Below are 72,089 nucleotides of genomic sequence, written 5' to 3'. Positions count from 1 at the left end.
TCCCACCACCTTGAAATTCTTCCTCCACCACATTCATATGCCTGAGATAAAATACAGCTGAGCTGGGCTTGAAGATGTGTGTGTGTTCTATTGTGAAAAACGTTCTTGTTAGAATTTTCATTGCCTCATTTCATTTCTTTTCTTTTTCTTTTTCCTTTTTTTTTTTTTTCAGATACAGCTCTGGGGGATAGATAGGAATATCTTTAGAAGGCAGAAAATACCAAAATTATGTAGACAGATTTATATTCTTATTGTTTTAAAAGGTCAGAAATTGTTCTAGTTTCTTGGTATTCCTAATAATAGTGACTCTTTCGGGATAATTGGATGTGATCTTTCTAAGGCTCTTTTTTTTTTAAAGCTGTATGGATTGACCATTTATTTCTGTGGTTTTCTACTCCATTTTTTTTTTTGTGGCTATTGTAAATGGGATTATTTTCTTGGTTTCTTTTTCAGATTGTTGACTGTTGGCATATATAAATGCTACTGATTTTTGTATGTTTGTTTTGTACCCTTACTGAATTTGTTTATCAGTTCTAATAGTTAAAATTCAATACAAAATAATTCTATTTATCTCAATGTTTCGATCCATAAAATGCTAAAGCATGTCTTACAAAATGTAATTTCACAAAAGTACTGTTCATGGGTCAGAAGAATTAATATTGTTAAAATGACCATACTACCTAAAGCATTCTACAGATTCAATGCAATACTTAACAAAATACCAATGTCATTCTTCACAGAAATAGAAAAAAAAATTCGTAAAACTTACATGGAACCACAAAAAACCTAGAATAGTCAAAGCCATTCTGAGAAAAAAGAACAAAGCTGGGGGTATCATATTACCTTATTTCAAATTATACTACAAAGCTATAGTAACCAAAACAGCATGGTGTTGGCATGAAAACAGACACATAGACCAATGGAAAAGAATAGAGGATCCAGAAACATCATTGCATTTACAGTCAACTCATATTTGGCAAAGCTGCCAAGAACACAGATTGAGTAAGAGGCAGCCTATTCAATAAATTTTGCTGAGGAAATTGGATAACCATATAGAGAAAAAGGAAACTCGTCCTCTGTCTCTCACCATGTACAAAAATAAAATCAAATGGGCTAAAGATCTAAATATAAGCTTTGAAACTATCAGACTACTAGATGAAAACACTAGGGAAACTCCAGGACATTGGTCTGGGCAAAGATTTCTTGAGTAGTATCTCAAAAGCACAGGCAACCAAAGCAAAAATAGACAAAACACAGCAAAGGAAACAACAAAGTCAAGAGACAACCCACAGAATGGGAGAAAATATTTGCAAAGGTTAATAACCAGAATATATATAAGGAGCTCAAACAACTCAATGGAAAAAAACAAATAATCTGATTTAAAAATGGGCAAAAGATCTAAATAGATATTTCTCAAAAGAAGACATACAAATGGTCAACAGGTGTATGAAAAAATCTCAACGTCATGAATCATCAGAGGAAGAAATGCAATCAAAACTAAAATGAGATATCATGTCACCCCAGTTAAAATGGCTTTTATCCAAAAGACAGACAATAACAAATGCTGGTGAGGATGTGGAGTAAAGGGGACCATTTGACACTGTTGGCGGGAATTTAAATTAGTACAGCCACTATGGAAATTAGTATGGAGATTCCTCAAAAACTACAAATAGAACTACCATATGATCCAGTAATTCCACTGCTAGGTATTTATCCAAAATAAAGGAAATAGTACACGGAAGAGATATCTGGACTCTCATGTTCATTGCAGCACTATTCACAACAGCCAAGATATGGAATCAACCTAAGTGTCCATCAACAGATAAATGGACAAAGAAAATGTGGTATGTATACACAATGGCATATTATTCAGCTGTAAAAAAGAATGAAATCCTGTCATTTGCAACAACATGGATGGAACCAGAGGACATTATGCTAAATGAAAGAAGTTGGGCACAGAAGGATAAATATCACATGTTTTCACTCCTATGTGGGAGCTAAAATTAAAAAATTGAACTTATGGAGACAAGGAGTAGAATAATGGTTACCAGAGGCTGGGAACGGGAGCAGGGAGGAAGGGAAAAAGTAGGAATGGTTAATGGATATGAAAATATAGTAGATAGAACAAATAAGATCTAGTATATCACCCTGATAGCACATCAGGGTGACTGCAGTCTATAATCAGTTATTGCATATTTAAAAATAGCTGAAAGAATGGAATTGAAATGTTCCTAACACAAAGTGATAAATTCTTGAGGTGATGGATACCCAATTACCCTGATGCAATTATTACACGTTGTATTCCTGTATCAAAACATTGCTTGTATGTGGGACCTGAAAAACAAACTCATGGAAATTGAGAGTAGAATGATAGTTAACAGAGGTTGGGGAGGGTAGCGGGGGGTAAAGAGGGGGATGATTAATGAAAAAATACAAAGGGATAGATGGACTAAGATCTAGTGTTCAATAGCACAAAAGGGTAACTATAGTTAACAATGATTTATTGTATATTTCAAAATAACTAAAAGAGTGGAATTGGAGTGTTCTTAACATAAATAAATGATAAATGCTTGAGGTGACACATACCCTAATTATTCTGATTTAATCATTATACATGGCAGCTTATATCAAAATATGACATGTACCCCATAAATATGTGTATTATGTATCCATAATAAACAGAATAATTTTTTTTTAAATTTGCAAAATAATGAAGAAATTAAATGACATGTTTCTATTTTCCTTTTAACTAATTTAAAGGTCCAGTGTGACCATGCATATACTCCTTACAGATAATCATGGACAGACAACCCACTTCTGTAAGCCTCACTGAAGTTTTAAATGTAATTTCCAGTTATTTTAGTATCAGCCTTTGTTTCTTAGTAGAGTCAATAGTGGGAAGAAATCAATCTCCCACAATCTTGGACATTGTTACCAATATCAGGACAGCCTGTCTTACTGCACTAGCATTTAGGAGGGTGGAATATGGAGTACAGGGGTCTTTGTGGCGTGAAGACATCCCTAATTCAACTCTAAAATAAGTGCTGTGTGAAGTGAGTAAAAGTGTGAATGGTAGGTCCTCTTTTGATCACATCTTTTTTTTTTTTTTTTTTTTTTTGAGACAGAGTTTCACTTTTGTTGCCTAGGCTGGAGTGCAATGGCATGATTTTGGTTCACTGCCACCTTCGCCTCCCGGGTTCAAGTGATTCTCCTGCCTCAGCCTCCGGAGAAGCTGGGATTACAGGCGTGAGTCACCACGCCTGGCTAATATTTTGTAGTTTTAGTAGAGATGGGGTTTCACCACGTTAGTCAGGCTGGTCTCAAACTCCTGACCTCAGGTGATCCACCTGCCTCGGCCTTCCAAAGTGCTGGGATTACAGGTATGAGCCACCACACCCGGCCCCCAACCCCCCTTTTTTTTTAACTTTTATTTAAGAGCAGGGGTATAAGTGCAGATTTGTTCCATAGGTAAACTTGTGTCATGGGGGTTTGTTGTACAGATTATTTCACTACCCAGTTACTAAGCCTAGTACCCATTAGTTATTTTTACTGATCCTCCCCTTCTCCTACCACCCATCCTCCGAAAGGCTCTAGTATGTGTTGTTCTCTATGGATCACATCTTTCTTATGAGCTCTACTATTCCATAAGAAAATACTGTTTACATTTTCCATTTACTGGGATAATTTTCCTAATCATAGAGTCCTAGTCTCTCACTATCATTCTCTTGAGGTGATGTGGTCATATCACTGCCATCATGTGTTATTTAATTAATTAATTACAAACTAATTGAGTAAATATGTATTGCATGTCTGAAAGATGTTATTTTCTGAGGTGGATAACCCTAAAAAAGAAGCAAGTACAGAGGTGTGAAATAATTTTTAAAAATTTCGTTTTAATCATATCAGGCATGAGATGTTCCATTAGATAGCAAAATGGAGGTGTTGAATAGGCATTTGGACATAAGTGTCTAGGGCTGAGGTAAAATATGGGCTGACATATACATTTGGGAGTCATTAGCATACAGATGATATTTAAAGCATAGGAAGGATAAAGTCATCTAGATATTTAGTGTGGATATGGAGGAAAAGTGGCTTAAGGACTGATATCTGAGGGCACATTGGCATTCAGAGATCAGAAAAAGGAAGAAGAGGCAGAGAGAAGTGGCCAAGGTCTTGGAAGGAAAATTAAGAGTATAGTATATTCTGGAAGCCAGCTGGAGACAATGTTTCAGGAAGTATGAAAAAATCATGTCAAGTGCTCAGGTGTCAAATAAAATGAAGACTAAGAATTGCCCTTTGGATTTGGCAATGTTGGGGTCATTGGGAACCTTGAGGAAAACAGTTTCTATTAAGACGGTGCCCTCTATCTTATTTTTAGCAATGGATGATATGATATAAACTACTTTTCAATGGAAGTAACCATACTGGTTTTAGACAAAGGGTGGCCCCTTATTTTATTTAATTTCCTTCGGATAAAAAGCTACTTGTTTAGTCCATGTAAACATTTCTAGTTTGGTGACTGCATTTAGCTGGACTACAGATAAATTAAACTTGTTTTTATGGCTAGGTTTTTTTTTTTTTTGGAGGGAATCTTTTGATTCAAACTTGGTTCATATACACAGACGACAGGCTGGATATATGATGAAAAGCTGTAAAGCACACATCGGAAACGAAACCCCAATACTGAGTTCTTTCAAACTGTTTTCTTGTTTTAATGAGGGTTTTTCTTTGGTGCTCAAACCCCATTTTTTCATAGAATACTTTCTAGTTAGCAGTGTGATAATAAAGTAAACTTGATTTTTACACACCACTATATGATTGAGATGGCTTTAATTTACATTATTCCCATCTTTTCTGTGGGAGTTGATGAAAAAAAAATCACAAGACGGTAGGGTCATACGCTGCCAGCACGTCCATCACTTACTTTCTAGGCGAGCCACAATTAAGGAATTAGAGTGAGCTAATTATACATCCTAATATTAAATATCTCCAGGAAAGGAGATTAGAAATGTACTAGAAAATTGTAATAGCTTTTCCTGAAACGCAAGCTTTTTCTAATAAATATTGTAATTCCAATTTCAACTGAACTGAGGTCAGACTGAGCAGTCAAAAATAGCTTCTTAATACCATTTGTATATTCTATATCTTTTCCTGGCTCGTATTTTAGCCTGTGTGTCAAAACGGAGAAAATGAGTTATGTTGTCTCCCTTTTCCTGTCTCTCACTTTTGCTAAAATAGGACAGCCTGACAATGAGCTAAGCTTTTCAAGGTCAGCACCTAACTGTGCCTCTGTTTCTTCCCTCGCAAAACAGTCTGAGAGCCTCCCCTTTGTCATGCCATCTGAATGTTGGGAAGTCTGATTAAATGATCAGATTCTTTAAGCAACAGATATCAGTTGCCTCCTTGTACTAGGGGAAAACGATTAGCTCTATTTGTTACTTGAAATCTGTGAAGGAAAAGCTGTTGGGTTATTTGAATTCTATGAGGAAGTTTAGGTAACACATATTCAGCTAACTTCCAGAGAATTTGGTGTTAGTTATAACCAACTAAAAACCTAACCACCTCATTCTGATAGCTTTTCTTTCAGCTCCTTAACATTTATCATCGTGAAAAGCCTTTGAGTAAACCCCTAATGCAATTTTCAAAGACAAAGAAGCTGTGGCATTTGGCAGTCAGCTTAATGCATTCTTTTCTTTTTATTTTTTTTAGTTAGCTGTGAGATGAGATAATTTGTGAAATATGGTGTCTGGCAGGATAATCAAATAGGACTGAATTTGGACACATATTTCAATCTCAGCGATTTCTAGTTTTGACTGCAAACATGTTTAAGGGAGTGGTGAAATTTTGTCATTTCATATCCTGTAGATGGCAATGTTGCCCTTGAAAAATAAACACATACATGCTTGTGGTCTGGGCTTCCCAGATGCTGTATTGCTTAATAATGGATAAACAGAAACTTTCATACCAATTCAAGGTATACCGTTTGGAAAATATATTTCGGATGGAGAGAGTACGTATGGAACAGATAAATATCTGTAAGTGTCAGCATTTACATTTAAAATTGTGCACGGTTTTAGAAAATGTTCTGTTTAATTGTGTTCTTTCCTTTCAAGTGATCTCATTTTTCCTTTAATAATGCTTTACTTCAGATATCATTACTTAGAGTTGTTTTCACATTACTGCAAGATGAAGAATGGCCATGGTTAAAACCTACAGACTTTTTTTGGGTAAATGTACACCATTCAGTGAGCCACAATAGAATCAGAATGACAAAGAGCTCAGGAATAAACCACTGTGGACTTCTCCATGATTTCCAAGAGCATTTTCTCTTTCTCTGGGCCTGAGTCCTGAGGTTAGTCAGGCATTGAGGTAGGAGGGAAGTGACTGAGAATTTTGTTATTCTCAATCAGCGGATGCAATTTCAAAAGCAGCCAAGAAAGAACCAGATGACAAAGTTTTAATTAAAATATAAACCCTCAATAAGGCAGATATGCTAAATCACTTGCTTCTAAACTGAGATGAAAAATTCAAATGTATGCAAAGGCATACTACAAACTTCCAGAAAGAAAATGTAAACTGAAAAGAATTTCAGCTTTAGAAACCTAGTATTTTGTCTTTTGGACCAAAATATACCTTTTTTTCTGTGGCCAGAGACTGAGGGCACATGAAGAAACAGAATCATGATCTTATTCTGGTCCATTTTCCTCTTTAACCATGAAATCTCAGAATCAAAATTTCTTGGCAAATTTAATCCATACAAAGAAGCAAGTATATGCTCTTTGATAAGAATGGGAGATTCAGAATAAGAATGGGCTGGGAATTGGAAAAGAATTTTAAAGTATGATTTGAAAATTTTGGTATAGTATCAGATTGAATGAGAATGAGCTTACTTAGGAATAGAATACATTCTAGGCTTTTTATTTTAACTTAAAACATGTCTTAGGTTTCTGAATATTAAGTTTTGCTCTTAGAAAGTCCTAGCCATGTTTCATTTTCTTGTGTATTTATGTTCTGGCCCTCCTTTAAAAAAAAAAATTGACATCATGAGAGGAGGAGTTGTTCAGAACACAGACATTGAGATTGGACAGCTCTGAGTGGATCACCTCAGCCTTGTGACTTGGTGAACATCAGTTATGAACATCAGTTTTAATCTGTAGAGTAGTAAAAATAAGCCTACCTACCTTTTAGGTATTTGGCTTAGAAGAAGTAGTCAATAAATAATGGTGTTTATAATTTTTTTGGTCTGTTAAATGGGCCTTCCTTTTCTTTTTCCTCTTTTGGGGTAAGAAAAATTAGATAGTAACTATTTAATAAATATTTGTAGAAATAAATAGTTGAAACAGTGAATCATTTAATTACTGAAGAAAATTTTTTCAGTGACATTGATATCAGAACATTTGCTCCAACTTCCCTCTCTAAGATCAAGTACAAGACAAAGAGTAACCATGTCTCAGGGGTCTATGATTAAGTCATGCAAAACAGAGAAAGCAAAGCAAAAAAAGGTCAGGATATTTAAAAAGATATTATGGCATGTCAAGTAGAATCATAGACATTTTCTTATGGAAGAGAATTTCTAGTGAAGGTCATACTGGACTCTGAATTCTTCAGTTTATGAACGGGAACCCATTTTAGCTTTGCATTATGGCCAGGAAAGTGAGACCTCAAATTCAGTCTCAAAAGAAAAGTTAGTAATTTACTTTTGTTATTGTTGTTGTAAGTATGTATATGTTTTCACTTTAAAGCAAAGTGACTACTGAAGTTCTGTTTTATGTAGTAAGTTTATAGAGCTTTACAAAACATTAAAAATCATTGCTAAAGTATCCCGAAGCTGAACGTTTGGGTCTAATAAAATTTCAGATGATGCAAATCTTTGTAAATTAGTTTTTTTTTTTACTATGAAGTGAATGCTTGAGCTAATGATCACAAATAAATCTAATTTTATAAAACCTGTGCCCAGCTGAAAAATCTGTGATTAAAATTAGCTTCTAGATATAAACTCCTCTTCTTTTCCTGGGTTCAATGTATTTTGTGAAACAATCTTCCAATAAAATATAATGCATTTTGATGACTCACCTTTAAGACAAAACAGAAGGCTGGCTTTTCAACTTTTGAAACAAAATGCTGTCTCATGTATATGCCTGATATATAGAATGCATTCATTTTTATCAGTAAAAAACATTAGGTGTCTGTAACATTGAGATAATACCTACCAGATATTTGGTATTGTGTTAAACAACTCACGTGGTTGATTTTTCCGTGGTTACTTTATGCAGTAAGATAAATATTGTTATTATCATCATCAACCTTATTTTGAAGAGTCACAGGACTGCTGGAGATGTTAAATAACTGTCCACTATTTCCAGCCTGAAAGTGATATGCTTGGGCCTTGAACTCAGGCAGTCTAGTAAATAACATGGTAATAGTCCAGAGACTAGATAGTAAATACTGGGCAATCCTACTTCTCTAGCAGATACCTTTCTGTGGAACTTTTGTCAAAACTCTTGCTGACAGAGAGGCTTTTCCACAAGAGTAGATAAGTCTACGTTTCTTATTCTGGTGCATGTTTGTTTCTCTGCTTATGTTTCTGGTTCTACATTTCTTAGTCTAAGACTTGCTATATTTCTTCAGAGGTTTCATTACAACATAGGAGGAACATGACATGCCTCCTGAATGGTCCATTTTACTTTAATATTGTGGGGCAAAATGTTATTACTATTACATGCTTGTGGCATAAAATTATTTCCAGCAGAAATAATTAAAAAACACTTGTAGTTTAAAAACTTATCATCTTATTCTCTATTTTAATGTGAGCTTGAAGACCAAAAAGTTACATAGCTTGGTTATATTCCTCTGGCTCGCTTTATAATTTTTATTAGTGAACTCTTTAAATATTGTATTATCAGTTTTCATAGATGGTCTGATATAATAGGAAACTTTTCTGTTGCATTAAAAAACCCTGCTGTCAAGGTCTTCATTCATTACTTTGTTAAAAGCCCTTGTAAAAATCCCTATGAAAAATTTCTCCAAGAGCTCAGAACTCTACCAATGAGTTCATGGTCTACTTGATGATAAGAGATATGAAATTCATTGTATTGTCCTTTGACCTAGATTGCTAGAAACTTAGAGCTAAGGTTTGAAATCACTTGCTATATTTTTCTGCAGTCAAGACTTTATATAATTTTTCTTTTTAGCTCTCCTGCTACAGTCGTTTTAAATTTTTTTATCATGAGTTAATAGTTTTGGGTTTATTTATATGCTTTTATTTCATAGAATCCCAAATCTTTTACAAAAATTAAAAGGGTACGAAAGGGGTGAGCAAGAATACATATAGAAATAAATATTGTTATGTGCATTTATTTTTCTAGTACAAGTGAGAATAATTTTCTTCAATGGGATAAAACTTCAATGTATGCTTGACAACTTATTTTTGTAAATTTTCATTTTTGATGCATGGATATCATAGTTGTGTAATGACCTTCCACAAACCAAACTTTATAGTAAAAATAAAAATTTTTAGGGCATATTAAGATTTTGGTTGTTGTTTCTTTATCATGTAGCTAAATGTTGGACAGAATAAGCATTAAGTAGATATTTCAGTCCAAAAAATATTTTAAAATTATGATAAAAGAAAGGGAGATTATTTTATATTCTCTATTGATTGTGAATACCGTGTCTCATTTTATTAGATGTTCTGTCTCTTAAGAAGTTTCCGCAACTCAAGGAGGTAACCTACCTTTCTATATGTTTTCCTTAATTAAAATTTGTATTTCATCTCCCAAGTTGTGGAAAATATGATATTGTTACAATATTTTACAGAATCTTTCCCCCCATAACTATGTGTGAGATAAAGGGCAATTCTTTACATTCTGAATTTCTCATGGTTCAGTGTCATATTTCCCATTTATGAAATTTAGAAGTATATTTATTTAATTTGTGATTAAATCCTACCAATTTTCCAAAACTCTTAAAGAAGGTGATTTTTTTACCTGTTGATCAACTTATGTAAGTCTACATTGTGAAGGAAAAAGTTATAAACATGCAAAGTAAGATAATTCCAAAATGTGCAACAGAAATCAGTTCTGAAAGCATCATGACATTGGGGGATGTTTGAAATAAGTTGGCATTTATCTATGTCATCAATGCTTCATGAAATTCTGACTCATTTCATTAGTAACAATATCTATCCAGAATGTCAATAAAGAGTGCTGAGAGCATTTGTGAAATGCCATTGACTTTTACAATTGCAAGAAATCCATCTCCCTAAACATGAATTGTGCTATGTCTGTGTGTCTTCCAATAAACATCTCCCCATCAAATAATTTCAATGTCAGTAAATAGAATGAAACACAAAAATCTCTTGTGTCTATTCTCTCTTTCAGAAGAAAAAGTCTGACCTTGCCACATCTATAGAAAGTTAATATGCATGGAAAAATTCAATACAACTCTTTTGGTTAGAACTGTAGCTTTAGTTTACCTTTTGGAAACTACTGCAAAAGTAATTTGACATCTTTATTTAAAAAAATACATTATATTAATAATTACAGGAAAGCAGATGAATGGAGCAATTTTTTTCAATTAAATTATTGTGCTTTTGTGTAATGCGTATTTTGTCTTTAATGACTTGGAACCATATTCCTCTTCCTGGAGAGGTCATTATGCTTTTATTAGATTGTGATTTTCCCCCTCAGTTATTTCTTCCTTTCCTAAGTGCCAGAAATGTTCTGAAAAGAGAAAACAGAGCACATTGATGCCATTTTTCTCAGAATATATTGTCTAGAATGTCTTTGTCATATGGATTTTTATTATTATCTTTACTTAGGACAATATTCTTTTATCTTTATTATGCATTTATTCCTTTTAGTACATTTGGAAATTAGGATGTTTTCTTTTATGGAGAAAGGATGTGAAGTCACAAAAAAGTAGCTAGACTTGTCTCCTATTGCATCAAAGTGTAGAAGCAGGACAGGTGGATGAAAGCTTCAGGGGATCACTGATTCATTGCAAGAAATAATTTTGGACTTGACTATCTTGGCATTTCCAGCCCTGGAGGTAATGTAGTAAAGTGAGTTCAGTATCAGATTGGTGGTATTGAACATTCTATTCCCATGCCTAGAAGCCCCTCTCACAAATCCCTGTTTGAGCTAATTCTAATATTCCTTCACAAATCAGCTTGAATTTTATCCCCAGTGTGCCATTTTCTTGGCATGACTCCGCTCCCACCCACAGTAATATCTCTGTGCTCCAACAATACCCTGTGTACTTCTCTATCACGTGTTTCATTCTTTACTATTATTGTTACTTGTTGTACTTGCCACTAGTTTTAAGTGGTTAAGAGTGGGGGTCATAACTTATTTGATTGTGTATCTCTAACATCCAGCAGAGTTTTTGGCAAGAGCAAAATTACATAAATGAATGAAGAAATGAGAATTTTTATACTGCTTCAAGTATGTGATTTGGAAAGAAATTTGGAGAAAATCTGTAGTGTTTTAGTTTCTTTGGTTTTATATTTATACTCTTCATGAACTCATACAATGTATCATGTTATATGGAGGAATATATGTGTACAGTTGCTCTAAAAGACAGAATTTGATAACACTTTATGAATTATGAATGCATCTTTTAGTATCACAGGAAAGATACTTTGCAAGTTTGCTGTTGTTATTGTTGAAAAGTCATTGACTTTCAATTTCTACTTCCATTTTATTTTTTGTGATGCTAAATATTTGTGTGGTAGTGATATTTATTTATTTTTTTTCACTTCACTGTTTCTACCAAGATTTTAGCAAGAACTTAAAAGTCAATCAAGCTAAAATGGAAAAGACAGAAAATGCCAAGTGTTGTTGAGGATATGGGAACAACTGGGACACTCACCCACTGTTGATAGGAATGTAAATAGCTATAAATATTTTGGAAACCTGTTTGTCAGTATCTCTAAAGCTGATTATATGCATACCTTATGACCTAGTTATGGCACTCTTAGGTATATGACACATAGAAATGAATATATTCATCAATATATATACACACAAATGTTTGTAGCAGACCTGTTTGTAATTATTCCAAATTGGAAATAACACCAAACGTCGTCAACAGTAGAATGCATGATTACTGTATATAAATACAGTGAAATGCTTATATAGCAATGAAAATGAATGAAATGCAACTACGTGCCACACCAGGAATGAATCTGACATACACAACAATAATAATGTTGAATGAAATAATAAAGACCTGAAACAGCACACATTGTATGATTCTATTTATATTAATTTCAAACACTGACCAAACTAATATGTGGTGTTAGAAATCAGAAGAGTGGTTACCCTTAAGGATTGAGAGAGAATAGTGATAGGAAGAGGGGCATGAGCAGGGCTTTTAGAGATTGCCAATGTTCTGTTTCTCTGAGTGGTGGTTTTTCAGGTGTATTCAATTTGGTGAAATGGTTTCAAATTATAAAGCTTTGATTTGTGCCATTTTCTGTATGTTTCTTATACCTCATTAAAAACTTAAAAATGAAAGGAAGTCAGAATAAAAAGTCCAAAATCATGATTTAACAATTAGTAAACACCTTAGAGGGATATTTTGTGCCATGGATGAAAATTTCAGGATTCCACCTTAATTTTATTAAATGTGTAGAATTTGGCTATATTAATATAGTAAAGTTTTTCTGCACCTTTAGGCTTTTGGTATTGCCATCCTATTGACTGACAAATATGGATATGAAAAACCCCTTGGATAATTAATAGTGATAACATTTTCTTTCTCCCTCAACGAATATTAAATATTATTGTACTATGAAATAATTTCTGATCTTTTAGACACACGAATTCTTCAGAAGGTCTTCAAGGTGCTGCACAAATGATCTACTATTCAGGTCATGTTAGTAAAATGGCCCAAATAGTGATGGTGCTTTAATAATAAAAACCATTGAGCATTGTGTACATTATAAATTGTTGTGTATTTTTTGAGAAGGTGCACATTATTTGTAGTGTTTTCTCTGGAAAAAATAATTATTCCTAGTTAAATAGAGCAAATACATGTTATTTCCTACTTTGAACTCAAATTCCTGTGTTCATATTTTATGAAAAGGTAGCAACTAAGAAAACAAAGCTCTAAACAACTTGCTACCTGTTGAGAAATTTATAGCATTTGTACTTATTAGTTACCAAAAAGAAAAAGGTAATAAATCTGCTATTTCCTTGTTTGTCAGGGGCCAAGGGAAAAGAGCTTCATTAGCATATTTGTCAAGCAGATGTGAAATGAGGCAGAAAACTACTAGAACAATTGGAGAAATCTAGAATATGAAGTTCCAGCACAAACTTAGATGGCTTTTAACTATGTGAGGGTTTGAACAGCAGCTTCTGACATAGAAAATAACCACAGCAAAAAGAAATGAGGGAAAATAATGAACATGATAATGTGAAAAACAATGATACAATCTTTGCAATTTAGATTGGCCTTTGAGATGTGCCATATTGCATAGTTTAATTTTGGAAGGTCATTTAAGCAGAGTTAATTGCCTCTGTTAAATTGGATAGTCAACAAGGCTTGTTCAAATGCTTGGTGCACTTCAGGTTTCAGAATTACAACACAAAATTTATTTCTTCTTAGAACTGACCTGATAGATGGGAGCCACAAATGTTTCCATAAATGTTTTCTGTGTGGTGTTATATAGATAACACCAGACAGAATAAAAATCTAATAGATGACCAGATAAATAATGTCAAGGTATATGAGTTAGAAATACCTAACTTTATAGCAGTTTGTAAAGAAAGAAAGAGAAACAAAAATTGCAGCTGTGGATTCAGACTTTTACTGAATTATGTTAGTATTATGTTAGATATACATAGTATATGATATATACTATGTTAGATATACATAGTATATGATATATACTATGTTAGATATACATAGTATATGATATATACTATGTTAGATATACATAGTATATGATATATACTATGTTAGATATACATAGTATATGATATATACTATGTTAGATATACATAGTATATGATATATACTATGTTAGATATACATAGTATATGATATATACTATGTTAGATATACATAGTATTATGATAGTATTTCTAAACATTCTATCTTTAATTTTAGTTAAATTGTTGGAAGCATTATGTTGATTACTATGGTTACAGCACCATGACCCTTGACTGGAGGGCACATGCTCAGTTGTGTCATTGGTTAGCAATGAAGCAATTTATATATTGGCCTCTATTAGGGGCAATTGCAATGCTTCATGTACATTATACATGTATGCTTGTATGCATAAAAATCCTGAGTGATGGCAACATGGGAATTTCCAAAATTAGTTCCTAGGAAAATGTGGGCTGAATAGAGTCCATTTTTCATTATCTGTGAGAATGAAGATTGGGTAGATTATAAAAATGAAATTAATGTTTATTGCATGGTTTCATCCTCTTTACTAATAAATTTTTACTGTAGGCACTAACAAGTGACAGATGTGGTTGACTCATCTCCTTCTTCCTTCGACTCTCTAATGAGCAATTAAATAGCCCGAAGCAGAACAATCAAGAGGTCTGGCAAATCCACACACTAGGTAATCGGTTTTTGAAAAATCGAGAGTTAATGGTACTTAGCTCTGTTGTTAGTCAAGAATTCCCCAAGCATCTTTCTCCGAAAGACTCTGAAAAAGGGGACACCCAATAAACAGTATAGTTCTTGGTAGTGGTATCATCAACCCAGTCCATAATTTGCCAATGGTTTTTCAAATACTGTTTCAAATGAAGGTATGAAGAAGGCACGTGGTCATATGTGCTATGTTGTTTGAGGAGATCCTGTGAAATTCTGATAATCCAAGCTAGCTTTCCTTCTCAGTTTCTGGGCCCACCACTATTAATAGATTCTTTGGGTGGTAATACTCCTTAGAATTTTCTTCCTTTCTTTCTTTCTCTTTCCTTTCCTTCTTTTCATTTTTCCTTCGTTCCCTCCCTTTCACTATAAACATTCATTGAGTGCTGAATGTGTGTCATTGATTGTGTTGGGGTATGGAAACAGGAAGATAAATAAAGACAAATTATTGATCCATACTGACTACTGTCTCTGAAGACAGTATAAATATATAGTTACAAGGCAGTATGGCTTGTTCAAAAATAGAGAGATGCCATGGGTAATTGGAAGCATACAATAAGTGCAGTTTAGGAGTAGAGCTAGAAGATCATCTGGACAAAAAAGATAGCAAGAGCAAGAGAAGATGCCTTTTAAGTAGCAGTGTCTCTGAGGGAAATAACAGTCCAATATTTCTGTAGTGTAAAGTGCAAGGCAAGATTGTGGTGAAGGATGAGGTAGGAAAGCACAATAAGAGCCTTACAATTCATGTTAATGAAATAAGGATTTTTCTTACACATTTTAGAAACTCACTGAAGGTTTTTGAGCAAGGTAGAAATATGATCACCTTTGCCTTTCAGGGCAGCATTCTGGCAGTACTGTGGAGACCAAGACCAAAACAAGAATGGAGGCTGGATTGTGGTTAAGAAGCAGAAGCACTAGTGCAGATTCTGACATATTCTGACACAGTGCCATAGTACTAGAGAAAGAGGATGCGATGGCATCAATGCATATTTAGGAGGATGAATTAAAAATATTTAGTGCTAGAGCAGGGCAGTCCAAAGATAATTCAAACTGAGGTGTTTCTGTGCTAAGTTCAAGCTGCATTTAGGATAAACCGAGGTAATAGTCTAGCAGGCAAGCAGTTTGATGAGTCTGTATTTCATGGGAGATACATGTGCAGAAAATATACATTTGGGAATAGGGAACATTTATGTTTCACTTGAAACTATGCTAGTGGGTGAAATTTCCCAGGGACTGGAAAATTGTGATGATGAGATAGAGTCTAGGAATTCCCCTAACATCAATATTTAAAGGGCAGACAGAGATAAGAGTTACACAAAGGAAACAGAGGGTAGGCACAAAGAGGTCATAAAAAGGACATGGACACTATTTATTTATTTATTTATTTATTTATTTATTTATTTATTTATTTATCTATTTAGAGACAGAGTCTCTCTCTGTTGCCCAGGCTGGAGTGCAGTGGTGTGATCTCTGCTCACTGCAACCTCTGACTCCCCAACTCAGGTGATCCTCTTGCCTCAGCCTCCCAAGTAGCTGAGATCATGGGCATGCACCACCATGCCCAGCTAATTTTTTAAATATATATTTTTAGTAGAGATGGGGTTTCATCACGTTGACCAGGCTGGTTGTGAACTTCTGACCTCAAGTGATCCGCCCACCTGGGCCTCCCAGAGTGATGGGATTATAGGTGTGAGCCCCTGAGTCCAGGGTCTTTTTTTAAAAACAAGAGAATTGGGCATCAAGGGAGTGGAGAGTTTCAAAGATAGTGCTTAGTGCAGTCAAGTACTTCACAAAGTTCTTAGTCATTTTGCAAGGCTTAATTGGTTGGGTCCAAGGATCCTGAGCAAATTGCCTTCCACTCAGTTAAAATAACCCCAAGAAATTCTGAAAGAATACGTACAAAAAAAAAAAAAAGAAAGAAAGAAAAAGAAGAAAAGAAAAAAAAGAAAAGAAAAGAAAAGAAAAGAAAGCCAGGCCACACCAAACCCAAACAATACATTTTATTTCCAGATGAAGTATTGGCCTCAAACTGTAATGTAGAACTGTAATTTAGGTATTTGGTTGACACATAGAAAGACCTTAAAGACTCTTTTACTTAGAATAGGCATGTTACTTGGAACACCCAATCTCATTGTTCTGTGTTTTATTTAGATGATGAAGAAATGTACATCCAAGGAAAATCAAACCACGTAAAGGAGGAAAAACTTTGAGTTCTGCTTAAGGTCTAGGACTTCCTAAGGCTCATTCCAGCTCCTCCAGATGAAGGCATTTTCTAAGCAGGAGACAATTACAAGTAATATTAAAATTTTTTGAATGAAAGAGAGAGAGAATTCAAACTAAATCTAATGTCTGAGAAAAAGAGATCAGAATCCACCATGACTTGTCATGACATAAACTCTGTGATCCAAATAAACACCTAGGCCGTAAGCCAGAAGTATCCCCTAGAGATCAATATCTTTCCAATATTCCAGTAAGAAAATCTCAGAAATACATCTATTGAAGTTTATCATTAGGAAGACATTGATTTTTTTAGGGATAGCATTTTTTTTTTTTAATAGAGTGGAGGTAGTGGAAGTCAGATTCCAATAGTTGGGAAGTGGACGAAAGCTGAGAAAGTAAAGAGAGTGTTGACTACATTTTTAAGAAGTTTGGGAAACGCTGGTAATCCCAGCACTTTGGGAGGCTGAGGCGGGTGGATCACGAGGTCAGGAGTTCAAGACCAGTCTGGCAAACATGGTGAAACCCTGTCTCTACTAAAAATAGAAATATTAGCTGGGCGTGGTGGCACACGCCTGTAATCCCAGCTACTCAGGAGGCTGAGGCAGGAGAATCACTTGAACCCGGGAGGTGGAGGTTGCAGTGAGGTGAGATCATGACAAAGGACTCTAGCCTGGGTGACAGAGCGAGACTCCATCTTGAAATAAAAGAAAGAAGTTTGGACAAGAAATGGAGGAAATAAATTCAACGATAGATCAATTAGGACCAAAGGTGGAGGAAGTTTTTAAAATTGTACTTTAGAAAGGGAGATAATTTGTTTGTGTTATAAATTGAAGAGTTGGAACCAGTATAAAGCGAGACATGACATTTTAGAAAGATTAATGACTTATTTAAAAAGACCCCTCCAAACCAAGGAGGGATACAAAGATGCTGAAACAGCTGGTAAAACAAGTCTTCTAAGATGTTATGTGTCACTTCTGCATACACCCCAGCCATAAATAATTTTCTGCTGCCCATACAATAAAAAGAAAATATTTACTGACAGGATAAAAATACCTCATGACAAAGCCTCCTGGATATAATACTCCTAGTTATAAGTTGCAGAACAATGCTTATGTTTATATAGCTAATTGCTAAGTCTGTAATGAAAACCAAGCTTACAGTAGCTCAACACATAGAAATTAAAAATAAATGAGTCTTGTAACTTTGCCTTTTGGTTTTGTTTGTTGACTTTTTACTTCAAATAATGATTTTAAGAGGTGATGGATGACTGTCCACATCTATTTCTATTTGGCCTAGAACAATTAATCGGCTATAAGTCTTTTGACTGTTAATGCTCTCCATGATAGGGAGTCCCATCAAGGGACAGGGTGGTCATGGGGCAGGTAGCCAAGCCATCCTGGCAACTCTATGGGACAAAATAAAGATTTGCTGGCCTTTGATGTTGCTTCTGGCAAATCTTGGCCAGAAGGGGGAGAATGTAAACCAAAAATAAAATTACATTTAAGAAATACATTGGTTTGGTCCAGAAAGGTGGAACAACTCACAGCTGGAGGGTGGGGGGATGCTTCCAGCTTATAGGTGGATTTTTACATTTTCTGGTTGACAAGTGGCAGAGTTTATACATTGAACTAAAAGTTCAGGTTATATATTTGCATTTCCACTCTCCCCCACCCCCACTTTCCTGGGCCAACCATCTGAATGGATTTCCTTCATTCAGGGGTCTTTTAAAATTTAACCTGAGAGACTGTTTCAGGCCATGACTGGAAGTGGGGGTCGGACATGCCTCATTATACCTCTTTGGCATTAACAGCAACACAGACTTTAAGTCTGATAAGTCTGATAAGAAACAAGAAACATTTTACAGTCTTTTCTCTCTGAAGTCTTTTACCTCAAGGGTTCCTTTGCAAATAAGAACTTGGATCTCCATAATCCTTTATCTTAACCAAGACTTTTCTTTCTGTTGATCCCAGGTCTTTAAACTCTGCCACTTGTCAACTAGAAAATGTAAAAATCCACCTATAAGCTGGAAGCATCCCCCCACCCTCCAGCTGTGAGTTGTTCCACCTTTCTGGACCAAACTAATGTATTTCTTAAATGTAAAAATTGATTGAAGTCTCATGCCTTCCTAAACTGTGTAAAACCGAGCTGCACCGAGACCACCTGGGGCACGTGGTCTCCTGAGGGCTGTGTCATGGGCCATGGTCACTCATCTTTGGCTCAGAATAAATCTCTTCAATATATAAAAAAATGCTATCAAGGAGGCAGTAGTAGATGGGATTAAGGATTCAGAGGTCATTTAAATTTAAGTGCTTGTTCACTAATATTCTGATTTTCTATTTTCTGGCAAAATAGTAGGATACACTTCTTCATCCTTAGGAGTACACACTTCTTCATCCTTAGGAGCACAGAAGAATTTGCCATAGAACATGCCAGTCAATAAAATGTTAGTGAAAGTGATATGTATCACTACCAGTTATGATTTGCCTTCTTCTCAACCTTCTGTCAGAATGCCTCATCATGGTTGAGATGATGACATCACCGTTAGCTGGAGTCACTGAGCAAGAATGGTGTGAAGCAAGCTCAAGGCTGACCTACTAAGGTCTACAAACTGAATCTAATGTCTGAGAAAGTGAGGCAAGATCCACCATGATTCGTCATGCTATAAATGCCCTGCCTGTGCCCTTCACTACAATTTTAAGAAATGTGAAAAATACATGGAAGAAAGAAATGAATGGATGGATTGTGACTAGTGGTGAAAGACTATATTGCATGTCATGTAGCAGGAGCAAGAAACAAACCTTTGTTGTTTTAGGCTTCTAAAATTGTAACATTGCTTGTTTACTATAGCAGGATCCAGCCTGCCTTGACTGACACATTAGATAATATAAATCATTCATGCTTAAGTATTATTGATTTATTGGGTCTTTCCCACATCAAGCCAGGCAATAATTACAGCTCTAAAACAGAATATACATAAAAATCAAAATCTATTCTTTTTTTTTTTTTTTTTTTTTTTAAGATGGAGTGTCCCTCTGTTGCCCAGGCTGGAGTGCAGTGGCACGATCTCGACTCACTGCAACTTTAGCCTCCTGAGTTCAAGCGATTCTCCTGCCTCAGCCTGCTGAGTAGCTGGGATTACAGGTGCGCACCAACAAGCCCAGCTAATTTTTGCATTTTTAGCAGAGACGGGGTTTCACCATGTTGTTCAGGCTGGTCTCGAACTCCTGACCTCGTGATTCACCTCAGCCTCCCAAAGTGTTGGGATTACAGGTGTGAGTCATTGCGCCCAGCCGAAATCTATTATTTTAAAGTACATTCAAGTTGATGTGTGATGAAGGGTGTGTGTGTGTGTGTGTGTGTGTGTGTGTGTGTGTGTGTGTATACTTAAACAAATTTTACATAGTAATAGATTCCTATACACATATTTCACCTAAGTTCTTCTAGTATAAACAATATTGTTATGACCATCCTTTACATGATTTTTTTGTATACACATGTAAATACATCATTTGAATGTTATTTTAGGTGGAATTTCTGAATCAAAGGTATATGCATTTAAAATTTTATATGTTACTCAATTGTATGCCATAAAAGTACAATGTATAAGAATACTTGTTTCCACCAATATTACCAACATAGTACATTACCTACTATATTTTCACCTTTGAGAAACTAGTTTACAATAATAGAATTTCCATTCTAGAGTAGTTGGTATTTCTTTTGTCCCTGAAGCTAAACATCCTTTAATATAATTAAAATCCTTATGCATTGCTTTCCTGTGATCTATCTGTGTATACTCTTTGTCCATTTTTAGGTAACATTTTCCTTTTTCTTGATCATTTAAAATATATATTTTATTTTATTTTCTGAGACAGGGTCTCGCTTTGTTGTGCAGGCTGGAGTGCAGTAGTACAGTCTCGGCTCAGTGCAGCCTCCTGGGTTCAAGCGATCCTTGTGTCTCAGCCTCCCAAGTATCTGGGACTACAGACGTGCACCACCATGACCAGCTAATTTTTGTGTTTTTAGTAGAGAAGGGGCTTCAGCATGTTTGCCAGGCTGGTCTTGAACTCCTGGCCTCAAGTGATCCACCCACCTCCGCATCCCAAAGTGCTGGGATTACAGGAGTGAGACACTGCATCTGGCCTAAAATGTATTTCTATATATTAGGGAACTCAGTCCTACGTAATAAAATTTTAAATTGTTTGCTCCAAATATTATTTTTACTTTCACTTCAATTTATGATCATTTTTGTCATATAGAAATATCAAATTTTTATGCAGTATTCAAATCTATTTTATCTTATTGCTTATGCATCTCAATTAACTTCTTCACTTCTAGTTTATGGGAATAAAAATTTTTAAGTTTTTTTTCTAGCAGGTCTATAACTTCATTTATATATTTTAATCTTTTTTTGCTTATTTATTTATTCAAATAATTGATTTACATCAGCATAAACTCATGGATATTATTTTATACTTTGGGCTATAATTCAATACTAATTTGGTTTACTTTATTACTCAAATTATTCCAGGTTTGGCCACTGGGACCTCTTTCCGTTGGTTTCTATATCCCTTTGACATAACTATATCGTTGTCTTTTTGTTTGTTTGTTTGGGTACTACAAGATGCTCAAGGCTCATCTAGTATAAACTTACCCCTGTCCTAGAATCAGCCATTTCTCTAGGGAGTTCTGGTTCCTTTGATTAAAGAATGATGTTAGAAATCAAGGTTTGGATACTAGGTCTGTTCTTTGCTACTGTGGTCTCCTTCCTTCTTAGCTGACTGAGCAAGGAAACCTATGTATGTGTATGAATGGACATGTATCTATAAATGTTTCCATATGTAGATATCTTTATTAAGCTAAACATTGGTTCATATTGATGTCTCCAACTCTAATTCATTACCATATGGGCCTCCTTCCCTTGCTTATCTTTAACCTCTCCTTGCTTATCTTTAACCTCCCCTTCCATCATCCACTTGGCTCACCATCCATCAACCATTTACATAATTGTTCATTTCCAATATAAGTGTATATTGGCTTAAGAATTATTAACCTGTAGCTTTGTAGGAATCAATTCTATCAATGGAAGTACAGTGCTGACTGTAGTTCCTTTTGCCTTCTTTCCAAAATTACTTAGGTCAGCACTTTATTCCACCATCCCCTTTAGTGAGGTTGATTCCATCCTGTTATTCCCCAATCTCTTAAATGAGTTTTTTAAAATTTACATATGTTAAGGCCTACTCCTTGTGTTGTAAATTTATCTGGATTTGATAAATGTTTAATATCTTATATTCAGAATTATTGTATTATACAGAATAGTTTTACATCCTAAAAAATATCCCATGCTTCACCTATTCAATCCCCCTCTGCCACTGAACCCCTGGCAAATATTGATCCATTTATTCCCTCCATAGTTCTACTTTTTCCAGAATGTCATAAAATTGAAATCATATAGTATATAGCTTTTCTATATTAACTTTTCCACTTAGCAGCGTGTATTTAAAATTCATTCAAGTCCTTATGTGAATTTGTAGCTTATTTCTTTTTATTGCCGAATAATATTCCTTTTTATGGGTGACTACAGTTTATCCATTCACCTATTAGAGATCATCTTGGTTGCTTCCACTTTTTGGTGATTGTGAATAAAATTGCTGTCATCATTTACATTCAGGTTTTTTTATGGACGTGAGATTTCAAATCAGTTGGATAAATACTGAGGAGTGCAACTGCGAGATCATATGGTAAAACTGTATTTTGTGTTGTAAGAAATCACAGTGGTCATCCAAAGCAGCTGCACCATTTTGCACTCTGAATAGCAAATGATTGAAAGAGTTGTTGCTCTCCACCCTTACCAGCAATTGGTACTGTCAGTTCAGATTTTAGTCTTTCTAATGGATCTATAGTGGTATCTCATTTTTGTTTTAATTTATAATTCGCTAATGACAAATTATCTTATCCTATGCTTATTTGCTATCTGTATGTCTCCTTGGTAAGGTTTCTAATCATATTTTATGCCCGTTTAAAAAAATAATTTCAACTTTTATTTTAGATTCATGGGGTACAGTGCAGGTTTGTTGCATGGATACATTAAGTGATGCTACGGTTTGGGTAGAAATGATCCCATCACCCAGGTAGTGAGCTTAGTATCCAATAGGTAGTTTTTCAGCCCTTGCCCCACCCTTCCCCATTTAACAGTCCCTAGTGTCTATTGCTGTCATCTTTACGTTCCCTAGTACCCAATCTTTAGCTTCCATTTATAAGTGAGAACATGTGGCATTTAGGTTTCTCTTCCTGCACTAATTGTCTTAGGATAATGGCCTCCATCTGCATCCATGTTTTTGCAAAGGACATGATTTTTTTTTTAATGTATGCTCATTTTTAAAATTGTGTTGTTTGTTTTCTTATTGTTGAAATTTTTGCGTATTTTAAAATGCAAGTCCAATATCAGAGTTTTGCAAATAGTCTCTTCAAGTCATTGGCTTCTTTTTGCATTGTTTTAACAGTGTCTATCACAGAGAAATTTTTAATTTTAATGAAGTCCAACTTACCAAATTTTCCTTTCACAGATAATGTTAATGGCATTATATTTAAAATCTCATCACCAAACCTGAGATCATGTAGATTTTTCTGCTGTTTCCTTCAAGAAATTTTAAAGCTTTAAATTTTACATTTAGATTTACAATCCATTTTGACTTCCTTTTTGTGAAAGGTATAAGTCTGTGTCTGGATTCATTTTCTGTGGCGTGTGCACATTCCAGCACTATATTTTTTAAAAAGAATACCCTTTATCCATTGAATTGTTTTTGCTACTTTGTCAAAAACCAGTTGACTGTATTTATGTGGCTCTATCTGCTCTTTCTTTTTTGCTCCATTGAACTGTGTGTCTATTCTTTTGCCAAGATCACAGTCTGTATTACTGTGGTCTTATGCAAGTGTTGGAATTTGATAATGCAAGTCTTCTAGGTTTGTTCTTCTTCAGTACTGTGCTGGCTACACTGGGGTCTTTTGCTTTTCCATATAAACTTCAGAATCTGTTGGTTTCTGGAAAATAGTTTGTTGGGATTCTAATTGGGATTGCATTAAATCTATAGATCAAGTTGGGATGGCTTGGTATCTTCATAATATTGGATCTTCTAATCCATAAACATAGAATCTCTCTCCATTTATTTACATCTTCTTTGATTACTTTCACAGAGATTTGTAGTTTTATACATACAGCTCTCATATATATTGTTAGACATACACCTATTTGATTTTGGGAAGTGCTAACATAAATGATATTATTTTTTAAATTTTAAATTTCAATTATTCATTGCTGGTTGTGGTAGTCAGAAAAATGGCCTCCAAAGATGTCCATGTCTTAATGCCCTGAATCTGTGAATATTTAACCTTAAATTGCAAAATGCATTTTGCAGATGTGATTAAGGGTTTTGAGATGGGGAGATTATCCTGGCTTATCTAGGTGGATCCAATGTAATCATTAGGATACTTACAAGAGCGAGGCAGAAGAGTCAGAATCAGAAAAGGAGATGTAATGATGGAAAGAGAGTCCAGAGAATCAAAGAAAGCTTTGCAGATGTGGTGCTCCTCATTCAGAAAATAGGTTGAGTCCATGAGCCACAAAATGCAGGTGGCCTCTAGGAACTGAAAAAGGCAAGTAGATGGATTTTTCTGTAGAGTCCCCAGAAGGAATGCAGCCTTGCTAACACCTTGATTTTAGCTCATCTAAAACAATTTCATACTTCCACCCTCCAGAACTGTGAGAAGATACATTCATATTGTTTTAAGTCACTGCATTTGGGGTAATTTGTATACATATGTATAGGAAAGCATTTGTCTTTTGTGTATTAACCTCATATCCTGTGTCATTGCCAGACTCACTTATTGGTTTCAGGAGTTTTGTTGTTGATTTTTTGGATTTTCAGTATAGACAATCATGTCATCTGTAAACAGAAAGAGTTTTATTTTTTCCTTTCTGATCTATATATGTCTTATTCTATTTGGGCTGCTATAGCAAAATATCATGAAGTGTGTATTTTATAAACAACAGAAATTTATTTCTCAGCTCTGAAGGATAGGAAGTCCAAGATCAAGTGCAGGCAGATTTAGTGGCTGATGAGGGCCCTCTTCCTCATCGACAGCTGTCTTCTCTCTCTAACCTCACACGGTGAAAGATGTGAGGGATGTTTCTCAGGCCTCTTTTATAAGGGTACTAATCTCCCAAATGAAGGCACTGTCCCCATGATCTGAATCACCTCTCAAAGGCCCCACCTCCCAATATTTTCACCTTAGGGGTGAGGATTTCAATATATGAATTTTGAGGGGATATAAACATTTAGACCATGGCAATATACCTTTTATTTCTGTTTCTTGCCTTATTGAACTAGCTAGGACTTCCAGTACAATACTGAATAGGAGTGTTAAGAAAGGACATCTTTGTCTTGTTCCTGAGCTTAGGGAGAAATTGACCAGTTCTTTATCTTTAAGTATCATGTTAACCGTGGGTTTATTGTAGCCTCATTCATTCTCAAATTAGGGGAGTTTCCTTCTATTTTTAGTTTGGTGAGAGTTCTAATCATGATCTGATGCTGGATTTTGTCAAATGTTTTTGTGTGTTGATTTATATGGTCATATGATTTTTCTTGTGTTTATTAATGTGGTGCATTACATTGATAGATTTAAAAATTTGGAATCAGTCTTCCATATTTGGAATAAATCCCATTTGGTCTTGGTATATAATTATTTTTATACAATGATGGATTCAATTTTTATACAATGTTAGATTTAATTTGCTACAATTTCGTTGGAGATTTTTGCATGTTCATGATAGATATTGTTCTTAAGGTTCAATATCAACAAAAACTTGTTGTAATGTTTTCATCTAGTTTTGGTGTTAATGCAGGACTGACCTCAGAGAATGAGTTAGTAATCTTTCTCCTGCTTCTATTTTCTGGTAGCGATTTAGAAGAATTGGTATCATAAATGTTTGGTAGGATTTACTGGTGAAAACATCTGGGCCTGGTGCTTTCTTTTTCATAAAGTCATTATTTATTGTATTAACCTACTTGAGCTGCCGTAAAGAATACAATAGATTGAATGGCTTCAACAATAGAAATTTGTTTTCTCCCAGTTCTGGAGGCTGGAAATCTGAAGAGAGGGTGCCGGTATGGTTGGGTTCATCTGATGAGGGCTCTCTTCTGTCTTGCAGATGACTGCCTTTTCACTTCACTGTGTCCTCATATGGAAGAGAGGAGAAAAGAGGAAATGAGGGGAGAGGCAAGTTCTCTTGTGTTTCTTCTTACAAAGCACAAATGCCATTATGAGGGCCCCACCCTCAGGACCTCATCGAATCCTAATTTCCTCCCAAAATTAAATCTCAAATGTTATCACATTGTGGTTAGGAGTCAACACATAATTGGGGGTCATGGTGGGAGTAAGTCACAAACAATCATTCTGTAGCAATTATTGATCTTAATGGATTTAGGACTAATGCTACTTATTTCTCCAGTGAGTTTTAGTAATGTGTATCTTTCAAGCAATTGTTCATTTCATTTAAATAATCAGTTTTGGGGCCAAGAATTGTTCATGCTATTTCTTTTCTTTTTTTTTTTAAATATCCTTGGGAACAGTAGTAATGCTCTTTAATTCATTTTTAATATTAATTGTTGTCTTCTTCCTTTTTTATAGTTACTTGGCAAAAAGTTCATAAACTTTATTGATGTTTTCAAATAATTAGGTTAAAAAATATTTTTTGAGAAAGGGTCTTACTCTGTCACTCAGGCTGGAGTGCAGTGGTGTGATCATGGCTAACTGTATCCTTGACCTCCTGGGCTCAAGCAATCCTCCCACCTGAGTCTCCTGAGTTGCTGGGACCATTGGTGCGCACCACCATGCCTGGCTATTTTTTTAAAATTTATTTTTATTTTGTAGAGATGGGGCTTCACTATGTTGCTTACTCTAGGTCTCAAACTCCTGGGCTCAAGTGATCCTCCCATCTCGGCCTCTCAAAGTGCTGGGATTATAGGTGTGAGCCACCATGCCAGGCCAGAATTAGCTTTTGTTTTCATTAATTTTTACTATTGTTTTCCTATTTTCAAGTTCATTGTTCTGCTCAAATTTTTATTACTTATTTTCTCCTGTTTGCTTTTTAGACTTAGATGCTCTTTCTTCTTTAGTTTACTTATGTGGAAATTTAGGTGAGTGGGTTTAGATCTTTCTTCTTTTCTAATATATACATTTAATGCTATAAATTGTCTTCTAACTACTGCTTTGGTTCAATCCCTCAAATTTTGATAAATTGTATTACAATTTTCCTTTAATTCAAATACTGTTTATTTTATCTTGAGATTTCATTGACCAATGTTATTTAAAAGTGTGTTGTAAATAACCCTATTAAAAAGGGGGCAAAAGACATTAACAGACACTCCTCAAAAGAAGACCTACAAGAGGCCAATAAACATAAAAAAAGTTCAACATCATTAATCATCAAAGAAATGCAAATCGAAATCACAGTGAGGTAACATTACACACCAATCAGAATGGCTATTACTAAAAAGTCAGAAAACATATCCTAGCAAGGATGCAGACAAAAGGAAACCCTAATACAAGATTGGTGGGAATCTTAATTAGTTCAGCCACTGTGGAAAAGTCTGGAGATTTCTCAAAGAACTTAAAATAGAGCTACCATTCAACCCAGCAATTCCATTACTGGGTATATATCCAAAAGAAATAAATCATTCTACCCAAAAGACACGCACATGTTCGTGGCAGCATGACTCACAGTAGAAAAGACATGGAATCAACCTAGGTGCCCATCAGTGGTGGACTGGATAAAGAATATATGATATATGTACACCATGGAATATAGTATGCAATCATAAAAAAGAATGAAATAATGTCCTTTGCAGAAGTGTGGATGCAACTTGAGGCCATCATCCTAAGTAAATTAATACAGAAATAGAAAACCAAATACTACATGTTCTCACTTATAAGTGGGAGCTAAACATTGGGTACTCATGAACATAAAGATGGGAAAAATAGACACTGGAAGCTATGTGGGGGTGGGAAGAGGGAAATGGTTTAAAAACCACCTACTGGCTACCATGCTCATGATCTGATTATGGGATCATTTGTACCCCAAACCTCAGCATCATGTTGTATACCCATGTAATAAGCCTGCACATGTACTCCCTGAATCTAAAATAGAAGTAGAAATTAAAATTATAAAAAATAAATAAATAAAAGTGTGTTGATGTGGTCTTATTTCTGAGATCTCTATTCTGTTCCATTGGTCTATGTGTCTGTTTTGGTACCAGTACCATGCTGTTTTGGTTACTGTAGCCTTGTAGTACAGTTTGAAGTTGGGTAGTGTAATGCCTACAGCTTTTTTTTTTTTTTTTGCTTAGTATTGTCTTGGCTATACAAGCTCTTTTGTGGTTCCATATCAATTTTAAGGTAGTTTTTTTCTAATTCTGTGAAGCATGTCAATAGTAATTTAATGGGAATAGCATTGAATCTATAAATTACTTTGAGCAGTATGGCCATTTCATGATATTGATTCTTTCTATCCACGAGCATGCAATGTTTTTCCATTTGTTTGTGTCATCTCTTATTTCCTTGAGCAGTGGTTTGTAGCTCTCCTTGGAGACAGCCTTCACATCCTTTTTTAGCTGTATTCCTGGGTATTTTGTTCTCTTTGTAGCAATTGTGAATGGGAGTTCATTCATGATTTGGCTCTCTGTTTGTCTATTGTTGGTGTAAAGGAATGCTTATGATTTTTGCACATTGATTTTGTAGCCTAAGACTTTGCTAAAGTTGCTTATCAGCTTAAGGAGCTTTTTGGCTAAGAAAATGGGATTTTCTATATATAAGATTGTATCTTCTGCAAACAGAGGCAATTTGACTTCCTCTCTTCCTATTTGAATACACCTTATTTCTTTCTGTTGCCTGATTGCCCTGGCCAGAACTTCCAATGCTATGTTGAATAGGAATGGTGAGAGAGGGCATCCTTGTCTTGTGCCGATTTTCAAAGGGAATGCTTCCAGCTTTTGCCCATTCAGTATGATATTGGCTATGGGTTTATCATAAGTGTCTCTTATTATTTTGAGATATGTTCGATCAATAGCTAGTTTATTGAGAGTTTTTAACATGAAGGGATGTTGAATTGATCAAAGGCCTTTTCTGCATCTATTGAGATAATCATGTGGTTTTTGTCATTAGTTCTGTTTATGTGATGAATTGCATTAATTGATTTGCATATGTTGAACCAGCCTTTCCCTGGGAAAGGGATGCATCCCTTTCCCTGGGATATATCCCAGGGAAAAAGCTGACTTGATTGTGGTGGATAAGCTTTTTGATGTGCTGCTGGAGTCAGTTTGCCAGTATTTTATTGAAGATTTTCACATTGATGTTCATCAGGGATATTGATCTTCAACAAACCTGACTAAAACAAGTAATGAGGAAAGTATTACCTATTTAATAAATGGTGCTGGGAAAACTGGCTAGCCATATTCAGAAAACTGAAATTGGACCCCTTCCTTATACCTTATACAAAAAGTTAACTCAAGATTGATAAAAGACTTAAATGTAAAACCCAAAACCATAAAAACCCTAAAAGAAAATCTGGGCAATACCATTCAGAACATAGGCATGGGCCAAGACTTCATGACAAAAATGCCAAAAGCAATTGCAATAAAAGCCAAAATTGACAAATGAGATCTAATTAAACTAAAGAGCTTCTGCACAGCAAAAGAAACTATCATCAGAGTGAACACACAACTTACAGAATGGGGGAATACTTTTGCAATCTACCCATCTGACAAAGGTCTAATATCCAGAATCTACAAGGAACTTAAACACATTTACAAGAAAAAAGCAAACAACCCCATCCAAAAGTGGGCAAATGACAGGAACAGACATTCTCAAAAGAAGACATTCATATGACCAACAAACATATGAAAAAAAGCTTAACATCACTGATCATTAGAGACCTGCAAATCAAAACCACAATGAGAAACCATCTCACACCAGTTAGAATGGCAATTATTAAAAAGTCAAGAAACAGCAGATGCTGGTGAGGCTGTGGAGAAATAGGAACGCTTTTACACTGTTGGTAACAATGGTAACTGTAGTTCAACCATTGTAAAAGAAACTGTGGCGATTCCTTGAGGATCTAGAACCAGAAATACCATTGGACCCAGCAATCCCATTACTTGGTATATACCCAAAAGAATATAAACCATTCTATTACAAAGATACATGCATGTATATATTCATTGCAGCACTATTCACAATAGCAAAGACATGGAATGAACCCAATTACCCATCAATGATAAACTGAATATAGAGAATGTGATACATATACACAATGGAATACTATGCAGCCATAAAAAGGAATGAGATCATTCCTTTGCGGGACATGGATGAAGCTGGAAGCCATCATCCTCAGCAAACTGTCACAGGAACAGAAAACCAAACACCACATGCTCTCACTCCTAAGTGGGAACTGAACAATGAGAACACGTGGACACAGGGAGGTGAACAACACACACTGGGGCTTGTTAAGGGAGTGCAGGGAGGGAGAGCATCAGGATAAATAGCTAATGCGTGCAGGGCTTAATACCTAGGTGATGGGTTGATAGGTGCAACAAACTACCATCACACATGTTTTCCTATGTAAAGAACCTGCACATCCTGCACATATATCCTGGAACTTTAAAAAAAAGGTGTATTGTTTAATTTCCAAATATTTGATGAGTTTTCAGATATCTTTCTTTCTGTTATTGATCTCTAATTTTAATTCCATTGTTATCTGAGCTGATACTTTGTGTGATATCTATACTTTTAAATTTAGTAAGATGTGCTTTATGGCCCAGAATGTGATCTAACTTGTTGAACATTTTGTGTGATCCAAAGAGGAAAGTATATTCTAGTGTTGTTGAATAGCATATTCCACAAATGCCAGTTAGAAAAAATTGACTGATATTGCTGTTTAGGTCAACTAAATCTTTACTGATTTTCTGCCTGCTTGATCTATCAATTGCTGAAAGATAGATGTTTAAGTCTCCAACTATAATAGTAAGTTTATCTATTTTGCCTTAAAGTTCTATCAGTTTTTGCCTCACATGGTTTGATGCTCTATTGTTAGGATTGTTGTGACTTTTTGGATAATCAGTCCCTTTATCATTTAATCATTGCCTTGTTTATCCATGGCATTTTTCTTATTCTGAAGTCTGCATTGTCTCAAATTAATCGAGTTACTTCAGCTTTCTTTGGATCAGTGTTAGCATGGTATATCTTTTTCCATCCCTTTACATTTATCCTATCAGAGTCTATATGTAAAGTAAATTTCTTGTATGCAACATATAGTTCAGTTCTGTTTGTTAATTCACTCTAACGATGTGTGTCTTTTAATTAGTATATATGGATCATTTGTCTTTAAAGTGATTATTAATATACTTGGATTAATAGCAACCATGTTTTTACTGTTTTTTATTTGTTGCCAAAAGCTGTCTTTTCTGCCTTCTTTCATTTTAATTGAGCATTTTATATAATTCCATTTTCTTTTCTCTCTTAGCGTATTATCTTACTTTTACAAATATTGTTAGTGGTTGTCCTAGAGTTTACAATATAAAATTTCAACAAATCTAAGTTCACCTTCAAATGAAAGTATTCCATTTCACATGTAGTCCTGATTTGTCCCTTGCATCTCTTGTGACGTTGCTGTCATTCTTCTAGTTATCCAGAAGATAGAAATTGTTATTATTTAGTAACAGTAAATACGCAATAGTTATCTTTTAATCAATTAAGAATATGAAAAATAAAGTATTTAATTTTTCTTTATTTATTATTCTCCCTTGCTCTTCCTTTTTAATGTAGACTAAAGTATCCAGCTTACATAGCTTTCATTCTATCTAAAGACAATCTTTACACATTTTTTACATGATAGATATGCTGGCAATGAAGTCCCTCAGTTTTTGTTTTATAAAATATTTTTCTTTCATTTATGAAGGATAATATAGTTTGATATAGAATTCCAGGTTTTTTTCTTTTAACACTTTAAATATTTTGCTTTTTGTTACTTTAAATATTTTAAATATTGCTTGCATAGTTTCTGGTGAGAAGTCCGCTGTAATTATTATCCTTGTTCCTGTATAGGTAAAGCATTTTATTTCTTTCCGGTTACTTTCAAGATTTTCTCTCTGCATTTGGCTTTCTGCAGCTTGAATATGATATGCCTATAGATAGTTTTTGGTTTTGGAGGGAGGAGAGGGAGGTTATTTATTCTGCGGGTTATTTCTGAGCTTCCTCGATCTGTGGTTTGTTGTCTATAATTAACTTTGGAAATTTCTTGGCCATTATTACTTCAAATATTTCTTTTGTCTTTCTTTACATTCTGGCATTCTGTAATATTACATCTTTTGAAATTGTCCCATAACTATTGGCTATTCTGTTTTATTCTGTTTGTTTGTTTGTTTTTCTTTTTCATCTTGTCTTCTTCTTGCATTTTAGTTCAGGAAGTTCTGCTTGTGTCTCTTTAAGGTCACTGGTTATTTCCTTGGGTTGAGTCTACTCCTGGGCCCATCAGATAATCTTCACCACTCTTGCTCCGTTTTAGATTTCTAGCATCGCCATCAATTCACCAAAATTACCATCTAAGTCAGGAATGTCCAAGCTTTTGGCTTCCCTGGGCCACATTGAGAGAAAAAGAATTGTATTGGGCCACACATAAAATACACTAATGATAGCTGATGAGCTTAAAAAAAAATTGCAAAAATATTTTAAGAAAGTTTACAAATTTGTGTTGGGGCTCATTCAAAGCCGTCCTGGGCTGCATGTAGCCTGTTGGGCCATGGGTTGGACAAGCTTGATCTAAGTGTTGCTGCTAGTTAGTGGTTCCAATGGCTTTTGCTCCAGATGATCTTGGCTTTGGGTTCCAGTTTGCCCTGGGACCTACGTTCTCAGATGGGTTTTTAAAAAGTCACTGATTTTCATTTTATATGGCCCAATCTAAAATTCTCTGCCCTAGAAGTTTTCACTGAAATATACTGGAAAAAAAAATTAATTCAGAACTTTAGGATCTCTGTACCAGGAGTTTAGGATTTAAAAACTCAGGAGTTGTGTGATTTTGGGGGTGAAGGGTGCACATACATCTTTCTTTTTTTAACTGATTTAAAACTGAAATTTATCATATCTTTCAATTATAAGCATAAGCAACAAAGCACAATAGTATTGGCAATAGCTGTGACATTGTTACCAATGGAACTCACACATATTTTCATATTACATTTATAGTTTTTTCTAATAAATTAAAATATCATTTATGCTTAACCCTCTGAAAAATATACTAGTTAGTAGACTCACCACTTGATCTTATTATTTAAAGCATTAGTGAAGATGCAGACATATAACTAAACCACGAATTTGCTTAAATATTTCTTTCAGTAACTATATTTTTATTTTATAACCACATTTTTATTTTAGTCTGGTGTGACCTGTACTAGACTTCTGACCTACAGAACTATAATTACCTGTTGTTTTAAGCCACTAAGTTTGTTCTACTTTGTTACAGCAGCAATACTAAACTGATACACAAAGGATCCCCGTACTTCATCAAAATATCAATGTTGTCCATGACACACAAAGAACCCAGCTGTAGTTTAATTCAGCATCACAGTCCCAACATGTTTTAAAACATGTTCCAGGTAAAGATCTTCCTTAAGGCACTTTACTGCTTCAGGCCTCTGTGGTTTGCTTCTTTCCCTAAAAATCCTTAAATGTTTGGCACTCATAAACATTTAACTTGAGTTTTCAGCATTCAGTTCACTCATACATCCAACACTATTTGATTGTCTGCTGGGTGCCAGTCATGGGGCTAAGCTCTGCAGTTACAAGGATGAATAGGACTCTGACCACATTCTCAGTATAAGAGGGAAATAAACGTGATGGAAATAAATGTTATGGAATGAAATAATGGATGATCATTAAGACACCCCAAATTTTGGCACTGAAAATGATGATTCCGTCTATGTTAATAAAGGCATAAAACAATTGTAATACATTTCTACCTTATCTCTTCCAATTTGGTTCCTAAATTTTCTAACTCTATGTCCATGGATGATTATGACAACTCATTTTTTTTTTCTGAAAACTATGATGCATATATAAACTCAGGCTCCTAACTCAAGAGTAGCTTTTAAGGAATTGATTGCCATAAGCAATCAATTGAATGTAAACTTATGTCATTGAAGAATGCATATGGGTGGAAAGGTTGTACTAGCAAAATCTAATGAGGAAAATGATGTATTAGAAATACAGAAGAGTGATGGCTTGTTCTGAGTATGCCTGTTAGGTTGAAATAAATTATCTTCTGTTATAATCTCAATATCCTTCAGTAAGAGTAACTCTGAAAATGTATGTTGGTGCCAAAGCAACATCACTGTGTATTCTTTATGATAATATGTTTTTAAAGTAATAATCCGAAGACCATGAAACTCTTTAAACACATGTTAGAATTAGGGAGTGGTAGAAATCTAAATTAGGCTGTTGGAATATTGCAGTATTCCTACCGGATAATAGAAAGTCCATAGGCAATTATATGAAGAGACAATTCTTGAAAAACAGAGTCGTGATTTTTTTCTTGGCATACACTTTCTAATTAGTTTTACTTTAGCACCTTTCTTTTTTATAGTTTGCCAAAATGTACTATCTTTTATTTACAGCTTTTGGTCCCAGGATTATTCAACCTAGCTCATAAAAGAAAACAATATTGCATTTCTAAGTATTGGCTCCTAGAATTGGCAAGTTTAGTCGAGAAAAGCTGGAATGCCGTTAAAACAACACCCTGTCATCTTTCAATCAGTCCTTAGCTGAAGTTAAAATCCCACTCATTCTGCATGATCCAGGTAAAGATCTTCTTCCTTAAGGCACTTTACTGCTTCAGGCCTCAGTGGTTTGCTTCTTTCCCTAAAAATCCTTAAATGTTTGGCACCCATAAACATTAACTTGAGTTTTCAGCATTCAAATCACTCATTCATCCAACACTATTTGATTGTCTGCTGGGTGCCAGTCGTGGGGCTAAGCTCTGCAGGTACAAGGATGAATAGGACTCTGACCACATTCTCAGTATAAGAGGGAAATAAACGTGAAAAGCAATAGTTATAGTACACTCTGATAAGCACTGTCATAAAACTTGGAAGATTATCACACATTGACAATTATAAAATTATGGAGATGTGTTCTCTCTTTAGCTGTTATTTAAGTCGCTAAAATGCTTTATGCTTTGTCTCCCTGTATTACCATGCTGATCTGTTCATAATGCCTGTTCTTAAGTAAGTCTTCTTGATAAAATGTTTTTCTCTTACTGTGCTCTTCTCTTATTTTTTCCCCATTCTTTCCATTTCTTACTGTGAACAGTGAGAAGGCATTTCTTCTCAGTTAGCCCAGTACTACTACTTTGAGTTAGTAGAGGGTAGTGGTTAAAAAATCAGGCTCAGGGTAGAGATTACCTGCATTTGAATCTAGGTCCAGCCACTGGATAGCCTTTTAACATAGGCAAGTTATGCAAACTCACAGTGCCCAAATTTCCTCATCTGCAGAATGATGAGGAATAGCACCTATTCCATAGTGTTCTTGTTAGGATGAAATGAGATACTGTGTGTAAAGTGCTTGGCATATAATAAGCACTGGGCAAATAGTGGCATTATTATTTGACAGCAGAACAGAGGCCAGCCATTTCTTCAGTTTATAATTTAGGGCCAAATAGAATGCTATTAATAAGAAATTTATTGTTTTTATTTTTGATTGCACATGACTGCTGGGGAGCCTCTGTAGCATAGAGTGAGTAGCCCCTTAACAAGAACCAAAATGGAGGGTACGGATAAGGCTTAGATCGTCACCACCTGGAGAATAGAGACAGTGCCTGAGTCGCCAGGAAATCTGTCCCCTGCTCATCCCAGAATCCCCGAGCTTTGACTTTTTAAGAGAACATGTGACAGATAATGCCATCTGAGAAGGTAAGCAGCAGATCTTCTAAGTGGTAGAATTGAGATTTGAATCTTTGGCTTTCTGACTTTAAAACATGGTTTTTTTCCCCTCTGTATTAAACTGTGTTCCCAATGGGACAAGGATCCAATGAATGAGTACGTAGGAAAGGGACTTGTACAAGAGATGCTGTGATAAAGCGGTTTTAGCAAGAATTGGGAGCAGACATGGAAGGGTGGGATGTCATCTGTTGCCTAGGGCAATGACGATGTAGAACAGGGACGATATTTCTTAGTACTGCTGCCATATGCTTAGATACACCCTAAGCTTTGTTGGTATGAAGTAGTCTGTAAGATGATTGGTTGTTGGTGAAACCACAATCAGTATTTGCCTTTAAATTATACCGTGCTGGTATTCAATATTTACTCTGCTGGAGTGTCATATAGATTTGCTTTTTCCTCTCAATGTTGTGGCACTACATTGCCTTAAATTCTAATACATTATTAGTGTTTTAAAAGAGCATGTCATTTTATATTCATATTAATGAAATTCTGATATTATTAAGGATCACACAAGGGTGTCAAGACAAGACAGAATTCATACAATGCGCTTCCTACAGTGCCCTTGGCCAAAGGGCTCTCTCCACTGGCAGGACCTTGTTACAACAGCCCCACCTTCCTGCATTCCCACAGCCTGGACCCTGAGGGCTGCATGGAGCCAGGCTCCTGTATGGCATGGGTTTGGGGAAGAAGCCAGACAGGGTTCTTAGCAGGAATATAAATTGTGTGAGGAGTCATAAAAAGTAGAAAAGGAATGTGTTGTTCGGTAGTTAAAGATGTGCTGGGGCCTTGGTTTAACTATTTTAAACCCTTGGAAGGATTTGGAAAATGAATTGAGAGCTGGTTTGTTATTTTTGCCCTCATGGGTCTTTCTTCGTATGTCTTTTTAACAAGCACAACGGGTTTAGAAATCCTTTCTCTAGTGATGTTTACTTCTTTTCTACTCGGGAAGCATTCGAAGGCTCACAGTGGTACTTGTGGCACCCCAGCACATCTCCCCAACTCTTATCCCCCATCCCTCCCAATCTAAAAAGAAAGAAAGGAAAAGCTACTGACCGCACCTGAAGCTTTGTCAAAACTCTTTGGCACAATTCAGTGCCTGCAAATGTTACAGGAGGGTGTGCAGATAGATGCAAAAGGGCGTTAGTCAAATCAAGAGAATGCTATTCAACCGAGACTCATTTCCAGCTCTCTGTTGTATAGTTGCCTTAAGAATAATTATGTGCAAGGAAGCACTGCTTGGATCGTATGGTGACCTGGCTAGGGTAAGAAGATTCTAGGAATAAACAGCAGCTAAGCAGCAACAGCGCTTGCCATCTGTTTAAATAATGCCCTGTAAAATCTTCAGGTAGCCTGTCTAAACCCTGGGATTTTATTTTCTTCAGGGCTACTAACCACCTCTCTGTGCTACCAAACTGTACAGGAGAAGCCTTTGCATTTTATCTTTTAAAAACCTGCTTCTCACCCCTCCCTAAATACAACTACCATCACGGTTTTTCATGATTATCTCTGACTCTTTTAACATTCGCATGTGATTAGTTTTCTTTCATTATTTACTAGCCTTGAATGAATCTGTAGTCTTTTATATTTTATAGATATTATTTAAAATACATCATGTTTGTTTCATAAAGATCTTGTTTTTCAACACTAATGACTGTAGATGCCTAGTTTTTGCAGCGTGCTAAATCTTAATCTCAATTTTGTATTTTCTGATTAAAATCATCTCCTTAAAAAATCAATAAAAGAGAGAAAGAACACTTTTTTTTTTCCAGGTGCTCTCAGGTTGATCTTGTACAGTAGGAAGGTACAAGTGTTCACATATATGTGTCCAATCTAGAAAAATTTATTACACATTCTGATTCTGAGTGAAAATACAGAATTACTGTCTTTAACTTTCAGGAAGCAAGGACCATAGTAGCATTTTTTTTTTTGCTAATGGGAAATATCCATTATTCCATAATTTTTGGAGCCTCCTGCCGAATTTGGTGGAGCATGAATAGAGCTCTGCTTTTATCTTTCGTGGTGCTTGAATCTTTGCTCTCTTTCTTGGCTTTGGAGAAACGTACAGTTGTTTTTTCCTTCTTCTTTTCTCAGTCCTTCTCTGAAATTCTTGGATGGCTTGTCTGCCTCTGTTCACTGTTTTATGGCTTTAGAGATCAATTTTATATCTCCTGCCCTGACATCTCATGAGCTCCAGGTCTACATTTTCACATACCTGGTTTAATTTCCACCTTAGACTTGGCCTGTCTAACACTGACTGAGCTCACATCTTCCTCACTCCATCTTTTAGCACATTTGTGCCAAAGTTGTTTGCTGTCTCCTTTAGTCAGGCTCCAGAGGGCTTTACTAAGATTTCTATCATTTATCTTGATTGTGCCTGATTTAAAAAATCATTTAAATAATAAACTAATCTTACTTTTAATTCTAAATCTTCCTGAGTGGGTTTGAATTCTAAAGTTTATTTTGTTTATTCAAAATCCACTGTCTAAAAATGTTCACTTGTGTTGAAGTTTTATGAAAAACTGCAAAGTATGAAAAAACTTAAAAATATATACTTTCTACATGCTTAAAAGGGTCTTAGAAGTCATTTGATAAAATTTCTCATTACATAGATGAAGAATTCATTGTAGACTGTAGTGAGTTGGGTTTCTAGGCCCTTGGTGAAGCTTTGCTTCTAGTGAATATAATAAGAAAAGTATGGTTGTTAATGAATTACAAATTCCACATCTCTGTGTACATTCATGTTTATTTCTTCATTCATAACATTTTGAATCTTCAGACCTATAAGAGGAGCATCTTATGGGAATTATATGCTTTATATTTGCAAAAGTCCATTTCTAAAAGTCTGACCTGAGTTTAACATAACTTGAGTATATTGCTTTCATTCAGAGAACATGTGTCTTTGGGCCTCATCACATGTTGTTTCTTGTGTAGAGTCACTGCCCCAGACCTGTCACACGGCCAGTCTCAAATCATTAGCCAAGTCCAAGTTTTGCAATAACCAAACCATGAATAATGACACAATAATGGGAATTTAGCAGCAACATAAATTATTTTAGATTTAGCAAATCACATGTTATGAACACATTAAAAAAAGAAATGCTGTTCCACTTTTAGAATGACTTTATTATGTGATGAAAAAGGACCTGAAGAGAATGTGGGCACTGCTAACTTCTAGAAGTAAGGAAAGTACACTTAGATATGGGCATAATTTTTGGTGAGCTGAAATTCCTGTCTGCAAACTAATAAAATTTGATTCATTTCTCTAAATGATCATCTCTAAATAGATCTATACAATACTAAGTACCTACTGGCTTATATGGCTGTAGTTCCTCATAGTTATTTGAAATGAGCCTGTGGTGATGGTTTGAGGCTAATATAATTATTTTCTTCCACTGTGGGCAAGGTATAAATCCTCCAGAACTTCTGAAATGCCCTTTCATACCCCTTTCAGGAAGGTAAAATGATTGCTTTATCAAATCCATGTCCGTAGGAATTGTATTTCTATGTATGCTATTTGATCTTATTAGATCAAATAGCACTTTCTATGGATCAACTTGTCTCGGTCTTGATTTCTTTTAAGAGGAAGGAGTTATAAAGACTACGGTGGGGATATTTCACTTGGTTTGCACACTATTGGTAAAGGATAAATGTTGAAAGAGGATATAATCATGACTTATACAAATATGAAATAGATACATGTCAAAAATTTTATTTCACTCACTGATTAGTGAAGGAACTGGAAAAGTTGTTAAAACTGGTTGCTACAAAGGAGAATTTTGACAGCCAACTAATACACAAGCTTATCAGAAAGGCTGATTTAAATTTGCTTAGTAGATGCAAAACTAGCTTCTTCAACAGTGGGAGAGGGAAGTCAACTGAATTTCCACTGGACAGAGTTTATTTGCATGCCTCTAACCAAGAATTATTTGCATTGCTATCAGTTTTCTGCAGGTTAATGTCTACCTTTACAGAATTATAAAATAGCTGAAGACAATGAAAAGCACAAACTTCACAAAATTAGATAACCTTGGGTGTGCTCTAAACAATGCATTGTTTTGCATTAATGACACCCTTAGTCTTTTGGTCTACTTCATTAGCTTTCCCTGTTTTTCCCTACAGAGTGCCCTCTTCTTTTGGCTTTAATTTTTTCAATGGTTTTGGGGAAGGTAACACCCAATTTATGTTTCAGAATAATTTTTATTATCTCTGCTTAAGCCTTTTGTTGTCTTTTCTTCAAGTCCAGCTTAGGCAACTCAGTCATCAATGTGTCCTCGAGAAAAGCATATCCCCAAATTGGAAAATAATCCTGCAGGGCATCTGAACATAACCACATTTGGCTTACTTGGTGAAGCAGTTGTCTGAATAGAATAAGACTGGCTTGCAACGAGGCGAGTGTTAGACATTTTAAAATGCATTTTAAGAAAAATTAATTTTGGGTCTTTCTGCTTACCATATTTATTTGCTATGTATTTTTGTTTTGTTTTGTTTTTTGAGACAGGGTCTTGCTCTATCACTCAGGCTGGAGCGCAGTGGCACAATCATGGCTTACTGCAGCCTCTACCTCCCGGGCTCAAGCAATCCTCCCACTTCAGTTTCTTGAGTAGCTGGGACTACAAGTGTGTGCCACCATGCCAAGCTAATTTTTTATTTTTTTGCAAAGATAGGGGTCTCACTATGTTGCCCAAGCTGGACTTGAACACCTAGGCTCAAGCAATCTTCCCACCTTGGTCTCCCGAAGTGTTGGGATTATAGCATGAACCACCATAGCCACCATACACTGCTATGCATTTTAGAGTAGTTAATACAATTGTGACAAATTACAGTGGGAGGTAAATCAATTAATATTGTAAAACATTAGCAAGAATTTAAGGTCATATGGTCTAAGCATCTAAACAGTTCTATTGTTACTTCACTAATGAATTAATTCATTTATTCACTAGATCAGAAGCTCAGTAAAGGCAATAACTTCATCTATTTTGTTCCCTATTGCCTCCCCAAAGCCTTGCACGGTGTTGAAGGCATAGTATATTTGTGATATACACTTATCCAGTGAAATTTTAAGAGTAATTTATTAACCACCTACTCTTTGTCTGACACTATGATAGGTGCTGGGGATTAAAAATAAATATATAATATGCATTATGATTAATATTTTAGAAAAGTTCATCATCTTTTATTGGATCTTTTCCCCAAAGGAATTTGTCCTTGATGAGAGAATTTTAGGCATTATGGCAGACTAACTGGAGAACAGTCTGAGTTTTCCCCAAATCACACCATATAGAAAAGTTTCTTTTGAATGTGTGGTTAATATTATCTCTAGGTGGGATCTCCTCAAGCAGTATGCTTGGTGTCACCCACATAGGGACATTGGAGGTTGCTGAGATATAGACCACTGGCTTCAATAGCTGCAGTTCTTCAAGTTCTCCTAGCAACCCTTCACCATGTTTCTGAGCCTGATCAGAGATTCTTCCTCTTATAGCAGCCTAAGGATAGTCACCACTACCGATTAGTATGTGCCAGAATCTAGGCTAAGTACTTTGTAACTTTTATCTTATTTAATCCTTATACCTACCATATGAGTAGGTGAGAAGTTAAGGATTATGATTTCAATAATGCAGCTAGTGAGTGGCAGGGATAGGACAGGATTTGAGGTCTGCCTGAAGTCAAAGACCATACACTTTGAACTGTGTAGCCTCAATATCTAGAACTGATATGATGAGAATATGGCTGAGTCTATGTTGAGTGTTTTTGGGTCTGCATGAGTGGAAGTGGGAGAAGCAGGATTTTTTTTCCTTCATTCATGATGCAATAAAGAAAAAATGTGCATTATCCATTTTTGCTCTGCTTTAGACTTCTCTCCATCTAGGCTCCTGTACAATGAAAAATTGCATAGTGACTCTGACAATTGAATCAATACTTCTATTAGCTGCAACATGCAATTTGAAGGTTCAGAAGGTGATTGAATTATGTTTTGTGGAATTATTATCCTCCATTGGTAGAGCATGTGCTGCCATAGAGGGACCGAGTTTTTCAAATGTGTCTAGACCCCAGAGAGGTCAGCCTTTCATACAATGGCATTTCGACCCTCTCTTCCACCCTCAGCCTGAAGAGTTCTGAAATAGGTGCTGTCTGCCCATAAGTCATCCTTCAAACCTTGTATTTACAGGACAGCTTGGCATTTTTCTTCTCTTCATCTTTCAAAATTTCTAATACCCTTAACATTTGATTTTTTCCCTCAGAATTTTCTTCTCCTAAAATGTCTACATTTTGGCTTCCTTTAGTTTCGTTTCCAATTTTGAACTCAGTGTGCTCCTCTGAAATCATTTTCCTCCTTCTAATTAACCTGACTCCATTACACACACATTCCCTATTCTTAGCTTCATTGTATCATCTACATAAATTACTAAAGTTATTTCAGCTTTATCTCAGACCTCCTTTAACACCTACTCTTCAGAATTCTTGGTTTCTTGCCATTATCCCTGATTAGCCTCAAATCTCTCTCCCTTCCTTCCTTCCTTCCTTTCTTTCTTTCTCTTTCTTTCTTTCTCTTTCTTTCTCTCTTTCTTTCTTTCTTTCTCTTTCTTTCTTTCCTTCCTTCCTTCCTTCCTTCCTTTCTTCCTTCTTTCCTTCTGTCTTTTTCTTTCTTTCTTTCTTTTTGTTTTTTTGACGGAGTCTCTCTCTGTCGCTCAGGCTGGAGTGCAGTGGCATGATCTCGGCTCACTGCAACCTCTGCCTCCTGGGTTCAAGCAATTCTCCTTGCCTTGGCCTCCCGAGTAGCTGGGATTACAGGCACATGCCACCATCCCAGGCTAATTTTTGTATTTTTTTAGTAGAGACAGGGTTTCACCATGTTGGCCAGGCTGGTCTCGAATTCCTGACCTTGTGATCCACCTGCCTCAGCCTCCCAAAGTGCTAGGATTACAGGTGTGAGCCACTGCGCCCCCATATTCTTTTGATTGTCTCTTTCTAATGTCCCACTAATGTGAACTGAGAGAAAAAAAAGAATGTATGGAAAGCTAGAATAAATTCTATAAAGATTTATATAGTCTATAAAGATTTATTTAGTTTTTAAAAACAGACTCTACCCAACTTCATTGGTCTAAGTTCTGAAAGGTACCTTTGGGGTAAAAAATAACTACATAGCATATTATAGCAAAATAACTGTTTTAAGAGTTTAATTTTCAATTTTTATTTGATCTGTGACTATTTCAGTGCAATAGTTTATGTATGCTCCTTTTGTTTTAACTTTTTATTGTAGAAAATTTCAAAAATATACAAAAATAGGATAGTATTAACTGACATGTAGCTGTCACTTAGTTTTAACTATTTATAACTCATGACCAATCTCATTCTATTTACTTCCTCCTTCCCCTTGAAGTGCTTGGAAACAAATTCCAGACATCATATCATTTTATATAAGTATTTCAGTATGTATTGCTAAGGAAAAGCAGCACTTTGGGAAAAATCATAACTACAACTAAACATTTTCTTAAAGATCTTCAAGTAATAGCCAATGTTCTAATGTCCTTGTCTCATTTATTTTACACTTTGTTTGCTTCAATCAAAATCAAGTTCATGAATTGGATTGGTTGCTATATTTTGTGTCTTTTTAATATGTAGACTCTCACTCATCTCTTTATTGCCATCAATTTATTTATTGTAGAAATCAAATTATTTGCTTTATGGTGTTTCCAACAGATTGGATTTTGTTGATTGTATTCCTGGGGTGTGTTAAATGTATTGCTTTAGCATTTATATTTTCTCTAAATTGGTGATCTGATTCAGATTACCTTAACTAGATTCAGGTTTGACTTCTTGGGAAGGTTACTTCATAGGCAGTATTGTGTACTTTTGTCAGGAGGTAGCACAATGCCTGGTTGTCTCTCTTTTTATGATGTTAGTGACCATTGATTTTCACATCCTAGATTCACAGAGCAACCAAATAAAGATGATTGAGTGAATGGCTAAAGAAATAAATATGTTCGAATCTGTACTCATCTCATGTCTTTCCTGATGTAAGTATAGAAATTACGGTTATTTAAAGATCATAATAAATTTTACCTCCTCCAAATAAATATCATTTTATTCAATAAAATTTCCAAGGACCTAGAGAATTTAGGATTGTTGTCCTGTCCAATGAGACCTTGGAATATTTGTTTGGAGTCACTGTGGAAGGTATATGCACATACTTTAGAAAGCTGAGGAGCAAGCTGGCGTTCTCTAGAAAAGATTAAAGAACATGGCTAGATATATACTTTTTTAGGTGAGGGAGAGAAGTGGTCTGGGAATGATTATCATTGGTGAGAATGAGTGGGGGATGTGGGAAAGTTTGTCATTTTATTTTGTACCTATTGTTTGAACTTTCCCCATGATTATCTAGATGGGATCATGTTCATTTCAATTTTCTTCCTTGTATTTATATAGTTAAAAACGTAGTAAATGCTAAAATGAATGAATGAGGAATTAAGTTAAATTAAGAAGCTTTTTGAGACACTTGTCTGGATAAAGATGCTTCCCATTCTTTTATTTTTTGAGATGGAGTCTTGCTGTCGCCCAGGCTGGAGTGCAGTGGCACCATCTCAGCTCACTGCAAGTTCCACCTCCTGGGTTCACGCCATTCTCCTGCCTCAGCCTCCCAGGTAGCTGGGACTACAGGCGCCCACCACCACGCCAGGCTAATTTTTTGTATTTTTAGTAGAGACGGGGTTTCACTGTGTTAGCCAGGATGATCTCGATCTCCTGACCTTGTGATCTGCCCGCCTAGGCCTCCCAAAGTGCTGGGATTACAGGCGTGAGCCACTGCGCCCGGCCGATGCTTCCCATTCTTAAGGCACTTACCTGGTTGGAGAGAAAAAACAAAACTAGGACATAGCATTTATGTTTATCAGCACACTTAACTGCACGTATACTAGGCACTGGGGGGTTACAAGAGAAAACATCATATTTCTTTTTAAGATTTCCCATAGGGCTTTCATCAGCTCTACTGTGTAGGAGAAGCGATCTATCATCAGGCCTCTGCCTATGCCCCCGAGCACATCACCTACAGGCTCTCAAAGCCCCAGGGTCTCAACTGGCTTCGTGTAAGCCTCTGTACCAGCTGCCTTGCGCCCTAACCTAACTTGAAGGCATCATGCCCCAGGCTGCTTCTCTCCCACTGCAATTCTCGTCTGCACTGCACTGCTCTCTTTGCTTTGTACAACTCCAGACTCCCTGGAACCTCTGAACATTGCTTTTTACCTCTTGTTTTAATTAAACCAGTTCCCCCAGTGGCATGGCTCTCCTTTTTGGTCTTCTTAAGGGACAGGTTGATTTTACTTCTTTGGCCTAATTCCTCTTAAGAGGCTTGAGGTGCCTTCAAAGTATAAACTTATACATGATAATTTTTCTTCTCTCTTAGAAAAAAGATAAATTTATAATGGCTCTGTTAACTAGGGTTTTTAATAAGCTACACCAATATTTGTGTGTACCCTTTTCCTGAAAGATATATTTTACTTACAGAAAAGAATGAAGTATGTATTTTCAAATTTTTTGTAAGAATTTTCCAGCCCCACGTCATTCTGGTTGGAGGTTTAATGTGGGACCTGACCGGTGAGCCCACTTCAAATAAAGTAGGGAGCTATGACTCCCCTTACTGCAGACAAGAATGTCCCAGGAGAAGAAAGGGGCAAGGACCAGTACAGCTCTTAAAACTGGTGGAACCCATCCTCAGTACCACTCTCCACAGGGCACTGGGTTGGGAAAAAAAGTCTAGATCTGCTCAGACAGCTGAAAAGAAAAAGGAGAAAAAGAAACTTAACAAGGTGAGTGCCAAAATCGATGTGCCCAATGTGAGAAAACAATAAAAAATGTGCATCCCTTGTGAATGTGTTTAGTTTCCAATAACAGAAAGTCCACCTGAAAGACTGACATAAGTAGGCATTTATTCTGCTCATAAAACAAAACAGTCCAGAGGTGAGATTTTTCTGGTATCAGTTCAGTTGCTCAAGTTATCACCAGAGATCAGATTGCTTTCTCCTCTTTTGTTCTGCTGCCTTACTTTGTTGATCATATATATATATATATATATATATATATATATATATGTTTGCTGCATCTTTATCACAAGATGTGCCAGATATTTTGTCCACCTTGACAGAAGAAAGAGGAAACACATCCAATCATTCTCAACCTCTCTCTTCAGGAAGACAAAAGTCACCAACTTCCTTAAGCAAATATTGGTTTATGCCTCATTGGCTCACGCTGCATTCTCTCGGCACCCTCAAATGTAAGAGAAGCTAGGAGGCCAGGGATCAGTCATTGTCTCACCTGAGACTGGATGTGTGGCACATTAGGCAGCGATCTGCTAGCAAGGAACAAGCTGTGAAGTGGGGGTGGCAGGTGGAATTACAGGTAGGCAACCATGAAGGACAGCAGAATCACTTTGTTTGACTGATCCCTAGGCCTTTTGGAATCCTAGAGTGTCTGTCCTCACTACTTGTTTTAAAAAATCTCAAATGAAGCTCAGACTGGAGTATGAAGTCACTGATTTTCACATGTGCCTAAGATTATTTGACACTGAGGATTTTGGGGATATGTGAAAAGCAAATCCTAGGTCCAAATAAACTCCCTGTGCTGAGCTGGGAGGTGCCTTTTCCTGGGAACTGTGGAGAAAGATGATGTAATGAGTTAGAGTTTACTTTTTTCTCTTTTTGGCACTGTCTATCCCAAATGCCTGTCTCTTCTTTTCATGGGAGTATGGTAGGAAAAGTAACTCACTCATTTCTTATCAATTATAACTATAAACTTTGTTTTTATATATGTGAGTTAATTTTTATATTTTTGTCTGTGATTCTGAAGAAAAACTGTGATCTTGGAATCCTTTTCTTTATGCAAACATAAAAGAGGCTAATTTAGCTACAGTTGTGTTTATAGAGATCAAGGGTAAAAATGGTTTTGTGAGAAAGATGACTCATAACTTAATTGATAACATAAAGCACCTAAGTTTAAAACATAAAGTTATCTTTTAAAGATTCTAATTGAAAGACAAATGGGTGCTAGCTAGTCCAGGAAAAGATGAAGAAGCTCATGTGAAATATTAGGTGATTGTAATCGTTATTATTTCCAAGATGCATTTCCACTAGTGCGCTAAAATATCCTATTATGAGTTCCATCCTCTGTATCAGAACATTTTAAAAGAAACCTGCCAAGATGAGGGGAAATTCCCTTTTATTTGCCAGGATCTAATTAATGAATTGGGGGTTTTGGAAAGCAGCAAGACATGCATGCAGAGATCTAAGAGATAGAAATTAGCTAAAAGATTTGTTTTCCACCCAAATTCTTCTGTAAGTTTGGAGCTAATATGATACAGTCTTTCAAAATCTAGATCATTGACAGCTAGGATGTCCAATCACAGCTGTTTTTATTTGAAATATTGAAATGTGTAGGAGTTTTTTAATGAAATATTTGAAGCAGTAAGCATACATATATTTTCTTGACTTAAATAGTAAAAAATTTTCAGAACATTATATAAGTTCATTTCTATTCCTTGTTTTGAGTCAAGTAAGTTATGTCTTGGGATAAAACAGGGCCTTGGTTGGGAACTAGGCTTGCTTGTTTTTTGTTTTGTTTTGTTTTTTGAGATGGAGTCTCCCTCTGTTGCCCAGGCTGGAGTGCAGTGGCATGATCTTGGCTCACTGCAACCTCTGCTTCCTGGGTTCAAGCAATTCTCCTGCCTCAGCCTCCCTTAGTAGCTGGGACTACAGGTGCATGCCACCATGCCCAGCTAATTTTTTTTTTTTTTTTTTTTGATTTTTAGTAGAGACGAGGTTTCATCATGTTGGCCAAGCTGGTCTCGAACTCTTGACCTCATGTGATCCTCCTGCCTCGGCCTCCCAAAGTGCTGGGATTACAGGTGTGAGCCCCCATGCCCGGCCAGCCTTGCTCATTTTTATTGCACATTTCTCTGTATACCCATATGCCTCCACCCAAGTGAAAAACCCATGCCCTTGAGACGCTTATGAGTCTGGCATACTCTCTACATCTCTGTATTGTTGTCATCCTTGAACACTCAGATGCCATTTGTTGAAGTCTTCACCAGTAAACTCACAGATGTCATGTCTATGTCCTGTCCTGTCATCATCCTGGCTCCAACTGTCTGGCCATTCAGTCCTAGAATATCAATGACTTTGACTACCTCTTCCTCATGTCTGTCAGTGTTCAGTCCACGTTCAGTCCACATATGCTTTACAACGGTTTTAGACTTTTGGGCTCCCCTCACTCTGAAATCCTCTCTTCTTGGCACCTGTGGCACTTTCTAGCTTTTTTCCCTGTTCTCTAGTTGGGTCTTCTTAGTCTTTTTTTAGAGCTCCTAATTCTCCATGCCTCCCTTGAATCTTGTTCCTCAGGCTTCAATCTGTGTATTTTCCTTAGGCCAGCTCATCCTTCGCATGGCTTCAATTAGCACCTGATGAAAACAAAATCTACAGCTGCAGTTCAGTACTCATCCCTGAACTCTAGGTTCCTATCAAACTTCATCCTGGGTCTCTTAATTTGGAAGTCTATTCTCAAACTCCCCATGTACCTCCTGCACTCATTGCCTTGGCCGTCCACACAGCCGTTTCCCCATTGCCCATTCTACAGCTCTGGCTCCTGTTTTCCATGTCTCAGTGTTGGCATCTCGTTGCCCAAGCTATAAATCTGGATGTTTTCTTTCACCCTTTCCTTTCCTCCTCATTTCCTCTATATAAAATCAATCCGATCCTATGAATTCTCCTTTCTAAATATATCCATAACAGCTCTCAAATGTGCTTATTACTTTCTGTTCTTCTTGCTATTATCCATTTACATGTGACTACTGCAATAGGTCTTGCTGCTTTCATCCTCCCTTTTTCTACTCCAAAAACTAATTATAACAATTAGTTTACTGCTTTTTGATAGTGCCCCAATTTTTTCTTGACCTAAATTCCTAACTCTATAATTCATTTACAACACCCTTCCTGACCTGGACCTTCACTTCCTTCCATTCCTCTCCTTGCCAACCTCCAAGACCTGGTCCATGTTATTCTGTCTTCTTGAAACAACTTTCTATTATTCCCTCTTCCATGAAGCTTCTTCCTGAGCCTTCAAGTACCGGACTTCTACAAACTTTTCACTTATTTGTTAGACATAATTTTCTCTGCAAAACCTCTCTTGTTGGCTCCCTGTCTGCATCTTCAGTCCCCTGCCTCTCATGCATTCTCCTGGTTATAGCACTTGTTGCTCTGTAACTATTCATTGTCTTTTATCTCCATTACATCTTAAGTCCAAGTTTTTTGTTTTGTTTATCTTGTTTACCACTGCTTTCTCTTTGCTAAGAAAAGTGATTGGAACATAGTAAGTGCTCAATAAAAAGGTGAAAGAATGAACAAATTAGTAAGGAACATTGCTGAGGATTCAACTACTGAGATCTGGAGTCACGTATGTGTGTTAGAGTTCCCTCTTCATTCTTACTAGCCCTGTGATATTTGAAACATTTATTAATTCCTATAAAAATATGTTTAGTACATTTCTTGTTGTTATGCACCATTCTCATGGAATGACTATACTAATGAGCAAGATAGGTCATGAATAAATGAAAAATAAATGAATTAATTTAAAAGTGATGGTAATGTGTTGGTAAAGTGCTGTGAGAAAAGTGAGATGGAGTGTGACTCTGTGGGGCAAGGATGATGAGCAAAGGCTGAGAGGGGGTGGAATTTAGGCAGGGACGTGATGGAGGAGAAGGAACCAGCCATGTTTAGAGCTAGGGGAAAAGATTCCAGGAGGAAAGCACAGCAGCTGTGAGCTCCTCTGAGCTTTGCGCTTGTCTTCCTTCATCTGTAAATTAGCATAGTAATAATAAATGCCACATAGAATTACTTTAAAGTTCGAATCAGATCAGTCACGGAAAGCACCTGTCCCACTATCTAGTTGATAGTGAGCACAAAGCAAATGCCAGTTGGTTTTATTATGAAGAATAAAGTAGATCAAGTTGTCCTTTTTTAAAGGGGGTCTTTAGTTATGGATATTTTACTTTACATAGAGACTCAGTCTCTCTTTGCTTATACCCTAAAAAAATTATTATAGAGCACCTACTATGTGTAAGTCAGTATTCTGGCGGCTGTGGAAGGCTAAAGTATCTAGGAACAAAGGTCTGTTTTTTTACACTCTACATTTCACTTCTGTTATTTATTACTGCTTTGTCTCACCATCCAATCTAGAAGTTACCTCCCCAAACACACACACGCACACACTCAAGCACACACACCTCTCTTTATATTTTCCCTCTATTTGGCAGCTAGAAAATTCAGTGTACATGGCTTTTCTTGGGTGATGACCTTATAAATCATTTGAATCACAGTTGGTATTTCTGAACATTTGAAATGCTCACGGCAAGGAAGCCTTCACATTTCTGAAAGAAAGGCTGTCACAAATACTGAACTTTATTGAAAAAGGAGCCAGATGCTAATAGAAAATATAAATGTTGTCCAAGAAAAGGTTTGCATTTGTATATTAGGAATATTTTTTGTACATAATAGCTACATGTGGCTACATTTCTTTTCTTCATGTGGGTGTCCACTTCCAAGGAAATGATGATTGAAATGTTAGAAATGCAAAATTAATTAACACCTTGAATAGTTCATTTGGCTCCCGCAGACTCAGTAAAGGCTTTATTTGTATATAACTGTGTCTGTTGCCTATTTTTGACAAGTTTGGACAAAATATCTGCTCGACACTATTTCTGGATTTCTGATGCTGCTGAGAATAGCTGCAAGGATAAGAGGTAATGAAAAGAGAATGAAAGACTCTAAAATGTTATTGAGAAGGATTATGCTCTTATTTGTATGATTATGGGTCAATCCTGGGTTTTTATTTAAAAAGAAAATATATTTTAAGGCTAATGGCTTGTTTTGAATAACAAAGTAAATGACATTTTAATCATAATTTTTAAAACATAAAAATTGCATCTTTAAAGATGTTTTCGTAACTTGATACCAAAGACAACCTCCTTCAATAAAGCAAGACTGATTTAAATATGACATGTGGAAAAAGGGCCCTGAAAGCTTACCTTTACTCTCTTATCCACTATTTAATTGTTCTTTTGTCTTCATCATGCTTAGTTCTTTCTCTTTAGACAAAACAGTGCCTAAACTATCCCAAACAGGAGGGATCTTATCCTTTAAACTTACATTTTGCCTGATAAAACATGTTTGCAATGTGTATAAAATAAGAACATTTTTAGTATGTAGTTGTAGGTCTGATTGGAAAACAGATTTTATCAAGTTTATAGTTTGGTGACTCTATATTAGGATATATTTCTCTGATATGAGAATGACCATTTGTTATGTGTGTATATATATATATGTGTGTGTGCATAAATATTAATGTGTGTATATTTGTGGGCATAAATATAAATATATAAATTAATGTGGGTATATGTGTGTATGTTTAAACCTTGATGAGAATTTTTGATTACTTGTAAACTTTCTCAATTATTTTTTACATGATGTTACCATTGCATTTCCAAAGTCATAGGTTGGAAATATTTGGGGAACAGTTGGTTTATAAAGTATCAGAATTTAATGCTGTGTCTGAGGTTAATTATTGTTGGTAATTGTCTTCAGAAATACAATATGCTGGTAAAGTTGTTTTTAGATCCTAAGAATGCTATAGAACCAAGAACAACAACTACTCTTTGTTTATTAATTTAATATTTTTTGAGCACCTATCAAGTACCACATGTTGTGCTAAGTTCCAGAGTAGCAAACTGTAGTTGCCCTGGTCTTTAGCTGCCTGTCATATTGTAATCTTTCCTATTTCTCTTGGTATCAGCACGCCCTTTCCTCACTTTTGATCCCGTTGGGGTAATAATTATGATGCCAATGTCTCCTGAGCCTGTGGTGATAGGCATTTGACTTAGGCTGGGCTAATCGTGGTACCTGACATAAATTCACAGAAGTGCCTATAACTTATAGGGGAATTAATCTGTGGGACATTTTGGAAAAAAAGGTTTGCTTTCTTTTGGAGTGACTAATCTGAGTTTACATAATCTAGAATGTATCAGTTAGTAAACTAGTAATTTTCCTTTTATGCCTAAATTAGAATTTGATTTCTATCTCTTGTAGCTAAAAGTCTTGATTAATGAAATTGTGGATGCAGAGATGTACAAAATAAGGTTTTAGTCCTTAAGTAATTCTGTTTGATTAGAATGGACTCATAAAACAATAGTTCCAATGTAATATGAAAAGCATTATTTTTGTTGTATGTATAGCAAAATGGAACCAGAGAGGAGAAAGAAACTTGGCTGATGAAGGCTTCAGAGAATGATATTTGAGCTAGGTGTTAAATTATGTGTGGATAGTCATGAAAGCAAAATGAGAGAGAAGGGATAAGTAAGACCTAAGAAATAGTAGGTCAAAACATAGGAATCAGAAAATACATGGTGTGTTGGGGAATTGCAAGAAGCTCTATATTTTCGCTGTTGTATGGACTGTGAACAGAAGTGGATGGTAGATGAAAGAGTAGTGGGTTGGGTTGCTTTTGGTACAATTTGAAAGATATGCACCTGTGGAAAAATCCCACTCCCAAAAGTAGCAATAATACCAGGGGAATTTTTTGAAATCCTGTTAAAAATAGGATTTTAAAAAAGTTAAAATGTGAGTGTTAAAAACCTACTACCATTTCCCTGCCTTTTCTGTATGTACCAGCTGGTTTCCCAAATTTTCATACGCTGGCCCAGGTAATGGGTGAAGCAGGGGACTGGAAAAGGCAAAGAGGACAAATTATAAATGCTAAAGACATAATTGGGGGAGCAAAGGTTACTTCTGGAGAAGTGAAACAATGGAAAAATGAAAAAGGGTGGGGGAAAGCCAACGAAAGTTGAGTTTTGAGAGCTTTTGAGGCTTTTAAATACATGAGCCTAGAACCTAAAAACCAGACATTGTGGGTAGCTATTGTATTGTGAGAGATGAAAAAGGATTGAGAGATTATATTTAAAACCATTGCTATGTGTTTTGAATGTAATGTTTCCCTTTGCCAGTGATATTAGTAAATGTTTTCTCAGTGATTTTCTTTCATTGTTATTGAATACATGTTTCTGAGGAACAGGACACCCATATTAAGGCTGTCCAATTTTTATCAGGTTATATAAAAACAAAGGACTTCTCTATGAATCTTCATTTTAGAAAAGGTCAACTGTACATTTCAAATCTTTAGTTTAATGAGGCTAATATATAGAAGAGTGTGATGGTTAATTTTATATGACTACTTGGCTAGGCCATAGTACGCACATATTTGGTCAAAACAAGTCTAGATGTTGCTGTGAAGGTATTTTTTAGACGAGATTAACTTTTAAATTAGTAGACATTGAGTAAAGTACTTACCTTTTGTAATATGGGTTGACCTCATCTAATAAGTTGAAGATTTTAAGACGGGGAAAAAAGACTTAATTTTTCTTTTTCCAGAGGAAAAGGATATTTTGCCTGCAGACTGCCTTCTGACTTGAGTTGAAACATCACCTCTTCCCTTATTCTTTAGCCTGCCAGCCCACTCTGCAGATTTCACTTTTAACCAGCCCCCACAATCACTAGAGCCAATTAAAGAATACACTTCTTCTTAAAGAAAAGTTTACTTGGCCAGGCACAATGGCTTACCCCTGTAATCCCAGAACATTGGGAGGCCAAGATGGAAGGACTGCTTGAGGCCAGGAGTTAAAGACCAGCCTGGTCAACAAAGCGAGATCCCCATCTCTATTAAAAAAAAAAAAAGAGAGAGAGAGAAATTTACTGGATGTTCCAGTATATAGAAAAACAGAAGATGCAAGCTACATAAACCTCTTTTTGACTTTGGGTACATTACTGGTAACGTTGGTTCAATGAGCCTACATCAAACAAAAGAAAGATCCACAAACCTTATTTTTAGAAATCTGAAAACAATAAATAGTGGTACTAAGATTATAACATATGATGATTCTTTTCCACTTTTACTTGATTCTGTTGTCCTCTAACTGAAGAATTGTTTTCCAGAAATCTCAGACTCTACTTTTATTAATCCACACTTGCCTCCTGAGTGGGATCAGATATTGTATGTTGCTACTGTATTTGAAAATCATACTAGAATTTACTTCAGACTAAGCCCTGTTATGTAGTTGGAACTATATACACTTGGACATGCTATATGACAACACTGAAAATGGGTGTTATATATAAACTTCCCTCCATCTGGATATGTTTTAAATTCCACAGCAAATAGAAACATTGCCAAGACAGGAAGAATACTAATGAATAAACATTTCAGCCCTCCAGAGGCTATAATTCATTTAGTCATTCATTCTAATACACTCATTCATTTAAAGTATGTATTCAGCATATGCTAGAAACCAGGCACTGACATAGGCACTAAGGATACACTAGTGAACGAGAGTTCCCTACCTTGTGAAGCAGGTAACGAGATATATCTGCTAATAAGATATATCCTCAACATACCAAACTCTTGTTAACATACCCCTAGACCAGGGGCATGTTAATGTACCAAAATTTTTCTGTGAAGGGTCAGATAATAAATATTTTAGGCCTTGTGGGCTATGTAGTTTCTATTGTAACCACTCTGATCTGCCACTGTAATGTGAGAGCAGCCATAGATAATGTGTAAACAAATGTGTCTACATGTCAATAAAAACTTTACTTACAAAAACAAGTAGTGGACCTGGACTGTAGATCATCTAATCTGGGTCTCTGACTTAATAACTTAGAGCAGAGACAAAAAGCTGCACGATACGAAAAGTTAACTTTAGAAGTCAATCCAGAAATCTTCATTTTGCAGATGAATTAAATGAGGTCCTGAGAGGTTGAGTGATTAGCTCCAGGTAACAAAGTAAACTAATGGCAGAACCAGAACTAGAACCTATAACTCCTGACTCTTAGTATAGTTTCTTTCTGTTTCACTAGATTGCCTCTCCTGTGCTGGAAGTCATAGGACTTAGTATAATGTTGTTGTCTATGTGAAAGAGAATATTTTTCTTTGGTTTCTTGGGTCCCAAATACTACTAGTTTTAAAAACACCTGTGCACTACCATCACTATCACCACTATCATCACTATCATCTCTACCATCATCACCAGCCTCACTATCATCACAACTACCACCACTACTAACATCACCAATATCATTATCACCACCATCATCATCACAAGAAACAACCAAAGACCACCACAAATACTCAGAGTCACAAAGCTGGGTTTATTTTTCTTGGTGCAGCAGGATCTGAGAGTTCATTTAAGTGTCATTGTGAAAGCACCTCAGTAAGGGGGTGTTGAGAGGAGCTTCTTATGGGGTTGGGTTTGTGCCAATGGTTCTAAGGATGGATTACAAAGCAGAAACTCATTCTGGATGGAATGCTATCAAGAAACAGACTTTGTTTTGAAGTCCTTGGGATTAAAAAAAAGAGAGAGAGAGAAAGAAACAGAGATGGGTGATGATTGAATTTCTTTATTTATTGTGTCTAGCTGGTGGGAGGATTATAGCAGGGGTAGAGTTGTGTTGATAAAGAAGTACCAATCACTCAGCTTAGCCAGAAGAGGGGCAAACTAGTCATTTTTGTGGTGGTGAGTGGCCATATTACTCTTTTGTTTCAAGCATCAGTTTTTTTACTTTCTTACTTGTATTTTCATACTTCAATAGCAATAAATAAAATCTAGTGTTTAAAAATTATAAAATTCAGATAGGAAAAAGAAGAAAATTAAAATCCTCCATCCATAGACAACAATAATTAACAACTTGGTACGTACCACTTTTCTATGTGTACATGCACACACATATATTTGCACAAGATATGAGATAACAGTATACATTCCAATTTAAACTACATTTTTACTTAATGTATAAAACAAACATGCTTCCATAAAAAGCATCATTTTTAATGAGTTCAAAGATATTTCACTATGTGAGTCTGCCATAATTTATTTAACCACTTATTATTATATATTTAGAAGAAGGTTTCCAGTCTTTGCTATTATTAAAAACATAGGCATTTTTTTTGTGCAAATTCCAAATACTTTCCTTGGGATAAATTCCTAGAATTAAGAATGTTAGATCACTGCATATATACATTTGAAGACTTTAAAAAAATCTTAGTAAATTTCCATCAGAAAATCTGTATAAATTGTTGCTCATGCATATAGTGTATGAGAATATTCCCAACCCTCCAAAAATAAAACATCCGTTTTACTTAAAACTGACTCTAGCATAATGTCCTAAGAGCATAATTTTATTCTTTTTACATAGAATTTATTCACATTTCGCATCAATCCGATAAACTTCCATTGAGTATTAGTGTGGGCCAGTCACTGTGCTAGGTGCTGAATATAATCTGTGATTTTTCATAAAGTCAGTATCTTTACTTGTCACAGTCTAGATACATGACCATTAACCACTTTTATAAAAAAAGGTAAAAGGAAATGTAAATCTTGTTAGATGACGTTTTATAGGAAGAGAATTCCATCTGTATTGTGGCACCAATAACAATCAATCCATTACAAATAATTTATCATCATCATCTTGGATGTGTGACATGAGTTAACATTTTCTCAAAATATTTTATTTAGTTCTGTACTTTAGGTAAGTTATGTAACTTTTGTCTGTTTTTTTGTCCAAATATTTATTGAACTCCTAAGAAAATATTAGTAATCACCATAAAATACATTACTGACTCATAGGCAAACTCCGAACTAGTTGTTCTGGACAAAAAAAAGTTGCTGGATATAAGTTCCACATCCTTGTTGTTCCACTGTTCAGTTAGGAATATTTGTCAAGTCTCTACCAAAAGAAATAACAACACAAGTATTAATATGTGAAGCTGCACTAGCTATCTTGAAAACAAAGCTTCATGTTGCAAGGAAAAATTAAAACTGGCAATTGAAATGTCTAAAATACACAATTGTAAAGTGAGATAATTTTTTTCCTTAGTTTTATTTTCTGCTGCACTTTCTTAAGATTAGGGAGTGGCTTCATTATTAACCAGATTCTTGCTTTCTATTAAAACTGGGCGAGCTTGGGCATATACACCGTCTTAAAATTCTATTGAATGTGTGCACTTTTCATTTCCCTGTATCTTTTTTTCCCAATTCAGTGCATGTCAATAAACACTATTAGAGTTTTGTACTAACAGCTGTAGCTATTTTATAAATTAAAATAAATTCATAAAAGTTTATGCTTTCAAAAGATAATTTCATTTGATATTGATCTATCTTCAGAAGTGAAATATATCTGCTAATATCACACTTACGTTGTTTTCTCAATACTTTCTTTTGCTTTTTGAATTATTGTTGATTTCTTTCCCATGAAAGTTATTTAAGCTGTAATGATCTGTTTTTAAAACAAATCATGATAATGACTGTAATTTGTATTCTTTACAAGCTACTTTAATTTTTAAAGTAGCATTGAATCATTCTACAAAAGTTTGGATTAAAAATAAAATATAAAATGCATTCAGCATATGAAATATTATTCCTTTGATATACTTTCATTGTATCCACATCGTTCTAAAGTAATTTTATATATTTTATATTCATCAATTATAATAAAGATGAATTTAAATATGTGCAGAAAATCATAATCATACATAATATGTATGTCCTAGTCTTCTTTTTCATTATTACGATTTTTAAATTGCTACTTTATAACTTAAAGTGACAACTAAAATTATCATTGGCACCCTGAATTTTAAATATGCTAATAAATTAATTGAGTTGGCTTTGTTGCTTTTATGTAACTTTGCAAGTTTTGTGTGTTGAGAGTGATATAAGTTCAAAGATCTCAATGTGAATCATTACTGAGACAGTTATAAATATCATTAATTGTTTAATTTTGGTATTTATATTTTGTAAGTGAAATTAATTTGAAGTAACTGGTATACTTTGTTATTCTTTTATTCATTTTGACTTAACAAATGCATATTGAACAGCTACTCTGCATAAAACATTGCATGAGGGGACAGTCCGTACTTCCCATACTTTCATAAAAGAACCATTTTTTTTGGCAAAATCTCTTTCTCTTTACTCTCTTTTTCTCTTTCTCTCTCACACACACATACACACACAGAATTTATTCAGCAAAAGTAAAATATATATATATAATCAGTTTTTAATGTTTACAATTTTTTATTCTTCAATTTACAGTAAACTTTTCTGGGGGGGTGTACAGTAGTATATATTTTGCTAGTAGATAGAGTCCTGTGTTCACCACCACAATCAAGCTGCTAAAGAGTTTCATCACACACACATACCAATTTCTCATGCTGCCCTTTTGTAATTGGCCCCTCCTCCACTTCAATCCCTGGGAACCACTGATCTGTTCTCTGCCTGACAGTTCTTGCCTTTTCCAGAATGTCATATAAATGAAGTCATCCAGTGTATAGTCTTTGAATGGGGTTTCTTGCACTTAGAGCATAATGCATTTGAGATCATTCATGTTGTCATACATATCAGTGGTTCTTTTTTATTGCTGAGCAATGTTGCACTGAATGTATGTGCAACTGTTTCACTAATTGGGGGACACTTTGGTTGTTTTCAGCTTTTAGCAATTATGAATAAAGCACTTGAAAACATTAGCTTACATACAGCTATTTTGGTAAACATAAGTTTTTATTTCTTTTGTATAAACAGGAGTGGGATTGCGGGTCATACGGTAAGTGTATATTTAATTTTAGAAGAAACAGCCAAACTGGTTTCCAAAGTGGCTGTGCCATTTTACATTCCTACCAGCAATGTGTGAGAGTTCCAGTTGCTCTGCCTCATTGCCAGACTTATGACTGTTAGTTCTATCGATTTCAGCTATTTAAATAGTTGTATGTTGTATTGCATTGTGGTTTTAATTTTTTCATTGTCCTAATGACTAATGACACTAAGGTTATTTTCCATTTGTATATTTTCTCTGATGAAGCATTTTTTAAAAGCCTTTGACCATTTTAAAAATTGGGAGATTTTTTAAAATGTTGAATTCTGAGAGTCATGTGCATATATATTCTGGATACAAGTCACTTGTCAGATATGTGATTTGAAAATAAATTACTTAAATATGCTTGCTGTTTTATTCTCTTAACACTATTAAGAGAATAAGCCTTATTTAACAATTTTTTATTTTGGGTCTCATGCTTTTGGTGTCATACCTAAAATCCCTTTGCCTAATCCAAGGTCTTAAAAAATTTCTCCTATGTATTCTTGTAGATGTTTTTTAAAGGATGGCTTAATGTTCAAGTCATCCTAGACAGAACCTTGCTGATTCTGTTAGGTCTTTGGACACTGAACCTGATTGTCTAGGTTTCTATCTTGGTTTTGAAACCACCCAAGTGAAAGTGCTACGTAAATTCTAGAATGCTGTAGACTTTTACTTATGTTTCCTTACGTTTAACATTATGAAAACAGGAACTGCTATGTACTTATATGTGGATCACAACCTTGTGCATCATTTCCCGAGTTCCCTGCACCTCTGCTCTTTCTAGCTCAGTAAAATACACCATGGTGCTTATGAGTTCTGGATCTAAGTAGAGCTGCCTTTTGATAAATCTGGCTCTGGGACCCACTAGCTGAGAGAATTTGGGAAGGCTATGTAGTTCGAGTTTCAGTTTCCTCTATGAAGTACAAGACTCAATCCTTCCCAGTGTTTTAGCAAATCTATTATTGTTAGTAATTGTTGTCATTTGTATTGAAATGCTGCCTTGCTCCTTCCATTCTCCTTCAGTTATTAAATCACACAACAGTCCAGGAGCTGAGGTTCTTTCCTTGTTGCCAGTCTTCCCTGTTGTTGGCCAGCATCCCAGATACCCCATTGCATGCACCCTCTACCTACAGAGACTTCACCCCACCCAGTTGCCTCTCTGATGACGATAATCACCAGTTGTGCCAAAAGACACCATGTGTCTCTAGACATTAAATTCCACCTGCCCAATCTGTCCTTCTCCACCACCTACTCTTCCCTGACATTCACTACAAGTTACAGCAAATGCTGATTCCCAGGTCCGAGCTCCTCGTAAGGTTGCCTGTACTCCACTCTCCAACTCAGAAACTCTCTCCAATAGATCTATTTTGCCTCTTTTCACTTTCAAAAAAACTTTGTCAACTCTTTTTTAAGTTCTTAATTAAAAGACAAAACTCATATCATAAATTCACCACTGGTTTCTCCTTGCATGGGATTGAAATATCTTACTTAAGTTTAGGAAGTTCATAACAGACTGTATAGGTAACTTCCTGCCCCTCTTGATTTAAAATGGCTGCTATGCATAAAACATTCCACTTCAGTGAAATGGGATTGAGGAAATTATGGGGTGGCAATAGTTTGAACACGATGGGTATTGAAAAGTTTCATGTTCCAGAACTGTGGGTATGTCGAGGCAAAGCCTGACTATTTTAGCTATAGAACCAACTTCTGAACTGTACAGAGGTTTATTGTCTCGGGTCACATACGATTTCTTTTGTGAAAGGTTCTTTTATTTGTTTGGGAGTTGGAGATACTGCTTACGTTGCTCTGTAGTGTTTTGAACGCCATCATTTTTTCCCCTTTGTAAATACAGGAGTTTTCTGTGTGTTTTGAAGTCTGTTTTCATCTTCTTTCATCTCTTCTCACTCTCAAAACTAAAGTAAGGATGTGAGAGATGTAACATCTCCACTCACTTCCCCACCCAGGAGCTGTGATTTTTCAGAGGAAGAGAGAGAAGTGCCTTTTGATTATTGTTCAGGGGCAATTGCGACATCTTCCTGGAAAGTTAAGCACAAGGGGAGATCAAATGCTCTGGTTTGAAGTCTAGTTGTATTCGCAGCTCACGTGAGAAAAATGTGAAATCAAGGAAAAAAACACCTGAATAAAAGTAAACTAAAATCCAAATGATAGTGAAGTTCGAGCAAAATATTGTAGAAATGTGAAGAAATGACATGCTGTAAGCCAGTGGAAGATGGATACTAATAATTTATTATCAAGTGTATGGATATGTTAAAAAAAAAAAAACAGCACCAGGAAGAATCCGCTTCTTAGGCTCTTGGACCACCATGCAGTTAGCTTCTGCCTGCTGTTCCACGGAAAGTCTCTCTGGAATCATCTACTACCTCATAGGTAGAGGCAGAATCAAAGCGGGTGCCAGCTGCCCATCTTAATGAATCAGTGCTGATGGGGTGCCAGGAAATAAATTTCTTATCCTGGGGATGGTTTAAAAAGTGAGATTTTTAAACAAAATTGTGCCTGAACCATTGAAGTCTTTGGTTAGCCCATCAGGGTTCTGGTTGTCCTTCCATTTGTTCTCCTAGGAAGGGCTGTTATCACTTTTCAACATCTTATGTTCTCTTTTATTAATTCTTTGGGCTCCTTTTGTGATTATGATATGGTTTGAGCTGTGATTTTTATGATTCATGTCACTTTGGTGTTTATCAGAACTGCATGTTGCTGGGTACAGTTTATCAAAACTGCATGTCTCAGGCTCGGGCATTTTGAGGTGCTGAGGTGGGAGGATCACTTGAGCCCAGGAGTTAAAGTCCAGCCTGGGCAGCATGGCAAAACTCCATCACTACAAAAAATACAAAAGCTAGCCCGGTGTGATGCCATGCGCCCATAGTCCCAGCTACTAGGAAGGCCCAGGTGGGAGGATCACTTGGTTCCAGGAGGTCAAGGCGGCAGTGAGCCATGATAGCACCACTGCACTCCAGGCTGGGCGACAGAGCACGATCCTATTTCAAAGCAAAACAAAACAAGACACAAAACAAAACAAAACAAAAACCCTGCATGTTGTGGTGGTAAATCTTGATGTCAGAATGAGCGGAGCACCTAGCTCCATCTTAGGAATTTTCCCATTGCCAGTGACCTGGAACTGTCTCTTACATGATGTCAACAGCCCTAAAGGAGGTAAGATACAGAGAGAGACCCACCACACCACTAGATAAACATCTTAAAACTGAGGTGAAGGTCACAGATGTTAGTTCCGGCATCTTGTAGTAATACCTTTACTCCCTAGGAGAGGTTGTCAGATACGAATGATTGGGGACACACTTAACAGTATGGATGGTGTGAGTAAACTTGTATTCCTGGAGCAAGATGACCCTACTTATTCTTGCACAATGATTAAAGAAGAGACTATATGCTGAAATGCATTAGATCTGCATATGCCTTATTCCTGGGCACAGCTGGACCCACAGTAGAGCAATGCTGTTGGGAAGGGGCTCTAACTCTCCTGTTATTATCCTTTGTACTAAGTGGAGAGAGCAAATAATATGCAGTATAGATCTGCATACCAACTACTCAAGGAGTCACAGACAGATATCTTGCAGCTGGCTACCTGCTATCACGGATATCAAATCCCTGGCGTGATAGAACCTGCACACCTTGTACGAAGCTGAAAATAATAGAAATCCCTCCCATTGGAAAATGAGGAGCCACTAATCTCAGGCAGCTTCTTCTCAGGCAATGTGGTGGTAGCCTCCAATATTATATAACAGAAACTCCTATTTACCTCTCCAAAATGATACATGAAAAAGAGAATAATACATTGTGAGGACATGTTAATTTTTCCATTTATAGCAAGGGAAGGAGGATAGAATATGGGTATATAGTCAGAAACAGACGAGGTTATGGGTGTGGTGGAGGAATTGAGGTAATTCCACACAACAGGTTTTTTTTTTTTTTTTTTTTTGAGACGGAGTCTCACTCTGTCGCCCAGGCTGGAGTGCAGTGGCACTATCTCGGATCACTGCAAGCTCCGCCTCCCGGGTTCACGCCATTCTCCTGCCTCAGCCTCCCAAGTAGCTGGGACCACAGGCGCCCGCCACCATGCCCGGCTAATTTTTTGTATTTTTAGTAGAGACAGCGTTTCGCCGTGTTAGCCAGGACGGTCTCGATCTCCTGACCTCGTGATCCGCCCGTCTCGGCCTCCCAAAGTGCTGGGATTACAGGCATTAGCCACCGCGCCCCGCAGCAGGTTTCTATTTTCTTTGTAAACAGCAGGTTAGGTCTTTTGTTGAGAATGAAGTGAGCAGCATCTGGTTCAGAGGTTTGAGGAAGGTGGAGAAGTATAAAAATAGTCACTGTGGACAATAGGAAAGAGATTTGCCTGGAGAAGAAGTGCAGGATTTCTGGACAGTTAGGGTTTGAGGCCATGAATTTTTAATGGTATCAATCTCAGTGGTTGTGTGATTTTTCTCTAGCAGTGATGAATCAGCAGTCCAGGTATAAATATGGAGAAGGCAGACTTTGGGATGAAGCAGGGTTGAAAATTTATCTTATGGCATTGTGTCAGGGTGGTTACACTTAATATTACCATTTTTTGCCATTACTTTTAATGGCAAAAACCACTATTATTTTTGCACTAACCTAATATATTGGGTAGAGAAAAATTGTGATGATTAAAGTATTTAGGACATGGCCATAAGTTTGAAGTGGAATGGGAATAAAGATAATGAAATGAGGCAATGGAAAAGCTAAGAGTCTTAGAAGTGTGGCTTAGACCCCAAAAGCAGACCAAAATACCAAGGAAACAGTGAAACATTTCTTGCTGAAGAAAGAATCAATTACGTGTAAAATTAAGGACATATGAAGTAACTTCATGGCAATAACTATTTCATGGTTATTTTTGCGGTTTCCTCCTTTTACTTGTACCCCACAGGGACCTCTTATTTTCTCCAGCTGGAACTGTGTCAGAGCTAGATGGGAGTCCGCAGTTGTTCACTGAGGAGCCATAATGGTTACAAATACTTAACCATCGTACAGGTCGATGGTTTCTCAACTCACACGGATGAGTGAAAAAGTAATGAGAAGCTGAGAGAAGAAAAGTTGGGCTTCCAATGACAGGAGAGAGTGAAAGGAAGAAATGAAAGTTCTTGCAAGAGAGACATAGCCTTTAGTGAGGCCAATACAGCACATGGTCAGGTCATAGTCCAAAGTCAATTGCTTAGCTCACCTGTGCTTATGTCTCTGCCCAGGCCCGTCCCACCTGCAGATCCATCCCACAAAGTTTTCCACCTGAATGTGAGGTACATTCACTGATTTATCTAACTCACATCCTCGTACATCTCTGTATGTTAGAACAGAAGGTGGAACACTTAGAAAGATAGTGGGATAAGAAAGCCCTGCTCTTGATCAGGATTGAATTATATAAAATTAGTTTTAAATCTGCTTCTGAGTTGTGGAACAGAAACTCACAAGACTCCTGCAATCAGAATTATTATTATTATTATTATTTATTATACTTTAAGTTCTGGGATACATGTGCAGAACATGCAGGTTTGTTACATAGGTATACACGTGCCACGGTGGTTTGCTGCACCATCAAATATCTACACTACGTATTTCTCCTAATGCAATCCCTCCCCTAGCCCCCAACCCCCCGACAGGCCCCGGTATATGATGTTCCCCTCCCTGTGTCCATGTGTTCTCATTGTTCGACTCCCACTTATGAATGAGAACATGCAGTGTTTTGTTTTCTGTTCCTGTGTTAGTTTGCTGAGAATGATGGTTTCCAGCTTTATCCATGTCCCTGCAAAGAACATGAACACATCCTTTTTTATGGCTGCATAGTATTCCATGGTGTAATAGTGCCATATTTTCTTTATCCAGTTTATCATTGATTGGCATTTGGATTGATTCCAAGTATTTGCTATTGTGAACAGTGCTGCAATAAACATATGTGTGCATGTGTCTTTATAGTAGAATGATTTATAATCCTTTGGGTATATACCCAGTAATGGGATTGCTGGGTCAAATGGTATTTCTGGTTCTAGATCCTTGAGGAATCGCCACACTGTCTTCCACAATGGTTGAACTAATTTACATTCCCACCAACAGTGTAAACGCCTTCCTATTTCTCCCCATTTTCTCCAGCATCTGTTGTTTCCTGACTTTTTAATGATTGCCATTCTAACTGGCATGAAATGGTATCTCATTGTGGTTTTGATTTGCGTTTCTCTAATGACCAGTGATGATGAGCTTTTTTAAATATATATATATATATATATGTTTGTCGGCTGCATAAATATCTTCCTTTATCAGAATTATTTTTAAAGGTAGTTTTGAAAAAGAGAATTTGGGACTATACTACAGAAAGTCTTAAATTTCAAGATAAGGAATTTAGACCTTATTCTAAGATTCTAAACTAAGGCTCTCCCTTTTGGGGACAGAAAGATAACATGGTGGAAGTAGCACTTTTAGAAGATTCATGAGATGCTGGTGGATGGATGAAGTGTGTGTTTGTTTCACCTTACGTCAATGGGAAATTTATCTTTTGTTCACTATCAACAGATCTTGTAGTTTCTTCCTAAATAATGTCTTTAAATAGATTTCCCTTTTCTTCTATTATTCTCTCAATTTCATATACAGCCACTATCATTTTATGTTTTTTTCTCTTCATTTGCTCTCAGACATCCGACTTTCCTCCATTAGCTTGAAATTGCCAGTTATTTTTGTCTTTTTAGTAACTTCTGTGGAAGAAGATCACCCATTGAACTAATCAAAACCCTCTCAGTGGTCTCATTTTAATTAAATAAAAATCTCCAATCATGAGTTCAAGGTACTTCTATCCATTCCTTTTCTAATTTAATTTCCTTTATTTCTTAGGATTGCCTCCTTTACTATATGTTTCCCACTGAGATGAAGATTTTGGTCATTTCCTCATTCATGTTCCTGCTTTTCAAAACCCAAGCAAGAAAGGAAACTTCTACAGTGACTTTCTCATTATGAAATCTTAGCATTCACTAGTCGGCCATAATGGAAAACCAGCCAAATGGACACATATACACTGGTCTGTACCCGCAGAGAAAGAACTGCAAATCTCTGTGATCAGAAAACTATCCTATCTTGTACATTGTTAAAAGTCTGCCTCCAAAAAGTTTACTTCTGGAATACTGTAATTGAATAGAATCAGGGATCCTACCTGTGTCCTTCAACTTTCACATCTTGTCTACTCAAGTAAGGGTTGAATTTGCATGACTATATCTAAGGTTCAAGGGCTTACCTGTTGGCAGTAGACCCAGTAGTCTATGAATGGAAATGGGCAAACCTGTGACCTCCCAAAACTTTAATATGAAAGTTTTGTTTGTGTATACTCATGGCATTATTCTTTTAATAAAGAGATAATCTATATAGTTTTCTTTTTTAAAAGATACTTTTATTTCTTTATTGTTGGGAACTGACACAGCTAATTTCTTTCTGAAGAGGTTCTTTGGTTGAGAATGGTAGCAACTAGTTTGATGTGGCTGGTGAGAGTCAGCATCCCCCACAATCTTACTTTCAGGTTTTAATGAAAGAAATCTCTGACAAAATTTTTACACACATAAAGACATTTACTAAACAACCAAACATTAGTAAGCAGGCAGAAAATAGCTTCTATAACTGGGTCTGTCAGCTTGAAGAAGGCACGGCTCTTTGTTCTTTTAAATTCTTCAACCTCCATACTAGATGAAAGGGTCACTCAGGATAACATGACAGGATCTCTGGAAGCTGGCTTTTGATATTCTAATAGTCACATTGATTTGCAAAGGTTGGGCATAGGTCTGCTTATTGGTCAAGCTTTGATATCTTTCCAAGGAATTCAGAAGACACGCCACTGTCTTCTATTTTGCTCATGCGAGGGATTGGAGGGAGGATGGGTCTCATAGTATTTTACCCAATAAACATTTCTTGAATATATTTAATTTTACCAATACAAGCCCAATTCTAACATTTTCCATGTTAATTAAACCAATAATTTTACCAGTAAAATCATTTTTCTGACATTTTCTATGTTTAGGTGATAATCAAGATGTGGAAAACAGAAGCACTTGGAATGGTCACTTCTGATTTGTGGATTTCTGATAAGACTTTATAGAACCTTCACTGGAATATGAATTTATTATTAGGGAAACTGTCAGTCCCTACAGTGGGATCATAAACTAACTTGCATGTACATAATATTATACTGCCTCTACTTAAATATTTTATTTATTTTTATTTTTAAAATAAAAAACAGAAATGTATTTCTCCACACTTCTGGACACTGGTAAGCCTAACATCAGGATGCCAGCAGATTCTGGGTTAGTGTATGGTGATGGCTGCTCTCTTCTTCCAAGATGTCCTCTTCTCACTGCAGCCTCACATGGCAGAAGGGCAGAAAGAGACTAATGCTGTATCCTCACATGCAGAGAGATGGAAGGGCCAGGCAGCTCTTGGAAACCCCTTTTATAAAATCACTAATCCCATTCACAAGGGTGGAGCCCTCATGACTTAATCACTTCCCAAACATGATTTAAAAATTTTTCATTTTTTCATTATTATGGGTACATAATTGTTATATATATTTATGGGGCACATGTGATGTTTTGATACAGAACACAACATGTAATAATTATATCAGGGTAACTGGGTATCCATCACCTCAAGAATTTATCATTTCTTTGTGTTAGAAACATTCCAGTCCACTCTTTCAATATTTTAAAATATACAATAAATTACTGTTGACCGTAGTCACCCTGATGTGCTATCAAATACTAGACCTTATTCATTCTATCTAATTATACTTTTGTACCTATTAACCATCCTCACTTTTTCCCCTCCACCTTGATCCCCTTCCCCTTCCCAGCCTCTAGTAGCCAATATTCTACTCTCTGTCTCCATGAAATCAGTTGTTTTTCATCACCCCAATATGATCTCTGCTGGGATCAATAGTTAATCCCTGTTCTCATCCCCAGTCCTTGATGATCATTAATCTACTTGTATTGGGTACTTTCACTGCACCCAATTTGTAGACTTTTATCCCTCACCCCCCCTCCCCACCCTTTCCCCCAAGTCTCTGTAGATTTGACTATCTTGCTTTTTAAAAATAATATGCAATGGAAATCCCTCCAACTCAAATAAGTAGTCTCTAATTCTTTGCTTTGAATATCTGTACATTTTTCCAGGGCGTAGATACATAGTATTTTATTCAGTTATTTTGCTAATCAGTAAAAGTGAGCATGTTTGCCCTGTTTTAAGACCTTGGATATCTTCTCTGTGCATGCTCATTCACATGGTTTGCCATTTTTTTTCTGTTGGGATATTTTCTTCTCTATGTCAATTTATAACGGCTCATATATCATTGGTATGAGCCTTTTGTCTATTTGTTGTATTACAATTTTTTTCTAGGTCTATTAATTTTTAATTGTATTATGCTGAGAATGTGACTGTAAAATCTTTACTTAAAAAAAATCACTAGTATTGTCTTTGTGACCAAGATGACTAATTTTTGTAAATATTACAGGGACACACATTTACTGAAATCCTCTTGTTTATTTTGAGGTATGTATAGTTCTTAATATATGTTAGCTCACATTTAATGAATTCTATTATTCAATTTTTACCTGACTCAAACCTACTACATCTGTCCGTTTCTGACAGAAACATATTGAAGACTCTCACGGTAATTAACTTTTTATTCTTTGCTATCCTGGCACCATAAAAAGGTTTGATTTTGTGAGCTACCAGCTATATTGGTTGTTATATACATGTTTATGACAACTACACAGCCACTTTTTTCACTACCTTATACTAACTGATTCATAATTATATAATATCCATTTTATCTGACTAGTATATTTAATGTTATATCCCATTCTGGTTGATACTGTACACCCCTCCCCAGTTCATCCCACTTTCTGTTTAGTTTTCTTTACATGATACCTCTTTGCTTATACTTCATTAAGCTTTTAAAAAATTACTTATTTTGAAACAGTCTATAGCTGGTCTTCCCCCCGACTCCTTGACTACTACTACTCTTTTAAAATTTATTTTGTCTCACTTTCTCTTCATTACTTAGATTCTGTTTAAATTTCTTTCCTTTTTTTTTTTAAATTTCCATGGGTTTCTGGGAAATAGGTGGTGTTTAGTCATGTAAATTCTTTCGTGGTGATTTGTGAGATTTTGGTGAACCCATCATCTGAGCAGTATACACTGTACCCAATTTGTAGTCTTTTATCCCTCCTTTCCCCCAAGTCCCTAAAATCCATTGTATCATTATTATGTCTTTGCTTCCTCATAGTTTAGCTCCCACTTATGAGTGAGAACATACGATGTTCAGGTTTCCATTCTTGAGTTACTTCACTTAGAATAATGATCTCCAGTTCCATTCACGTTGCTATAAATGCCATTATTTCATTCCTTTTTATGGCTGAAGAGTATTCCATGGTGATATCTATTTATCGATCTCAAAAATTCTGTTTTTATTTCTATATTTTATTTTTCTTTATTGTTTCTGCTTTGGTCAAGTTTCTGTTCCGTCTGCTAGCCCTCCCCCTTATTAATCTGAAAGTATTTTTTAAAATCCTATTTATTGTTACATTTGGATTACATTTACTACTCTTTCTTTTACCTAATTTCTTTATTTTTGGTAAGATCATTTAGTAACAATACTAGGAATAACTAACATTTATTGATTTTTTTTCTTGATTAGGAGATTTTCTAAAGTGTTTTCCTCAGAGGTTGTACGTAGGTGATATATTCTCTGATGTCTTGTACTTCCTAAAATATTTTTCTTTCACCTCAATCTGTAATTAATTTATCATTTGCATGTAGGATTCTTGGACTATAATCATTTTTTTCAGTGGTTCTGTGAATGCTATTCCACTGGCTATTATTTACTCTGGATTGAAGGTGAGATGTCTGGTACTAGTATGGATTTGATTGGATAATTTATTACATTTACATTGATAGGTAAGGACTTACTACTGCCATTTTATTGCTTCTGGAGTTTCCTCAAAATTACTATTTTGAATTCTTGATCTGAAAAATCACACATTACTATCTCTTTAGGTTTGGTTACTGGGTCATTGTTTTTTCCATTTGCGAATGTAATGGCTCCCTGTTTTCTCTCTCTCTCTCTCTTTTTTTTTTTTTTAATGAACATATGTCATGTCTTCACATGGAAGTGTTAGTTATTCCAGTCTTTGTTGTCTGGCTTGGCTTGGTCTTTTACAAGTATACCTGTCTAAAGGTTTTATGCAGATTGACTATTGGGTTCCTTTAGTTCAAGACTGCTGCCTCCTTTTAGGCACCTGATAGGACACTAAGTCCAGGTTTACTGTGGCCCTCACAAAAGTTTGGAGCACTGCCCATCCCAGATGGGGTACTCTGGCTGTGTGAGAAGACTGGCTAGGGGTTTGGGTCCAGAGGACCTGTGGAGCATGCCTCTTACAGCATGGTGCTGCTGAACAGCATCTCTGATTTGGCATCTCCTTTGGCTGACATGAAGAGCAGCCACTGAGTTTCTCATGCCGGGGGTTGCTAGCTCCACCTCCACTCTTTATTTCCAGCTGCCCTCAGAATTATTCACCTTACAGGCACTCTTGATGCTTTCCATAGATTGAAGCAGGAACAGTTTTCCTGTGAAGGAACTCAAGGTCATGGGGAAGCTGGATGTCTGCCTCAAGCTCACTTTTTCCAGTGAGTCCAGGAGGACTTTTCCATGAAGTGCCTGGAAGTTTGGGCGAGAGGTGTTACGGCTAGAGAGTTCCATTTATCTTACTTTCTGCTCATAGTTTTTCACTTCTCTGTGGCCCCTGGGATTATCACAGACTCAGTTTTGAGTCCTGGAATATTGCTGGTGATAATTTTGGCACTGGGTAGTTGGTGGTGGTTTTCTGTGGAGGAGAGTGAAGCCAGATTGCTTCTACTCCTCTATTTTCTAGTCATCCTCAGTTTGGCTTTAATTGCCCTTTATTAGCTAAGTGATTCTTTCAGCTGGAAAGTCTGTGAAATTTTTAAAAAATGTATCTTCCAAGTTCATGAAGTTACCAAGACATGCTTAGTTGCACGTCTTTTCTCATCAATCCAGCCCTTAGTGAGTCCCTTGAATTTTTAGACTCAGGTCTCTTCCTTTCCTTGGGAAATTTTCCTTCTAATATTAGTTTATTTTCTTTTCTTCCATCTGCTCCTGTTTTTCCTCTGGAGCTAACAAAATATTCTTATGTTAGTTCTTCTGCATTTATTTTTTAATTGTCTTATTTTATTTTTACCTGGTGATTTTCATCTCCTTAATTTGCTCTGTATTTTAAGACAATGTGAGAGTTCTCACACTTAACCTTCCAAATCACTAATTTGGGCCTCAATAGTGCTTTATCCTTCAACTCATCTGTTGAATTTTTTAAATTTGGAAATTGTAACTTTTAGCTCCAGGAGGTCTTTATGTTTCACTTGAAAAATTCTCAAGTGAATATATTTTCATTCAGATCCTAAGTTATCTCCTCTAGCAGTTCTATATCACAGGATATGTATTCTGATTATTTTTCTGGATCAACTCTAGCTTTTCAGCCCCTTTAGCTCAGTTGACATTTTTTCTTGCACTTGCTGGGCTGAGGTTTGTCAAATACAGTATTGTAAACAGCAAGAACCTTACTTGAGTGTCTGCATTACTGGTGCATAATTGTGTAGGTTTTCAGGCCCTGTTAAGTTGCAGATAGTTATTCCCTGATCTCTGCTTTTGCTGCTCTTTCCTCATTTCAGGGTTAGCCTTTCCATCTCCTGGTCTTCTGTAGTCAGAGAAACCTACCATACTTCTTGGAGGCATCTGATCTCTGAGAAGCAGTTTAATCCCAGGATCACAACCTTTTGTCTTTGGTTCTGAGCTCTGAAGCTATTTTTCAGGTGCTTTTCTAAGTACAGGGAATAAAGTTTCTTATTAATTATTTCTGCTATGGTGACAAAGGAGTTGAGATCTTATTTGAGCCAATCTATGTTTAAGTCTCTGCAGGCCAGAGATGTGATTTCAGACTGGGTCTGAAGAGATGTAAATATAGCATCATTATTTATGGAACATAAACCAATTGCTCCATGTGCTCTAAAAATACATCTCTAAATGATGTAGAATTGGGAAGAGATGGAAAGGAGCCACTGTCATGACGTCCTGCATTCCTTATCCCTTGTCTATTTGGATCCAAATAGACTACAACTGTTTCTCTGGATAATAACAACATATGTGCTAAAGTCATGTGTTCTCCATGTCTTTAATGCATTTGTCTGGGAATGACTTTGTATATGGATGACAATGCCTATTAAGATTCATAGGACTGTCCATCTAATCTACCAGACAGTGGGCTGTAGTTTCCTCCTACTACAACAAAGTTTTTTTTCCCCTGTAGGGCAAAATATTATAAATCCAGCTTATTATACAGGCTCTGGCAGATACTTATCCCTTTTTAGGAAAAAAAAAAAAAACAAGTACATAACAAACCCTCTGTAAGTCTTTGATCTT

General features: G+C 36.0%; 1 long non-coding RNA gene across 1 annotated transcript; it reads left to right on the top strand.

The window, feature by feature from the left end:
* The first annotated feature begins 34,641 nt into the window (after positions 1-34,641).
* LOC130541384 (uncharacterized) lies at positions 34,642-65,988 on the top strand. The gene is made up of 3 exons (XR_008955430.1): positions 34,642-34,733; positions 35,653-35,843; positions 65,450-65,988. It is a non-coding gene; the product is annotated as an uncharacterized LOC130541384 (long non-coding RNA).
* Positions 65,989-72,089: the final 6,101 nt, after the last annotated feature.

Source organism: Pan paniscus, chromosome 2, assembly GCF_029289425.2.
Source record: "Pan paniscus chromosome 2, NHGRI_mPanPan1-v2.0_pri, whole genome shotgun sequence".
NCBI lineage: Eukaryota > Metazoa > Chordata > Mammalia > Primates > Hominidae > Pan > Pan paniscus.
Note: the sequence above shows the minus strand (reverse complement) of the source record. Positions and strands in the feature narration are given on the sequence as shown.